This window comes from Diadema antillarum, unplaced genomic scaffold (genome assembly GCF_040938485.1).
Source record: "Diadema antillarum isolate AM-2024a unplaced genomic scaffold, OU_Dant_1.0 seq00000264_RagTag, whole genome shotgun sequence".
Lineage (NCBI taxonomy): Eukaryota > Metazoa > Echinodermata > Echinoidea > Diadematoida > Diadematidae > Diadema > Diadema antillarum.
Window position 1 is genome coordinate 1,058,941 of NW_027271302.1, and position 72,089 is coordinate 1,131,029.

The 72,089-nt window shown below is 36.5% G+C and overlaps 1 protein-coding gene across 1 annotated transcript; it reads left to right on the forward strand.

Moving 5' to 3' along the window:
- Nucleotides 1-22,770: 22,770 nt before the first annotated feature.
- On the forward strand, nucleotides 22,771-46,508 carry LOC139729800 (receptor-type tyrosine-protein phosphatase epsilon-like; the record flags this gene model as incomplete). Its single annotated transcript, XM_071640731.1, has 18 exons — nucleotides 22,771-23,157; nucleotides 23,653-23,804; nucleotides 26,151-26,458; nucleotides 27,497-27,726; nucleotides 28,712-28,799; nucleotides 29,317-29,393; nucleotides 32,640-32,676; nucleotides 33,463-33,560; nucleotides 35,197-35,310; nucleotides 36,553-36,704; nucleotides 40,761-40,896; nucleotides 41,259-41,408; nucleotides 42,307-42,406; nucleotides 43,425-43,498; nucleotides 44,181-44,312; nucleotides 44,755-44,883; nucleotides 45,505-45,659; nucleotides 46,466-46,508. Coding segments are annotated over 18 exons (2,562 nt in total), but the record flags the coding sequence as incomplete, so codon positions are not given.
- Nucleotides 46,509-72,089: the final 25,581 nt, after the last annotated feature.

Here is a 72,089-nt window from a genome sequence, read left to right on the forward strand (position 1 = left end):
TTAGTTGTTGTAGTTGTTGTTTTCTATTCTATCCGTTCCATCCAGATATCACTGTATCAGCAAATGCGTCGTCTTCTTCGGTGTCTGTTGCCTGGTCCATGGTCAGGCCTTGTAACCCCACAAGTCTCTACTGGTCCATACACTACAAACGTCAAATTTGCCTCCTTCAATATGAAAATAACTGGCAAGAGACAAGGTGGAGACAGTATTACAGGACTTCTTTCACAGAAATGGTGGACACTACCTTAATACCCAATCTTGATGGGGATACAACATACATCATTTCGGTCGTAATTGAAAGTTACAGTGGCTTGAATTGGATACTGGAGCAGAAATCAGATACCATTTCCGTAACGACGTTTCCCCTGGGTAAATATATCTGTTTTTGTGTTTGTGGTAGTTTTAAAGGGTATTGTGGCGGGCGGGGCGGGTCACCTTCAGTTTCTGTGAGTAGATCAATATAATTTACCTAATTCAATGGCTCACATGATTAAACACAAAACACATAAACACGTACTCAAAGTGTTGATCTATTTTTTTTTCTTTTAGTCACTCGATACGAGTCGTAACATGCAACACTGGTGTACTTTGTATGATTATACATATATATATATATATATATATATATATGTATATGAGTATATGAATATAAGAACAACCCAAGTCCATGGAAGACCATTTCGAGTAAACTTAAAAAAACTTTATATCTTTTCTATTTGTCCAATAATCTATTCAACTGTGATGGGAAGGCAACATTGTATATACAAATTAGAGCATATATTATTATGACAATTAACATTTACATTAATTGCGGAGAGGCCATTTTGTGTGATGGACTTGGGTCGTTCTTTGATTCATATACATGATATTCTGCTATAGAGATGAGAGAAGGACGAGAGAGGGCGCTATAATATGAATGTAAGAATGACCCAAGTCCTTCATTCTTACATTCATATAAGATTTAACTCATTTATTTCCAGCACTTCCGGGGGTAATTAGGATTTATCATTTATACACAAGATGAGTCCATGCATAAGCTACAATTTCCCATGTCAAACTGAATTTGGCCAAAAGTTGGACTTGGGTCGTTCTTATATTCAGGTCTTCATATATATATATATATTGTTACGGAGGTTAACTTGGTCTAACGAACCATCATAACCACCAAAAATACCCAGACTCTCAAACAAGGTGTTTGGTCGATCTCGGTCATCTTGTCGAACTCTTTATTTACATATTTCTCCGCGGAACAATAAAGTGCCCAGAAATGATAGTACAATGCACATGTATCTATAACACTTCCCCCCTAAAAGAGTGCATTTAACGTTTTCGACACAAATGGACTCTTACCTTGGCACAATATTTTGGAACAGTACTGTACATTCCTCTTCCAATTCACTCTTATAAATCCATGAGTTTACCATGGTTGCATTATTATAAGAACGCATAAACAAAGTATGCCATGGCTATATCATCATCACAACCTGTGATAAAACATGTACAACTTTAGTACCAATCAACGTGTACCAATCTAACACTCTCGTGAGTTACTGCTGCTTGTGAGTTACAGCATACTGGAATTGCATGTAGTTGTACAACACTGAATACTGCAATGTCATGTCATGCATACAAACAGTGCACATTATACCAAAATCAAATGGTTTCCTCATTAGAACATGTATGTAAGTCAGTTTTACACTGTCATATCAAATGATTAGCCTGTGTACGAAGATCATAAACACGTCATCTCTTCCACAAGCAACTGTATATAATCCAACTGTTGTAATCATATTACCTACAACCAAAATATCATATTCGATGATATGTGACGTACATATACCTGTAGACGTTGTGTCAGCATCTACTGAAATGTCGAAACATCAACAAATGTCATATACCCTACTTATGTTTCTGAAAACTTTCCTGTCAACATACAAGACACCAAAAATATGACCTGCCTGACAAGGCATCAAATGAACCTGAATGAGATTTCCTTGATGATAACCTGTGTGTACACCTAAGCGTAATAAGTGAGTGTATACCTGTATACATCACGGTATAACACAGTCAGCTTAAGTATATGCCTGTTGGTATGTTGGATCAATTGTGAAATACTGGACACCTTTGCCAAGGTAATGATTGAGCTACATGTAGAATAATGAGCAAAAGTTATGTACATGTATAACTATATAATTTCTGTACCTAATACAATATACATGATAATTACATTCAAAAGGCAACATCCAATAAACTTAGGGTATATGCCACAACAAATTTAACCAATACCTGTACATGTACAGGTATGAAACTTCAAATACCTGAACTGGACCTACATTACTCGATACACCACATTCTCTATACAAACAGCAACATTACCAGTTTGAAGTTATTTTACCAACAACTCACATTCTTGACAACTGTTGATGGCTAGCGTAACTCAAAACAGCCTCAATAATGTCTTGTTTTGGAAAGGGACTCAAAACACAAATATAGCTTGCTGTGTTTCCTTATTAACACAAACATGTCTGAAAATACTTCCATGTTGTTATTTACACACTCAAAGTGCCATTCATGATGTTAGCATAACAATTATAGTGTATGCAAGATACATATATATACATGATGTACACACACTGTTCTGTGTACTTGCAAAACAAAATTACACCTGTTTAACATAAAATACATTTGCACAATTGTTGCATCCGGCAACGAGACAAAATATTGAGATTTCTCAATTAAGCACGAGAAAGGGTGTCTGCGACAATGTATTCCTTTTCGCGAATGTGCTTAATGCCAAGGTTATACTCCTGTAGGATTAAACTCCATCGCATCAGTCTCTGATTCTTGTTTCTCATTCTGTTGACAAATGTCAGTGGGTTGTGGTCAGTCCACACAACAACCGGTTGAGTTGTGTTGCCCACGTAGACATCAAAATGGCTGAGCGAAAGAATTAACGCTAGGGTCTCCTTCTCAACGGTAGAATACTTCTGCTGGTGCGCGTTGAACTTCTTTGAGAAGTAGCAGACCGGTCTGTCCACTCCATCGTCATCAGCTTGCATCAACACGGCGCCTGCTCCGACATCGCTCGCATCGACAGCTAGGCTGAAGCCTTTCTTGAAGTCCGGCGCTGCCAATACAGGACTACTCGACAGGATTGCCTTCACTTGGTCAAACGCAGACTGGCATGCTGCTGACCACTGGAACTTCACATTCATCTGCAGGAGATCAGTCAAGGGTGCCACAACATCCGAGAAATTATGGCAGAAGCGACGGTAGCAGCCGGCCATGCCGATGAATCTCATCAGCTCCTTCCTCGTCTTGGGAACAGGGACATCTTGGACTGCTTCTACCACATACATGACTAGCTTCACACTCTCACCTGCACTTCTTTCAACATACTTCTTCAGCATGTTGATGTGACACAACCGTTTCTTCTTCCTGTCTGGAGTCTGCACGCTGTAATTCACATCACTCAATCTCTCCTCCACGACATACGGACCAGAGAAGCGAACACACAGAGGATTACCAGGAATGGGCAACGGTATCAATACCTTTTCACAGGGACTGAACATCCTTTCCTTGGACCTCTTATCAAACAACTGCTTCATGTTCTTTTGATTGTTTCTCAAATGTCCAGCTGAAAATTCGGGTGCACGAGTCAGCCTACCACGGAACGTGGTCACGTAAATATTCAACAAACCAGGTGAGTCATCCTCACACAACAGCTTCTCTCTACTCAATTCTCGCTTTTTCAAATTCAGTTTCTCACAGACGTACTTCTGCACTCCCTTGCACATCACCAGGGGGATTACCTGATATGCTACGCAATGCCTGGAGGGAAAACACTTCTTCATCTACAAGAAATTTGATAGTGTGCTGTGTAATCTCTGACTTTTTCATTATCCTCTTCACAGCAGGAACCTTGTAGTTTTCTGCAACACGCAACAAATCGACCTTGTACAAGGTTAGGAACTCCTCAACTGTGGGTGAAGCTACAAACTTCTCAATGCAAAATCTTCAACTTTCTCCATCATGCGCCAATAATGTACAATTAATAGTGCAACAAGAAGCCTGACTTATCACCAGCCAGCCACCTGAAAAAACCCCTCTTCAACTGATGAAACCCATTCCCACTACAAGGAATAACCCTTATGCTGAACCACACACGAACCGACTGGGAATAACTCAGTGGCGGATCCAGGGGGGGGGGGGGCGCAACCGGCGCACGCCCCCCTTTATTTTTCGTTAAAAACAAAAGAAATTAAAAAAAATGAAATGAAACCCGGAAGTGGCACCAGAAATATTAGTCACGCCCCCCTTTACAGAATTCCTGGATCCGCCCCTGTAACCCGTATGCTAAACCACATACGAACCGACTTGTGATAGCCCGTGTGCTAAACCACAAACGAACCACCGTGAAATCATCTGTATGGTAACACACGAACCACCGTGGAATAACCCGTGTGCTAAACCACACACGAACCACCGTGGATAACCCGTGTGCTAAACCACACACGAACAACCGTGGAATAACCTGTATGCTGAACCACATACAAACCGCCGTAAAATAACCCGCATGCTGAACCACACACGAACAACCGTGGAATCACCCGTGTGCTAAACCACACACGAACAACCGTGGCATAACCGTGTGCTAAACCACGCACGAACAACCGCGGAATAACCCGTGTGCTAAACCACACACGAACCACCACGCACCGGACCAACGTTTGACCAACGTTTCCACGCACAGACACTACACACATGCAGCGTATACTAGTATCCAGATTAAACCATCATCGACACTATAAGCACGTGCCAAATTAACCCTTTCAATCCCGAAAGAAATACGACCGTTAGCTCCTTCACGCAGACACAGAAAGACGACCGATTTACATCAAAATGTGTAACATATCACTCCGCGTCCATCTGCGTACACACACACTTCGCCATAAACGCACCATGCTTTCGTAAAATCGTATTTTGATTTGATGGTTCGTCCCATCACCTTCACCAACGTTGATTATTTGCTTACTATACAGATGGGTAGAGAGGGACAAACATAGGTTAGAAAATCTTATCCAAGGATGTAAGCAGTGGACTGGATTCAAACTCGGGTCCTCCGATTGGGAGTCAGTTGTAGTTGACACAGTTTTGTCGCAGTTCCCCTACTGTGTGTTAGTAGTAGTTCTCATTTCTAATATTGCTGTTTACAGTTCTTTTATTGGAACTTTTGGCAGTAGGAACAATCATGCAATGGTGGAGTATGATTAGATACGTATCGAATTGTGTATCAGAAAGTGAAATACGTAAAAAAGAATTGAAGCTGCTTACATTTAACGAAATGTATACGTTACAATCAAATGCTATAGTGAATTCTTCATCAACGAGAGGAGAAAGCGGGAGAGAGTATGACTTACCGTTGGTGCTGTGTGTGCAGGTGTCACTACATGTTCGCCATAGGACCTTAATGGGGTGGGTTACAGAGGTGTTTCGTGATTGGACATTGTGTGTTTGTGTGTTTGTGTGTGTGTGTGTGTATGTGCGTGCTTGTATGACGTTGATGTGTGAGTCCGAACAGTCGTGTAGATTGGAAACTTTTAGTACAATATAGATATTACTGCCTGAATATTTCACGGTCACGTCAGAAGGTCAAAGGTCACGTTACGACAGACGTAATGAAAGGCAATTATATTGTGTACAGCTCATTACAGCTGTTTCGTGCTCAAAATGTCTTGATTTTTGGCCTCATGCATGGACATCTCAAAATCCTGTATAATGCCACTCTATTAAAAATCCTGGCCTCTACTGCCACAGTTGCCTTGCAACTAACGCAGCACATTTGTGTGGCGCTGACAGTGTAACTAAGTTGAGAAAATCACGAGCGACTTAGCGAGTGTACGTGTACTTCTCACAGCGACGTATTCCGTTACTGCTATGTCTGAAGTTTACGCATCATGAATAGAATGGGTGCTCCAAGCAAGAGAGGAATATCGAAGGGCAGCGTTCTTCAAAGTTGAAATCTTTGATTTCTTGGGAAGCCTTGCGAAGCAAGGATCCAATAGCACATACACCCAGCAGGGTCACGATTTACGTAGCAAACAGACCACAACCGACGACGAGGAGAATGGGATACTTTCTTCTTTTTACTGAAACGCCAACGCCTATTATAAACATGGAAAGACGGCTATACAGAAAAGGAAAAATTAAGGAAACAACACTGGCATTCAAAAAAATGTAAATATGTGACCACTAAACTGTATGTTTTAACCTGAAAGTTTCAAGTATGCTTTCGGGTTAAGATTGCAGCATTAGAAAGAGAACAAGGCACCTTCATATGGTGAAACTTTTGAATCTTACATTAAAGATTTGCTTAAAAGTGGTCCATTATTTCAATGAACATTTGCAGTTGAGATAGAATATGCTTAAAAATCAAATTCATAAAATTGGCAGTTAGATATTGAAAACATAAGCACAATTTCCAAAATAGCCTAAAGTATTAAATCGTTAAAAAAGGAATTTTCAGATTTATATCAAATAATTGACAAAAACTGCAGTTTGTGAAGACTTTCATGTAGGGCCTAATCAAAAACCGAACCGAACTCGTTTTTCCAAGGACGGGACGTTTCTCGGATTTGATCATGCGCAGAAGTAGATGTCACAGTGTGAAAAGATGGACTATGTGGTTTATTTTCTACTAGCCACATAGTAATATACAATTACCACAGCTACCACATGATAGTCACAGTGTGCTACATATTTCAGTCTGTGGGAAAGATGTGTTCACGTAAAAGCAAAGTGTGTATTTTAAACTATGTGACTTACCACATGCAAATCTCATAGAAATCACAGTTACCACAGCTTACCATAATAATGACCAAAGTGTGTCACATACTGTAATGTGTGAAATTTGAGTGCCCACAGAGTTGCCACAGTATGGAATTCTAGTCTATGTGGTTCTTCACCGAAAGTCACATAGTAATAACAGTTGCTAGCTTCCCATCCGTTCAATTAACAGGAAAAATAGGTTGTATTATAAATTCAAAATGAAAAAAACTGAGGAGTCAAAAAACAAATATACATCATATAAGAATATCTTGATTAAGGTCATACGATCTGAAAAGCGGAAATATACCATTCAGATAGAACAATAATTATAAACATGACGTGAAGAATACATGGAAGATATTAAAGCAGGCCATGAATATATCAAAAAAGAAATTGGACATTACAAAATAAGATTTGATAATAGAATTGTTGAAGATCCTGGTGATATAGCAAATATTTTTAATTCCTTTTTTTCGATGGTTGGAGAGAATCTGGCAAAAGAAGTACCGCATTCCGATACGCATTTTGCAAAATTTTTAGGTCAATCCAATCCCAGTTCTATTTTCTTAGCTCCAACAACGAAATATGAAATAATAGACATTGTTACAGCAATGAATGATAAACGAAGTGCCGGTTATGATGATATAAGTAATTCTATTATAAAGGGAATTATATTTGCTATTGCTGATCCACTTTCTCATATTTTTAATAAATCCATATTACATGGTGCTTTTCCTGATTGTATGAAAATTGCTAAGGTGTGTCCTTTATTCAAAAAAGGAGACAGTTTTAATATAAGTAATTATAGACCTATTTCTCTACTTTCATCCCTATCTAAGGTTTTGGAAAAATTGATATTTACAAGAACGATTAAATTTCTTAATTATTATAATGTTTTTACGAATTCTCAATTTGGGTTTCGTCAGAAACACAGCACCATTCATGCTCTTTTCAAGTTTATTGACAACGCCGCACATACTATAGATGACCAGTCCCATCTTGTTGGTATCTTCCTGGACTTCTCAAAGGCCTTCGATACAATTAATCACGAAATTTTGCTTCATAAATTGTCCCATTATGGTATACGAGGGAAGGCCTTGGAGTGGTTCAGGAGTTACCTGCAAAACCGAAAACAATATGTATCCTTGAACGAGCACAGCTCTAGTCTTGAAGTTATTAAATGTGGCGTCCCTCAGGGTAGTATATTAGGACCTTTACTTTTCATCATTTACATAAATGATTTTTGTAGATCATCCGACATACTTTCTTTTATACTTTTTGCCGATGATTCAAATATTTTCTTCTCCCACCAAAATCCAATCACTCTTGTCCATACTGTTAATTCCGAATTTAAAAAAAGTGACTCAATGGATAAGAGCCAACAAATTATCACTGAATCTTCAGAAAACTAACTATATGTTATTCAGTAAGTCTATAGCAGTTTTACCCACAGATATCATCTTTGATGACGTTCACTTAGAGCGAGTATCTCATACAAAGTTTCTCGGTATTACAGTGGACGATAAACTTTCGTGGAAGCCTCATATTATTAATATTAGTAAAATAATTTCGTGTAATATTGGTATTATTAATAGACTTAAATCTCATATCCCGTTGTCTTCTTTGCTGACGTTGTATTTTTCATTAATATTACCTTATTTAAATTATGGAATCTTAGCATGGGGTAGTGCCCATCAAACTTTATTAGATAGATTATTGTTATTACAAAAAAAAGGCACTTCGTATTATTTGTGGCGTTTCTCCACGTTCCCATGCAGATCCATTATTTGTTAGATATAAGATTTAAAAAATCAAAGATTTGTTTTTCTTTCAGCTGGGTCAGTTTATGTTTAATTATAACACAAATGCACTTCCCAGCATTTTTGATTCAATGTTTCCACGAAATCAATCTTTTCATAATTATCCCACCAGGCGATCAAATGAGTTTCATTTACCCCTTCTGAGAACTTTATTGGCTCAAAATACATTTATATATACTGGACCTAGATTGGGAATTCTTTAAGTTGTGATATAAAAAATTCTTTATCTTTGAATTCGTTTAAGCGTAAGTTAAAATATTTTTTGTTGAACTCATATTAAGATATATACGATTCATTACTTAGCCAGTCTTTACAGCCTAAGGGTTCATCGTCAACCATTGATTTCATCATTCTGTATTTTTTTACATTATCTTATTTGTATAAACTTTGCTCGGCTGATTGAGCTGAAACACCTCAATTCCCTCTTACGATCCCGATGTTCAGCGTGTTGGCTTTTCCTTTCATTTCTTTTTTCTCTTTCTCCTTCCTTTCCATTATTCTTTTGTGTTTTATTACAGTCATGGTATACCCTACCGTAAAGTCATGTAATGTCGTTGTGTTTCTACTGTCTTGTTCTGTCCTGTCTTGTTCTCTCCTATCTTTGTAAAAAAAAAAAAAGTTTAATGTATTCACAAGAATCCTTTGAGTGGTTCACAATTTACAAGCATGCTTTTCAGTGAACCTCTCAGTTCTTCCTTTTTTTCCCCTCCAAACATAGCTTTGTATTCTGCCGGTATGCATGTATAATTTCCTATTTGTTAACCATTATCTACCATGTAAAGTCGAATACATGCCTATGTTATATCTTCTGATTCATTTCGTGTTATGTTTGACGAAAAAGAAAGAAGGAATGAAATAAATGAAATGAAAAGAAAATGAAATGAAATAGTCATGGTGTTGCCACATTGTAAAACACACTGTAATTCACAGTGTAAAATACAGCGTGTTATGTCACACTGTGGTAACTTGTGAAATTGGGACACGTGGTAATGATGTGTTATTATCACATTGTGAAAATCACAGGGTGGATACTGTGGTAGGTAATGCAGTATGTCAAACTGAGGCATGCCATACTGTGTTATCTACCACAGTCTCTCACACTGTGTTATCTACCATAGCCTCTCAAGTCTCACATTGTGTTATCTATCACAGTCTCACACTCTGTGTTATCAACCACAGTCGGGGAAAAAAATCTTGGACAATTGTGACCCTGCACCTCAAAACAAACAAAAAGTCGCCAGACATGAATTTTTAGTTAAGACCATATTCTGAAAGAGCAGACTTTAGGCTTTAAAATGATGTTTAACTCAAATCAAATGGACCCTCCTAACCTAACTAAATATTGGAAAGAAAGCACAAACTCAGGAAAAGTGCGAACTGAGAAAAGAGGCTCTGAAGTACAGTGTCTATTCTTACCAAACCGTGCTGGCTGTGCGATGAATGGGACAAAAAACAGGAAGTAAACCACCAGAGTAACAACAATGAAGGAATTATCAGATTAAACTGAAATTAAGCATGCCTCACTAACACATTCTGTCCATAATTAATGCCAACTTTCAAAGCAGCACCACTATCCTTGCAAAAGTTATTAGAGTTGAAAGTGAAGAGTGTGGACAAGGTTTTTCAGAAATGAAAATGGGATTCTAAAGACACACCTAATCACACTATTCTACCAAAAATGTTCCGAGATAAACTGCTAAAAAAACACACTTTCCTGTCCGTTTTCTGATACTTAGTACCAAAGTTTAGCATGATGTAAAAGAAGACCGGCTCTTTCAGAAAATATGAAAAAGTCAAGTTCGGCTAGGTTGACCCATTTCACTTATTTTCAGTCCTCACGCAAAATCAGTGTGTGCGACTTTATGTTCGTTTTGAGGTGCACGGTCACAATTAATTGCCACATATCACAGAATTTACGAGATAGGCGAGTTATGAATTTCTCCTACGACGGTATATTGTCCATCTATTTGGTAATGCGTTAAGGCATGGTTACTACAATAACTAGACAATACTTTATTATCAAGATGTAAAATCACATTTTCATATCAAAATTTGTGACATTAGGAATATCATAACATTATTAGACAATCTTTAATAAAGTTCAATGTAGGTCCCATCATAAAAACTCTAAATCTAGAAGTCTTTTATGTATTTCCTAAATTGTTGATTGTTTTTATGTATATTCATGAGCTATGTAAACATTTGTGCCACAGGGTTACCACAGGAGTACCTCAGGAATACCTCAGATATACCACAGTAATACCATCATGAAGTATCACATGTGATACCTCAGGACACCCACTTAATAGGTTATACTGGAGGAGCATAGTACAGGTTAAGTATGTATTAAATAAATTGTTATAATTCACAACATAACTAATCTTTCAATTAAATTCGGAAATATGTTTTTTTTCATACTTTTTTTTTGAGGGGGGGGGGGGGTATTCCAGTCGGTACTGCTTTGTGATTTTGCTGCGTGGCACTCCTGTGTGGTACTGCTGTGTGGTATTATTCTGTGATTGTCCTGTACTGTGGTATAGTATTTTTCTGGGGTGTATGTGATTCTGTGCGGTACTGCTGTTTGGTATTGTCCTGTTGTAGTCCTGTGGTATACATATGGATCCACAAAACACACACACACACACGCACACATGAATATCCCGGGTACTTTCGCGTGCATTATCACACGGATATCACAGCTTGCTGGCTGTTCTCATTACCACATGAGCCTGTTTTGCAATAACCATTGACTCATGTGGTACTGAATACTCTCGTGGTATTTTGTATGGTAATTATTGGGTATCACATAAAATTATTCGGCAATTTCTAATAAAGTTCAAAGTTAGTCCTACGTTAAATTAAAACGTCTTTTGTGTATTTTCTTAAACTTAGATATCTTTTTATGAATATTCATGAGATATGCACAAATTTGTACCACAGGGATACCTCAGAAATACCACATGAAGTATCACATACTGTAACTCAGCACTGCCACTTTATAGTTAATACTGTACGAGCATATTGACCTGGTTAAATACGGCTTAAATCTTTATTGTTGCAATTCACAGCATAACTCATCTATCAATTTAATTCTGGAATATATGTGTGTTTTGTTTGTTTGTATTTTGATTCCAGTTGGTACAGCTGTGTGATACTCCCGTGAGGTACTGCTGTATGGTATATTGTATTGCGTTGTAGTATATCAAGAAAAACAAGCAAACACAAGAATACCCTGTGGCATTTTTCTGTGGTACTTTCTTTCTTCTTTGTGCGGTTTGCCTTGTTATTGCTGTATGGTACTCCTGTAGGGTACTTAGTGCTGTTTGGTATTGTCCAGTGGTAGTCCTGTGGTATATGTGACAAAATACCACAGGAATATCCTGTTGTATTTTCCTGTTTTACTTTCTGTTGTATTTTCTCTGGTTTTGTTGTTTGTTACTTGACCGATGTGTTGGCTCAGTGAGTAGAGCGGCGGCCCTCACAATCGGGAGGTCGTGGGTTCAAACCCCGGCCGCGTCATACCAAAAGACGTTAAAAGATGGGAGTTGCTGCTACCTTGTTTGCCGTTCAACAGCTGAAAAGGTTAGAGCAACGTCGATCTGGCGCTGCTCAGTGGCTGCCGGGCCCACGATCAATTGGTCAAAATGAATTTCCAGTCTTGGACAATAAACTTTGGAGTTTATATCCAAAACAATTATTATTACTTCTGTTTGCTATTGCAGTGTGGTACTGCTGAGCTATACTATGTGGTTTTGCTGTGTGGTACTACTGTGTGTTATTGTCCTGTGATATGCATGTAGGTCCCAAAATACTACAGGAATATCCTGTGTGCCGTTCAAATTGTGAATGAGTGTTTTCGCCCGGTAATATTTTTATCATAACTCTAATGACGTACCCCTTCCCCATTCACTTGTAGGTCGGACTGGTTACGGTTCGTTATTCCAAAGGTTCGTTATTCCGAAGGTTTTTTAATCCGAATCGTTATTCCAAAGATTCGTTATTCCGAAGATTCGTTATTCCGAAGGTTTGTTAATCCGAAAATAAAATAAGGTTCGTTATTCCGAAGGATCGTTAATCCGAAAATGAACAAAGCTCGTTATTCCGAAGGTTCGTTACGGACCCTACGTCATTTCGGATCAAGGAACCTTTGGAATAGCGAACCCTATTTCATTTTCGGATTAACGAGCCTTCGGAATAGCGAACCCTGTTTCATTTTGGGATTAACAAACCTTCGGAATAACGCCACAAATGTTCGGATTAACGAACCTCTAGGTATAGGAAATTTGTGTGTTTCAGATTAACGAACTTTCGGAATAACGAACCTTCGGAGTAACGAACAGCACCCGGTCGGACTATCCTGTGACAAATCTGCAACACTATTCTACATTTCAACATGCTGCAACATGTGGCAAGTTCTGTTTTTATTTTTTGTGGTAATCTGTGGTACATGACGAGTCAGTGTGTGACCTTTCGGTGAGAAATCACATAATCTAGAATTTCACACTGTGACAATTCGGCGGGCACATTATTCCCACATACTGCAATATGTGAGACAATGCGGTTTTTGTGTGGCAACCTGCTGGAAAGAACAATGTCCCACAGTGTGAGAAACACAGTGTGAACACAATTTGAACACATTGTGAAGACAGTGTAAAATGTCTTCACACTTTTGAAATTCAAGCGTTTAAACAGTGTGAACACATTGTGAAATTTCACTTCACAGTGTGACACAGATCATTATCATTTGGACACTCAGTGAAAACCAAACCCAGTCCACTGTGAAGCATCTCGATACTGTTAAGTTCGAGCGTTTTGACGTAGTCGTCTTTGTGACCAGCACATGCACTGGACTGTGGGACACTGTGTTCTTTCTAGTCGGGCAATTTGCAATTTCATTGTTGTACATGTTTGTGCTCATGTGTGTGTGTGTGTGTGTGTGTGTGTGTGTGTGTGTTGGTATGTGTATATGTGTGTAAAAGTAAAAAAAAGAGAAAAAGATGAAAATTACGAAGACAGGGTCGAGAACTACATATTGGATGACAAGCGATGAGCAACAATAATTACTGTGCAAGGTACAAGAGTGGCTTGTCACCATGTTACGATTCCAATCAAAGATTTGCCTCAGTAGCGCAAGGTGTGTATGATCTCATTACTGACTCACCAACAACAAAAAAGAGGCAAACTTACAATTCCTTAAAGTACCAAACTTTCAAAAGCAAGAGTTATTGATTCCCCGATCCAAATCTTACGGATCACTAATTTGGTTTCCCGATAATATTGATTGGTAAATATGAAATATAAGATCAATTTCGAAGGTGGGTAAGCAGGATATGTGCAACGCTTTTATCATTTTATAGAACTTGCCAGCTAGCTCATTGATAATAGAATTGTACTTGTCGTGTAAGAAGCTTTAATGAGTAGAGTTTGAAACGAAACAATGAGATTTGTTAATGGACTACCACGTCTTTAACATTCATTGTGCCTACTTCTCTCCAGTTACCATCGAACCATCTGCGAATGAGACGAACAGTTTACTTGTCCAGTGGTCGCTGGCACCCACGTGCTTGGGTACCTATCAAGTGATTTATCAACCCCTCCAATACCTGGCTTGTCCCTATCATCCAGTCAACGAGGCACCACATATCATCACGGAGATCGCCACTGAGGGACTCCAAGACCAATTTTCCCGGCCCAATAGAAATATTCTGACTATTCAGAATCTCACTAACTTTGCCTCGTATAACATTACAGTGGAAAAGATATCTCGTGACGGCATTGTTATTGCGTCTATATCCGGGGAAAATACTACCAGAAGTGACAGTAAGTTTAAATTTCCTATTAAGATATAAACAAAATTAATCTTGCAGAGGGCATCGTAATAATTAGCCAACAACAATGTCAATTTTCGTACACAAGGATTCCGGAGTCCCAGAGGCGTCAATCTCATTGCTTCAAAATAAATGTATATTTTTGCGATTTTACGTTAATTTACTACACTGGAAAGTGGTAACTTGGTAATGTAGACGCAAAATGTTAAACTTTCTTGGCATATTTTGTGATCCCTGTGAACATGCCCTAAATGATGATCATCATACATGTCATATTTGTCAATAAAGTACCGAGAAAATGCTCTTGGGTGGATGCACGCACACACTCGCACATTTGGACATACAACCCACAACCCTGCGTAGTAACTTTCATATATATACATATATATATATATATATATATATATATATATATATTAAAATCACATTTACTGCATCAAATGTAATCAAACCCAATTTGCTTACATCCTAGACAATGTCCCAGCAAGTAGATCCAGCATACATCCCCACTTTCTGCCATTTTTATTATTGTAATCAGTTCGTTTGATATATTTTGTTGGTAATAGCCCCTCAACCGATCGAGGGCAATTTTGCTATTAGCGGAAGAAATGTGTCCTGGTCTCCGGTCACATGCGAAGAAGTACGTGGAAAATTTGAATACTACGAAGTTCAACTGCGACGTGAAAACCAGGAGCAGCATGAAGATATCATGGAGACTAAAGTCTACGAGCAAGAAAATACATCTGTCTCTTTTCATGAGGCATTACCATGTACAAACTACAGCCTTGCAGTTAGAGTACTGAATACGGTTGGAGCCAGTGACTGGACAGAAATGGACATTGGGTGGGACGCTGTATCAGGTAAGGGACATGATGAACCGAAAGACAATGTGCTATTTTGCTGTTGTCCGCACACACACACATACACGCACACGCACACACACACACACACACATACACACACACACAAACAAAATATACCAAAATTGCTATAGCTATACCACAACAGTATGGCCTTATTGATAGATTTACAGTGTGAACGCCTACCAGCTAAACGTCGTAGAAAAAGCGGGGTCTGCATCGTTTTGAATAAGAATTCAATAAAGAATCATGACTTATTTTCGACTTAACTGATAATTAGCAAGATATGTGTTCAAAGTACATTTAAGAATATTTGACAATTTCTGTGAAAATCAAAGAAAACTAGAAATATCACTGAAGGTGATTGATACCCCCGCCCCGTGACGACAGTCTTACCCAAGGAAATTACAGCACTTGGTGAAAACATGCATTGAAGACAGTATATGATATGGCATAACACACACTGAGATAACTTATTTCAAAAACAGAATACATGCAATAACAGAGGTTAATGTGTATTGGTACTCGTCAAAAAGTTGTAATCTTACCAGAGTTTTTGCTTCAACATTGAGGAGCAGTTTCTGGCTTTTGATGATCAATGTACTGATTCTGGTGATTTCTTTCTAGTTGATTCCTGATTCATTTATTGCCTGTCTAATGATTCCTGTTATCTCCTTTTGAGCTCATGTTTTCTTGAAAGCTTCTGGCTTCTTTCTATCCGCTTGGCTTTGAATCTCTGTAAATCTTGACACCATTTTGAGAGCTTGTGTCTCATATTTTTTCTAGGGCTCTTGCAAAAATAGTTTTGATTCTTGTTCTCAGAGCTTGCTGTATAGTTATGTTTTGCCTTGATGCTTAGTTTTTTCTTCTGGGCTCTTGCTCCCTTCCATTTTTTTTCTTTAATAATGTCAGAAGAATTTCAGGTTCTTCACAGGAGCATTCATTAGACAAATTTCTTGATCAGACATATTATCTGTGACTGTTGAATTCCAAATCCATTCAAACATAAAGTCCTGTCTTCATGATCAATGTTGAAATTCTCAAAAGAGTCTGATACCGCCATTAATATGCCGTTACCATGGCAACGCAGCTTCCGACACGTCCAAAAATATGTCTTGCACATCTTCCCACCAAGACCAATGTGTGTGCCACATTTCATGAGCTTCAGTCGAATACAGAGGAAGTAGTTCAATCCGCAAGATCTGTCCTTGATCTTCTGCCATTTATATGCCGTTACCATGGCAACGCAGCTTCCGACACGTCCGAAAAATATGTCTTCCACATCTTCCCACCAAGATCAAGGTGTGTGCCACATTTCATAAGCTTTGGTCAAAAAACTGAGGAAGTAGTTAAATCCGCAAGATCTTTCCTTGATCTTCTGCCATTTATATGCCGTTACCATGGCAACGTACTTTCGGGTACTGTCAAAAAATGCGTCTTGCACATCTACAACCAAAGGCACACATCTGTACCAAGTTTCATGGAAATTGGGCAAAAACTGAGGTAGTAGTTTGCAACACAAAATTTTCCATCATTTTGGCTCATAATATGTGAGCTGTTACCCTGGCAACATACTTTTTGTCACTGTCAAGAAATGTGTCATGCTGACCTATATCCTAAGACAAACATTCAATATGAATTCCATGAGAATTGGAAGAACACTGATGAAGCAGTTTTGCCATGAAGCATTTTGCCCTATATTTTACCAATAAATAAATAACATGCCGTTACCATGGCAATGCACTTTTTGCCACTGCGAAATTAATCAACACCATACTATCTTTATTACGTTCTTAGACAAAATATAAGACCACATGTATTTAAAAGAAATATTTCTTCGTAAAAAGAAAATGAATAGGACAAGATAAAAAACAAAGACAAAAACACAAACTGGTACTGCATTGCAAAGGGCGGAGGGAATCAAAGTGAGAAGTAGAAGATTGATGTGAATCTCCGGAAATAAAAGGAAATTCAAAAGATCTTCAAAAGAGCTAAACATAAAATTCATACTCATTCTGTCAAAATGTCTGACAAATGTTCACGTTCTTCAGTGCCTTAAACCTTTCATTCGAACAACATGCATGTATGTACACTCAAAATGACTTTCAAATATCATTTTGGCTATTATCAGAGTTCTAAGTGGTTCTGACTCTTGTTGCTTATTCTTTGTGATCCCCTAACATTTGTATATGTGAAAATTTGTTTTATTGTAAAATCACGCTTGAAATGAATGATATTCGCACGTATATTCTTGAAGTGAGTTTTCTGTGTTTCATATATCAAACAACTGATTTTCCATTTCTGCGTTCTTGTGTCTTGATTAGTATGTAAGCCTATATAGACTGACGACCCTATAACTTTGATCTTTTTTTCTTTATAATTCGCAGTTACATCTTTGAAGGCAAACAAGATATCTGCCGAATCCGTTAACGTTGTGTGGTCGGCAACGCCTGGGGCATCTGAGTGCTTTTCTTACAGATACAAACTCGATTACAGGGTTATTCGTAAAGAATCTTGTGTAGAGTTTTCGTTTTCATCAGAGATAGAACAACGTTTCTTTGACATTTCAGAGACCAGTGCGACAAATTTGACAAACCTCGAAACAAATTCAACGTACAATATAACTGTGACAATAATCAACGGTTGGAATCGAACTGTTTCCTCGAGGAGCGTTAACATCACTACTCTACCAGCGTGTTCAAAGAATGGTAAATTGACAAAATAATGATGTTCTCATGTCACACATGATTAAGGTAATTTCCAACGATTCTTAAGCAGTATAAAGACACAAAGCAAGTTTTTTCCGGAATATTAGTCTTTTGAAGATAAAGATATACATTCATGTAGTTCATTTCATTCAATTTCATTTAATTTATTTCGTTTCTAACGAGGTATGGATATCACACAACATTACATTTGCTAGTACACCAGTTCTACAAATTAAAGAGACTCGTTGTCATGATAAGGGGAAAACATAGTGTAATAAAATAGTACAATTATTTACTGTGGAATGTAAAGTACAAAAGAAAATTTCTGGAGTTATTGGAGTTATTATGATAGTAGCTATTGTCATGTCTTGAATGGAGTTCGCTGCCCCAGTTTAATCTTATCAACTCCTGATGCAAATGTGGAACTGTTTCAATAGGCGTTTTCACGTCAGTCCGAAAAAAATCCAAGCTCGAGATATTTTTGAACTTCCCAAGTCAGAAAATAGCGCGCTATTTCGAAACATCGGGCTGATGTGAAAACGCCTAGTGAGCTCTTGTTAAGGTTTACATAACAATAATGTTGCTTTCTTTGTCCAGTCGGACTTGTGCTTTTTTTTTTCTCTCACTGAGTTGGAAACTAAAGCTTCGTCCAGGAAATATGACATATCTTGCAATCTTGTCTAAACACTCTATTTCGTAGGCTCAGCTTTATCGATTCCTGGCGGGATTTTGGTTGGATGGTGCTTAGCGCCCTCCTGTCCTGGAATTTATCAACTGACTAGCAGACTCATCCATCGAAAATCCTGTCCACTTACGTCACTCGCCCATCACGGAGAACAAACTGACATCATAAGAAATTCCACGTCTATTCGACTGTCTCTTAAGGAACCATTTGCCAAGTATAAAATCACAATAAATAAAGTATTTAAGAGACGTACCTTCGCCACCGCTGAGATCTTTGGGGTGACCGCTTTTGCAGGTTTGTACACATTCAAATGACTTTAACATTTTATTTCCGTTGGTTTAATTTGATCTTTCTTTGGGCACAGTGCATTAATAATGAATTAGAACAATAGATTTTCACTATTCACGTGTATTTCATTTATTATCTTGTTATTCAAGGATAAGTATTCTGTTTAAACGCAACTCTGTTACCTCACTGCTAGTATTGTATGTATTTCACTTCAGTACTTCTTCAGTAACAATTAATATAACCTTTATATATTTATGCACTATCGTACAGAAATATTCCAATATGCATACATGCACTACACAAGAGGCAATTCATGACAATACCTATATGGAAAATGCATGTTTTTAATGTATTTGTCATACATCGTACATGAAGTTAGATCGTATGATCAGATCCATTTTCAAAGCTGTCAATATTTATTTGACATGTAAAGTTACTTAAATTCTAGTATTTTGTTGGGTATTCGCTCCTGCTGGTGGCACGCATTCTCCTTTGCAGAGTCGCAGAGCGACTTTGCAGTCTTTCTTTGATGATGCTGTCCTATGCCCTGAAGATAAAGTCTTCAACCTTCTCAGGGAGACGTTTTGTCATGGTTGCTTGTTAGGTAACTGTATTGCCATACAGAAGAAATCCACTCCATTCTGTTTTTTTAATATGAGAAGAAAGAACACATCCCTACATACAAAATAATACAAAAGTATCAAAATCTGATAAGAAATTAGCAAAAGATACTGAAATTTCACAATTTTGAGGAAAACTCTTCTTACCATGCTTAACAGTTGTTATAATAACTCAAATGGGCAAGTTGATGATGTCATGCCTTCACAATTTCTTTTAAACTTCATTAACGAAATTGACAAAAAATCTCATTTTTCAACTGTATAAATATAACACTTGCCTCATAAATACTCAAAATAAAAAGGAACAAATGTTTACTCTGATATGAAGAGCTCACTGGCAAAAGTTACTACATCCATTTTCTATCAAAATCCACTTTTTGGTCTTGATGTACTCATTTTTAGGACCTCTTTACACCTATACTAACGAAAAGCTTAATTTCCGACCAGAAAATGTTTAAACATTACATTTAAAAATCAGTTCGGTTTCAAAAGGTACTACATCCATTTTAATTTGGTTGCAAAAGGTACTACATCCACTCCAATGACATATATCATCGGGAAAGTGACCAATCAGAGAGCAGCATTGGCTTGACCCTCTACCATTGTCTACTGACTTTAATCTGTAAACAATAGAAGTTGGCTTTTAGCTTTTGGGCTTTCTGTTAAAATCACCACGCAAATCTGACCAATATCTTGAAAAACTCATCACATTTCGATCAAGCAATGTAGGAAAATGAAGGAGAACGCATTGATAAAACAAACCGTCCCAGGAGAAGGATCATGAATTAAAAACAGTCGACAAGAGTAAAGGAGAAACGGCGGAGAAACTGGAGAAATTACGCGACTCTCATGTAGTCCCACGTACTGCATTTAGTTACCGGCACCGTGCGTTACTGCTAGGGTGTTGATTTTGAGCCATAAATCGTCCCCATAATAAAGTACAGACACTTTGTAGGTATGGTCTATTTCTTACATAAATAACTTCACAGCTATTAAGTGTTTGACAACTAGTCTGAAAGCAAAGTTACTTTGTTAAATGTATACAATGGCATGAAATACTGACAGCCCTACCAACAGTGCTTTAGGCCTATCTGTGGGTATGCTGTGCTATTCTATACGTGTATGATGTCAAGTACCAGGGCTTGAAAGTACATATTGACATAGAGTTTTGAATACTAGACTTATATTCATTCTTGTAAATGACACCTATTACTTACAATGTCACAAAGGTAATACCAAATGTGCGTTTAGTATAGGTGGTCATATTACTCATCGACGGTCTTGATTTTTATCAGCTATTAGATTATCAGATTTCTCTTACCTGATAACCTACAAGAATGAAATTCATGTAATGAAATTGATTACAGTGTTGAGAAAATACAGCACATTCAGATGCTGCTTTTCCACCTTTTCCCTTAGAATTTACATTGAAACAAAAACCGAAGAAAAGATAATCAGTATTCTCGAGACACGTGAAGGGAGAATTCACAGAGAGAAAAATAGCCAAAATTTAATACATAGAGGAAAAAGATAAGAAATCATGAGATAAAGCTCGTGAGAGAAAAACAAAAGGAGAAAAGGGAAGAGAGAAATCACCTGGTGAGATATTGTGACCCCTCCCCATCTATAACTGTTCACGCATAATGGACCCCCCCCCCATGCTTATGACCAATGACAGTCATTCATTCAAAATGTTAGTCAGCAAGGTCCCGAGAAGTGGGACATTAGCGATGCACATTGGTTTGTTATTCTTGATGCTAAATAGGGCAGGGCATTGTCAATTACCTAGGCCCCCTTGACCTCGTATCCCATCCCCATCAACACCAATGCTGAAAAAAAAAAATACATCCGCGAAACATGTCATAACATCACACTTTATATGACCACTTACAGTACCGGAGAATAAAAGTGTTTTATATCAATGTAAAGCTTAGGCAATGGGCAATGTGATTCAATGAAAAAAAAAAAGAATTTTCAAAATTCCCGACTTTTGCCTGAAACCGTTGTCGCCGGTCACATATATCTATGGCATATGAAATTTCGGTTTCAAAACGTACTACATCCACTTTCGGTTGCAAAAGGTACTACATCCACAATATAAAAATGTTTAATTCATAAAAAGAGAATGAATGGACCTGGATTTTCTTAGAGAGTGGTTTTAGTGTTGTATCATCTAGCAGTATAGTAGGGGGAAGTATCATTCCAGTCTGATCTTCCTAAATATGATAATTAAAAAATCACGTTTTTCTCAGAACTTGAAATTATGGATGTAGTACCTTTTGCAACCGAACTCTCCTCTATTCTTGTATGGGAATATGCTTGAACCTGTGTAAAAATTTTGAGGGAATGACATCATCCACTTGCTCGCTTGAGAAAAATTATTCATAACGTTTGGTTAGAAAAAAATATTTTCCGACAAGATGCAAAATTTCAAATGTAATATCTTTGTGTAGGCACTGATTTTTTGTTACTCTTTCTTGTACAAGTTATTTATTTCTGGTATGGATTTCCCCTTTAACAATATTGCGTGCATGAGGAGCTGAATAGTCTTCAATGAAGAAGTTAACAGTGGGCTCCTTTCCAATATTTCAGAATGTCGGTCACTTTTCAATGATTTAGAACATAAACAGCGCTATGCACAACACAGATAAGAATAGAAGAGAAGAAATTCAAGTTTTACCTTGTTGCAATACTTTATGATACACACATACATGCATGAACACTTTTATCAAATGCTAAACCTGACTCTCTTTGTGTGTGTGTGTGTGTGTGTGTGTGTGTGTGTAATTTCGGTTATTACACACTTAATTCATACGTTTAAGACGTTTGAACAATCAGTCATTTTTTTCTGTAGATGTCATGAATGTATCATTTTGTTTTGTACGTTTTACTTGTCACTTTTAAGACCTTTTTGGTACGTATTTCAGTGTGTTATCATGCGTTAAATATAGGAATCATCTGGAATATGTGGAAAAACAACCCTGTTAAAATGATACTGAATAAATTGATAAATGAATGAATAAGTAATTAAATTTTATGTGAATGAATCTTTATAAAGTAATGAATGAATATGTTTGAATAACATTCCAGCTTACTATTTGGTACCCATGGTTCTGTTTTGTAACTGCATTCTCATCGCAAAGCACCGACTAGCGCACCTGTCAATGTACAAGTCACCGGGATCACTGAAAATGCTATCACTTTTGAGTGGGAAAAACCCCCGTGCAACCGGCGCAATGGTCCCATTTCGCATTACGAGTATAACCTGACAACTCCAAATAGAGGGGATGCCATAAACCGCAGTGGGGTACCGATGGTAGTGACAGACGAAAAAGTGATGATCAAAGATCTTCATCCTGACACTCAGTACATGTTCACAGTGCGAGCATGTAATGAAGAGCATGTTGGACAGATGTCAGAACCAGTCTCTACCAGAACAAATGTGACAAGTATGTATGCCTCATCTATCTGTCTATGTACATACACAACCTTTACTCATAACATGTACAAGGTAGAAGTGGTAAAATCGGTTTAAAGCTCGGTTTAAAGAGGTATTGCATGAGCAGAAACCTTAATTTTCTTTTGCTGAAATGAAGATACAAAATCCCTTCACAACGGAAAATATAAAAAAAGCCTTCAAGCATCATTGAGAGAGCAGAGAGGTCATTTTTTCCATCTTCATAGATTTTTGTTTGTTATTTGTTGTACTAAGCCTTCAGCAGTAGGCTCCGGCGAAAAGATTTTCACTTAGGCATATAGAAATAAAATGAGCCCTTGAGAGGTTGCATCATCGACTGCTCTCTTTGTTTTTCCCCCTTGTCGAACTTTTAGAACTAACAGCTATTATGTAAAGTCTTTTCATAATGGGTGAGTTTGACTTGCTATTGCAACGTTCTGTTTTGGTACCTATATCACGTAAATATCGTATGAACATAGGATTACAAGGGGCAGGATAGCTCTTTGGATTTCCTGGCGTCTACAGTCATTTCTAACCCCTTTGTATACAGGTATATAGGTGGCTGCAATGCTGTATAACCTGCTTATCTGCAACTCTTATGTCATCCTATTCTTAATAGGTATTAACCATGTGCAAGGTTCAAGCTATGCAACAGCCGTGTCCATCGTTGCAGCGCTGCTGATTTGTTGTCTTTGTGTATTTTTTTTCATGTAAGTACGTAAGAAAAAAAAACACACACACGAAGTTCTGGAATATGCAGTATGACCCACTTGCTTTTCCATCGCTATACAGAGCGTATAAAAAGGGGGTAATTCAACTTGGGGGGGGGGGGGGGGGCTAGTTCAAAATTGTCAGCTATGGACAGCGTAATCTAATTTCTATTAATACCTAATTATTTTGACAAATGTCATACATGATTGAACACATGAACTTTAATGACAACAATGCCAAAAATGCATTTTTTCCAACTAAGAGGGTTATCGCGAAGGAGCAACGAATGTCTCACTAATGGATAAGATCTGTCAAGGAAAGTGGTCAAATTAACAGCCCAGTCTGCATGACTGCAGGTTTGTGTCTAGGATGTTATGGTCCGTAATCGTCAACATGGCAAAGTTGTCGATAACTTGTTTGCTCCCACAAAGATTAACCCATTATCCATTTTCTCTCTTCATATTCAAGACGTGGTTTGTTGCTGCGAGCTATGTGTCGAATATGAACAGCGAAAGAATAGACTTTGTGAGTTGGCCTGTGTGGGAAGGATCAATGTTCTCGACAACATGACTATGTTAACCTTTCCATACTGAACTATGGAATCCCCGTAGACTTGATACACAGGTCGACAGGTTCCCGTAGGGAACGGGTTAAAAGTTATGGACCATAAAATGTTTGAAGAAACCCTGAACGCAAATGTGCATTCGTACAGGCTGGCCCACTTTCATTGACAGATTCTCATTCATTCAGTGAGACATTCATTGTTCCTTCATGTGACACTCAAACTCGAAAAAGTACACTTTGGCATTGTTGTCTTTAAAGATCACGCGCTCAGTCAGGCATGACATTTGTCAACATGGGTATCAATGGAAAGAGGAAAGTCCCCCTTTCCTCACAACCAAGATTGTGCTCTCCATGGCTGACAATTTTGAAAATGTGGCCTTCCAAAGTTAGATAACCTTTTTTGATACGCACTTTATTTACTTATCTGTCATCCTTTCAAAGTATTCATTGTTTCCCCAAATATTATTCACTCATATAATATAATTATATATATATATATATATATATATATATATATATACATATATATATACATATATATATATATATATGCATATACATTGTATCATAGTTTTTTTTCAAGTTCAATCATAGTTTATTTCCAATCAACGAAAATCAAAACGTTATACAAAGTATACATATCATAAAATGATATTGTCTAAACTTGTACAAAAGGTTCATGTAATATACGAAATAAATTAAATACATCAACATATGTACAATAATCAGAAGGAACAATGCGTATACATGTCTACTTCGCGAGCTTTCAGAAAATAACTTCAATTTTGGAAAATAGCGATCCACTAAAAAGCTAAGCTTGTAGGACGTGGATCGCTAGATAATTGATGAGTAAGCAATATATTATTCAAGTTTGTTTTATTATTTTCTTACAGCATTTGCATCGAATGTAGATTACTTAAATCATTTGTGAAATATAGCTATTTTGAGATACGCTGGAAATAAGAATAGAGTATCAATGCTAATGCCCAGACGGTGTTCATTGAACTGGTGTACCGGGAAAATATGAGAAGGACGACACACTCGTACAGACATTCAGTTACCCACACATATCTATACGACGCGAGACAGTACCGAGAAGAGAGAAGACGGTGACAATACAAGTTTGACCTTTGAAACCTCGTACGTTTGCTACAACGATATGATTTCTGAAAATGTTATTATGTAGGCCAATTACTTTCACGAAATGACAATAGAGAATAATTGTTATAAATCTCACAATAATGATTACAAGGAATATTCAGTTCTTGCAGTAAAAACATATAATACGCAAAATTGATGTTCGCAGGCAAATGCGAGACTTTTAGGAGCTAAGGCTCACCACCTATCTAAAGATACACATGTGTAAAAGTAGGTGGTTCGTTCTTCCAGGAAAGCGTAAAGAACTTTAGAATGCATCGGTCATTCTAATTTATATCTAATTTTTATCTACTTTGCCTATATCTTTTATCTGCTTTTACTCTCTTCATTGAAGCCTAGAAGATGTGTTCATGTTTGCAAGCACTAATAATGATAAAACGTTCCATGTTGCCTGGTGCACATCATCCCAAAGAAGTTTTTGGTCAATGAACAATTTTGTCAGATTAGTCATTTGCAGTTAGTTACGTAGGATTTTTTTTAATTGGAAGAAATGACTCATCATGCCATATTGAATACTATGCATCATTGCAACAGGAATGAGAAGTATTGTTCACACACTTATTTCAACTGAAGGATCCCCCCATATCCTTGTCAATATTTCTCTAACCTTTCTTATTCAACAGTATCTACTGGAGGAGGTGGAAGCAAAAGTCATCCACAAGTGCCACCACCACTGGTGTCGCCACACACACAGGTTGTGGGTCTGGAGGGGTGGGTCTAGACATGAATATACGCATATTTCCCTCCTCTATGACGTTGCCAAATAATTACTGTAAGTGGTTGTCGTGTTATCTTATTTTGATTTTTTATTTACATGATTTCCCCTGCATGTCTTTGTTTGACCTTTTTCTCCGCAATCGTTTCCTACTCCTTCGCAGGGGTAGGGCTCATTGTGAAGAAGTAGAAATGCGTCACGTTAAGTCCTGGAAGCGTAAGTAAAATTCTTGTACGTGTTGAAAAATAAAGTTATGTTAATACTCTTGCCTTACAAAATCCTTGAATTCATCGGTCGCAATTTCTGTTTCTATCGTTGCCACACAAATTTAATTATGCTGCGCTCTTTTTCACTCAGAGTTTCAGGATATTCATGCCCTTGCCGTTCTTACGCTCCTTTTCTCGCCTATCAAATCACAATTTCATGTTCTTATTGTTGCTCAAATGCGGTTCACTTATTTATCAGAATTTCGGGTTGTTCACAGAATCACCGCTCTCTAAAAATGAACTGTCAACACCGAAATATTTATAAGCACTATTCTGCCTGCAAGCTTATAGATTTTTACACTTGAAGATACTTCAGTTGCCAGAAATATGCCGCAAATTGATATTAGTAATTTTGCTTTCTGTAGACAAAATGTTACTGAACTGAAAAATGGAACTATACCCTGAACAATTCTCTCTTTAAAAACATTTCTCTTTCACAAATGTTCTTAATACATGTATTTCTTTCCAGTTCACCATTAGAAGAGCAGAACTTGACTTTACACTTCCTAACTGAGTGTCTATTCTACTTCTGCGTCTTAGGTGTTTTTGAATCACTGCTCATTGTTAGACATGCACAAAATATAATTACTTTTTAATTACTTTATTTTTTATCTGCTCTTTGATATTACTGATACGATGAGAAACAATGATTCATATATCTATAATACATGTAATCAGTGTAATCTGTCAGAGCTTAAAGCCGGGGCATATTAATGGTGTAATGAACTGAGAACAAAAAAGAAAAAAAAAAAGAAAAATGCACAACTGAAACAAAAACTAATCTTTTCATCTCATGTTCTTGGTCGTTCTGATCTCATTAACATAACCAAGTCCAGACAGCCATTACTCATGAACAAAGTGATAGCATTTGAAGAGTGTGTGATAGATCACGAATAGCTGTTTTTTTATAACTATGCTTAAACGATTAACGGAGGGCATGCTGACTCCGTCAAATGTCTATTTTGTTTGCAAATTTTTCTCTTCGAAGACAAAAACCTTCAACCTGCTCGTTTTGCTGCATCAACTTTCAATGGAAGCAATGATAAAGATGATGTTGACAATCGACACACTTTTGACGAAAACGACCAGGAGGTATTGATCTATGGCAACGTCCGGCAAGATGAAATACTACGGCCATCAATTCCTACAGACGGGTTGGCGGAGTACATGATTGGCATTAATTCAAGAGGGGCCACTGGCTTTCAGGACGAATTTGAGGTGAAAGGATCAACATTCACCCTTCAGACCACTTGCCTAACTACTTTCCTATATCCACATTTAGGGAAGGCTATTCAGAGTATGACACTTGACCTTACTATAAAGGAAGATTAAACAGACGATTGGCCAATGATAATAAGTTATTTTGAGAAAGAAACGGTATTTTTGTACACTTCTCCTTATTAGGATATAAACGACTCTAAGAGTCAGAATGAAAAGTTATAAGGATATTTTACCCCTACTATAGGTATTTCTTAAGAAAACTGCATTGAAGTAAAGAAAGTGTTTTGTCTGTTATCAAGTTGTGCGACAATACATATATGTGTATACATATATGTATATAGAGGTATTTATTTATCTATCTATATATTAATAAACATGTGTATCAGTTCCTCACCTTGCTAAATAATATTGCTGCAAAAATGAATAGATTACCATTTTCTCAATTACTATCATAGTAACAACACCTACCTCTAGTTTTTAGTTAAAAGGGGTACTTTCCCCTTGATGCTAAGACAGGTTTTGTTTAAGAAAATAGCAGCCCGTTGTACAACATTCTAAAATAGTGTTTATCTAATAGATAAAAAAGATACAATTTCATCAAAAATAGTATTTTAGTGGATAATTAATGCGTCTTTGGACAAGTTGACATGTAAGCATTTATTCTATGTGACGTTCAATAACTTTAAGCAGGAAAAACGTCTCAAAGACTTCGATTACCATATACTAGTAGCTCATTTTCACCTTGAATACATGAGCATCATTCTAAAGGAAGTCCGTTTTGGCAACGGAGCCTAGAATTAGGTGTTTTTGGTTTGTTTACTATACTTCTATTTTAAATGTATTTTACATTTTCATATCGCACAATATAGTAACTTAACACACAATCATCATCACTGAAGACTTAAACATGCAAACCCCCGCGTTACTTCACAATTTCTGTCTCTCTCTTTTTATGGTCTCTGCTTTGACATGCGCCAGGCAGATTGTTCAATTAGAAGTTACGTATCCAACCGATGTGGCCAACAAGAAGGAAAACCAGAAGAAGAACCGATTCCTGAATGTCTTGCCATGTAAGTTGGATACGTTTCTCTTCCCCTCATATAAAAAGGACAGATTCAACAAAAAATACAAATATTAACACAAGGATAAAACAAAAATAGTTGAATACGTTGATGCCAGCCTCCAGGTTTTTGTCGAATTGTTACCATATCTATACAACAGTTGATATAGGTACTGATACAAACAGCAGGCCAGGAACTATTCGAGGTATGGTCCATAAAAAGCTGAAATTGCACAGTGCAACATAACCAGCGCTATATGTACTTTACAGCCACGGAATTCTTTGATTTGCCTTTCGTACCACTATTTGTTCACAGTAAAATTTGACAAAGTTTTGTAAAATTGAAAAAATTGAAACACCGCACTTGACAAAAAAAAAAAGAAAAAAAATGCAAATACATTTACACACACACTCTCTCTCTATAGGGTCTATGTCATAACGATGTTAAGTGCATCCTTTAATGTCATGCTGATAATTGAGAATAGGCCTAATGTTTGACATCATCTATACCTTCATGCATTGTGCAGATGACCATTCTCGGGTTAAGTTGAACTTGCGTGGGGGAGATCCAAATTCTGATTACATCAATGCATCGTGGATACACGTAAGCATGTAGCGCTCTTTTTTAGTCCATATTTTTTATGTTTTATCAAAATGAATGCATCACAATGATGACTGGTAGTGATTTGATTCTCTATTCGGTGCAATACGTCATACATTCTACTGATCATTAACAGTACAGGTGGTGTGATCATATAATAATTTGTGCCGTGGTTGAGCGAGAACACTTTAAAGGTAGTTTTTACCATTGGGAGCAGTGTCTTTAAAGAAAAAATGTTCACGTTTTCACATTTGATAGATATGTGTGGATCCATTTTATCACAAAACATCCTACCATATAAAAAATTCGTAATAACTATAACATAATGTGATATCACTTTTTACTTTTCAATAAACAATAACTGTAGACGGATTATTCTAAAGACAGTTTCATTATAACTACTGTTCACACTTTATACATATATATTGAACAATTATTATAAACTTAACATTGATTATACTGATTACCATCTTACATTGGTTGTTTCTGTCCCTAACTCACAATTTAGAATTATTTTCAAGGAATAAAGCTTGCCTTTTGTTTCATCTGTGAATGGTGAATAATGCATATAAAGACGAAGTAGAAACTGCCAAAATGTACGATTATTAATGTGCCATAAGGGTATAGAACAATGGATGATGAAACAGCAACAGAACTCTCAAACATACTTAACATATACACATACTTTTTTGTTAATTAACCGGGTTTTTCAGATCCTCCTTTTATCTCTTTTTGGTTTCATAATAACATGTTATGTGTACTCACTCGTGCGTGACCGAACAGCTTTCATGTTTATGTATGTATGTACGTTAATAGAAGTATGTATAACTATGTATATCTATAACTTATGAAGTTATGTATGTGTAAGGCGTTGTTGCTATGGACATACATTAATTCATTTCAAAGAGTCAGTATGATCAAAGCTGTCATTTTCTTAATCAAGCAAGTTGAATGCGAACGGACCACATGAATACAATAAAAAGTAATGTTTTATGATAACATTTTTTTAAATCTTTTTATAGCCCACCTAAGCCAAAGCATTAAACGATCTGTTCCGATCAGTCATACACGGCGTCCGTGTTGCGTTGTCTGCCGTGTGTAAACTTTTTCGTATAATATGATACACTTCTTCTCCTTGAAAACTCATCGAAGAAACTCCATTTAAAATGGCAGGAAGCATCCCGAGGGAAGTACGATCTCGGTTGTTTGAATAGGCACCCTGCACCCCCTCACACAGATTACGATGTTTGTAAATGTCTTCTTCTCTAAAACCAGAAGAGATAGAGCGAATCCTGATGAATGCATAGCTTGAAGTCCGTTCATGGCGGAACCGAGATGCCCCTCGATGCCCGGGGTGGTAGTGGTCCAGTTTGGCGTTTAATTTTACATTTTCATTTCCTTCTTGAAAACGCATTGTCAATTTTCACCGAACTTGGTAGGTATTAAGGGTGCATGTCACGAGACTGACACCCACGAGTTTTGCAGTCCACGAGTCATAGAGCTCACGAGTCATACAGCCTATGCGTTATACAGCTATACAGCCCATGAGTTCGACATTAAGCTGACAAGGACCACGAGACCGACACATTAAGCCCCGTGTTGTATCTGTCGAATTCATGGGCTGTTTTTACCTAGTGTCCAGCTCTAGGGCTTTATTTGCCTAGTGTCGAACTCATGGGCCGTAGACTCGTGAACTGTACTATCCATGGACCTCTTTTCAATGCCGAATTCGGAGGCTGTATGACTCGTGGGTGTCGGTCTTGTGGGATGAACCCGGTATTATGGCTATTGGCTTTAGTATAGAGGGTGATATAGGGTGATAAAATGCATTAGGCCTATACTGGTACAAAATTAGTGGCATGCCATTTCGTATCTTTGGGAGCCCCCTGGAGTACATTGTTAAGGAGATGGGGAAAGGGGGGGGGGGGGGACAGACAGATAATATCCCAAAATCAAGGAATCTTCTTCTCTCAAACCTGAAAAGATAAGCAAAGTTTGTGCTGTAAGTGTGTTATTTATGTACAATAATTAGAAATGATTTAAGTTTGTATGCCAATGGTCGAAGTCAATAAAACATATAAATAAAAAAAAGTTTGTGCTATAAGTAAGTTAGATTAATGGCTCTATAGTTTCAGGTTTGTCTATGGGATAGGCGGGGAAAGGGGGAGGGGATCAAGTTAGAACCCAGTTTTCACTTTTGGTCTCCTTGAAACGCATGGTCAGATTTGTAACGAACTTGAAAGATGTTATCGCTAGAGTATCGTAGAATATTTGCAAATGTGCACCGTAAGAACCTGAAGTAAAAAACTAAGTTAGTACTTAAAAAAAGAGTATGTAGATTGGTGACTACAATAGCAAGGAATTGTGTTTGTGTGTGTGTGTGGGGGGGGGGGGTTAGGATTTTATTTTCACATTTATTTGTATTCTTGAAAACGTATGAACATTTTTTTTTTCACCAAACTTGGCAGGCATTATCACTAGTGTAAGAATAGGTAGGACCTACATATATTTCATACAAGTACTCTTAGAATCCCCTTATTAGAAAAAAATAATCTTGCCTATAACCAGAAATCTTCTGAGTTAATACATATCTGGGGTAGATTACAGGCGTCTGGCGGAGGACCGAATTGGAGGCCAGTTATTGTATAGTTTTATTTGCTTTGTTTTTATTTCTGTTGTTATTATTCTTACTTTATTCTGTATATCCCATTACTATTATTATTACTTTTTTTTTACATAACCGAATTATTTGAATACAGTGTACTTGGCAGGTACTTTAACCAGTGTGATAGAATGATAATCATACATAATGTACAGCATGCCCCCTGGAGCCCTTCAAAGCAGTTTGCTGTATTCTCAGGTATAGCATGCAAAAATTTGTGGAAGCTGAACTTACGATACTATGGTAGGCGGGGAACCAACCCTAACTCCCCCTTTTTCCCCCGTTCGTGAAATCATACATGGAGTATTGCTCTCACAGTGACATCGTTTTCTTTTTCAGAGCGCCTACGGACGTCGGAATGTGTCGAGTCGTTTTGCACCCATTTCCTGACATTTTACATACACTTCTTTAATCCTCGCCATCATTCGACATTGCACGAAACCTTTCGGCTTCTTAACTTCATTTGAGTTATTATTTTTTTGTGTGTAAATATTTCCTTCTCTTTTCCACACCATTGATGCCATCTTGACTCTGCATCTCTGAACACTCGTATAACTATCAATTAAAAATGTATTTTCCAACTTTAGGGTTATGATACACCGAAGAAGTACATAGCTGCTCAAGGTGCGTTGTCCTTTATTTCTGTATAATTGTGTTTTCATTATTTGCTTGTGTGTGTATATATATGTGTGTGTGTGTGTGTGTGTGTCATTAGAAACGAGCCTATTGACATGATTGATCTCGTTCTGTTCAAAATTGTTTATAAATATGGTGTATGATGTGGTCTGTCAATCCGTATCAGTGCGGCTAAAGACAAAAGCCAGTTCAATGAATGCACGATAGATAGGATTTACTACAATTACTACGGATACAGGGTGAAACGGATGCACTTTGACGGTATCCAGCAAGTTTTCGTTTATTTTTTATTTGCTTCTTTATTTCAGGATACGCTTTGTTTCACGTGCGCTTTCAGTGAATAATACAAAAATGGATATTATTTGGGATACTAAATTCATTTATTGCAGAAAGAGATATGCAGAGCTATAACTTAAAACAAGAATATAGAAAAAGACATTGAAATTGATCTTGCCTTATCAGGACAGAGATATAGGTAACGACGTCTAAAGAAAATGCATATGGCCAAAAAGCTTCAAGGAATAGCTGGCCTTATTTGATATGTTCAATACGTATCCCGCTATGCCGTTTTTGGTTGAAACACTACACGCGGAAGTCACAGACTGAAATGGACACTGTAGACACAATTATGGTTTTCCCACACTTTGTTTGCTTTTTTTTTCAGACTGCTTCCTCCAAAGTTGAAGTGGTTTCATCTTCCCAAAACAATTTTTTTGCCATGGATGACCGATGAAATAACATCTCTTGTAACCGCTTGTTACTTTGATTTCTCAGGGCCGGCATCTGCCACCGTAAATGATTTCTGGCGCATGATCTGGCAGTATGGCTGCAAAAGGGTCATCATGCTTACTAATCTCGTGGAGAGCAAAAAGGTCTGGAAACTAGCCATTACATATAAAAGTTATAGAATTATGTCTATTGTGAATAATGTATACGCCCTTTGCTCTGAGCTCTGTTTGATGGAAAAAAATGAAAATAGAATGAGTTGAATCGAATTGAATATACAGAAAAAATACGCATACATAAAAGCAATGATGAATAATGAGAACGTATAATTAGTGAATACATGGATTGTATGAGAATGTTTGATATCCAATGTACCAGTCATCACTAAGGCATCGGCGTAGCCAGCTTATGGGATTTGATCGGGGGGGGGGGGGGCGGTTAGAATGCGAGGATCGAGGCGACCGAGAGGGAGGGAGCGAGGGAAGAGGAGGAGGGGGTGGGGAGGAGGGGGTAGAGGGGAGATGGGGAGGGGGATGGGGGAGGGGGGATGGAAGGGGTGGGAGGGGGTGTCCCCTCTCCTGCCATGAGATGTTGTAAATAGTGCAATCTTCGATGCATGTGTTTGCGTGTTTTATCGACTTGAAATAATCTCAATGGTTTAAAGGGTGGGATAGTTTTGGTTGAGATGATGATTCAGGTTGCAACTCTTTGCCAGATGAATATAAACCGCTTGTATGAAATATTAAAGAGAATACTAGTCTGCGAGGAATTGAAAGTTTATTCGATGAAAATCAGTTTTGAAATGGCTGAGATACTCACAAACAAAATAAAACAAAGTGTTACTAATAAAAGGTGGGTGTTTCAAGAATACTTTAAAACAAAACAAAACAAAACAAAACCCGGAGCTTTTTCATTTTAGAACTGAAAATCAAGGATCTGGCACACAACTTTTGTTGGAATATCTTGAAATTTGTCAATCAGAGAAGGGTAGCAAGTCTGTGGAAGGGCACAAAGCAGGAGGATATGGAAGGGATAAGCCCTGCTCCCCTTCTACAAGAGGGAGATTTTGTACTTTTATGATTGCAGTTAAACGATATGGTGCACATTTTTTTTTAAAGATTTGGGGGACCAGGGAAAAGGCCTGGGAGAGTGCTATCCCTACCCTGTTCATATGAGGGAGCTCTTGCCTGAGTTGAAATTGAGATATCTCGCATACGCATATTTAATGGAATATTTGGCAAGTTGTCAAAAATTGTACTAAAATCTGATGGGTTGGGAGGGGGCGGAGCGAGGAAAGGGCTGGTTAAAAAGGATATTTCCCTTGTACACCAGGGAACTTTTGAGCTTTCGAAATTTAAGTGTTAAATCAGACTCAGAATTATTCCAAATTTTTTGTCTATCTGAATAGTGTACTAAGGCTAGGGAAAGGGGCACAGAGGGGAAGGGGTGTGTTGTGGGTGGGTGTTGGAGGGGTATCCCCTTCTCCTCCCAAGCAGCAGAGATTTTGCAATGTCAGAAATAAAATTCAACAAAGGAGGCAATTTATACATCGGAAACCAATAATACGGGCTTCCGCTGCAACATCGTCAACATATGACTCTAGGACCATCGAGCCCCTCCTAGTCTATGACGGGTGCATCATTAAGAAATTAATTCTTCTTGTAAACTCACACACTGCGTATCGTAACCATGATATTTCAGTTTTGTCTCTTCAGATTTTATGAACTACATTTTAAGTTACTCTTTATGGACTGTTAGACTGTTTCATCTTGTTTACTTTAGCGAAAATGTGAACAGTACTGGCCTGACGAGAGTTGTTTCTATGGAGAAATTTATGTTGCTGCTAAAGACAAGCACGTGACCAAGCATTACACAATCAGACGATTTGGCATTGGTGTAAGTGAATAAGTCGTTCTGACTAAATGAAAGAATGTAGATAACAAATACCATCAATGTTGTTTTGATATGAATATAATAATTATAATGATCATTATAATAATCGTGACTATTTGTATAGCGCAGAGGTGCACCTTTCAGTGCACATGGCGCTTCAAAAATGAAAAAAAAAAAATCATGTATACATGTTCAAACATAACAACTGAGAAGAAGATGGCAAACAACAAACAAACACATACCAGATAAAGAATAAATTGCTCCAAACATTATGGACAGCGATTACAGTCCTCAGTGTAAGAGGAACAGATACTTTTAAAATTTGGATTTGAATGTTTCTGTAGATGGCAGTTGCCTTTGCTGAATAGGTAATTGACTCCGCAATTTTGGTCCCATAACGGAGAAAGCACGATCAGCCCATCCATGTTCTTTTCTGGAGTAACAATGCATCTGATGATGAACATAGGTGTCGCGTGAGATAGTATTTTTGAACAGAGTCATGTAGGTTGTTCGCAACATGATTGATCAAGAAAACTCCGTGAAAGACGTTGTTTAACGATATATCTCCTTTATACATAATTATTGGAAGAAATCACGTTTAAGACGAACGTTGCTCTTTATTTTTTCCTTTAATCTAGTTTTCTACCTGTCATGACCTTCAAATCCTGTGTCATTCTTCCGCGGTATAGTGATCTTAATCAGTCATGATATATAAAGAATGAAATATATACGATTACATGTTGCCGATTTAATGCTATATATGCCAGCATATTATACCTGTTGTATAGATTCGGGTGCCGACGATAAGTCATACCAATTAAGACATATACGGTGTGTACGTCTGGATTATGTCTAATTTTAGATCAGGTATGTTAGTAGTATAGATGATGGCGTGTGAAATTTTCCTGGGCATGATATTAAGTGGTTGGATTGCGGACGCCTTGCATCACGGAAGTATGCAGTTATGTACCACGTTGAAAGTTATGATCTGTCGACAATAGTGTTAAATCAATGCGGGATTATCAATGCTGTTGTTCTTCATGCAATTCGGACATACTCATAAAAAAAAGGATGCAGATCAAATTGCATCATTTAGTTTTGAATTACCAATGAAGTAATGCTGGTAGTTAATCATAAAGGTCTAAAAATAAAGACGATCATGTTAACAGGTATAAATCATGATTCATACCTGCTGCTAATTTTACATTATTTACATAAAATCAACCATCTGCTAATTTTATGCAGATGACTGGTGAAAATCGAGAAGTGGTGCAATTTCACTTCACAGCATGGCCGGACATTGGGGAACCAGAACAACCTTCCCAACTTATGAACTTCATCGAAGTCACCAGAGAAACGGAGGGACCAAGCAAGTCACCAATTGTCGTACATTGCAGGTATTCATTACAATGTTGACGTCCTGAAAAGCTGGTCATTAGAACTGGTAATAGAAACTCTCCCTCATCTCCCCTTCCTCCTTTCTTTCTGTCTGTAGCTCTCTCTCTCTCTCTCTCTCCCTGTCCCCTCTTTTCAGTTCTTGTAAATTTCTGCGTATTGGTTACCATTTGACATGGGGGATACTCACATTGACGTTATAACTGTTATGTATGCACAACTTTCACTCTGTATGCATGATCTAAAGTTGTGAAATGTGATACATTAAAGTTTGATGTAGTTCCGTCTGAGTACAAAATTAGGCTCATGATAGTATGATATTCAGTATTGGCAATCCTCTCTCAGAGCACATTATCATAAATACTCTAACAGTCCCGCTAGCCCATTCCCCAATCCTGAATAAGAGAAACATATAGCAAGTAAAAAAAAAAAAAGTTTATTAACGCGCGGGTATGCATCGAGCAGGATCCGAACCCCGAAACTCGGGTGTCCAGAGCCTGAGGGTTAAGATCCGTGCTATAATAGGCTTTTGCACTTTTGTCAGTCCAATTCCTGATTGCTGCATTCAATTTAGACAAATTTAGCATAGATGACACGTTCGTTATTTCAATTTTATGATCTCTTCATTCAAATTCATTATTGATCATTCGAATTTCCTTTAACCTCATTCTAGTTAACACTTTTTTCAACTGAAATTCGCAAGACAAGCACCATTTCATTATTCGTTCATTCAATTTAGAATGATAAGGTCCCGACCCTTTTATGACTACCCGACCTCAAGGATTGTTAGAAATCAATTATGGATAACAGTATTACCACCATGGATCTCATTGATAATGTTATCCATCAATCTGTTTGTTTCTCTATGACAAGCCCATAGGAATAGTGAGGCTCCCACAGAGTATGTTCTCTAGTCGAGAAGTGTTTGTGTGTGCACGTGCGCGTGTCGCCACGCTCACATTCTTATCTTTTTTATTCAAAATTTATGATATGAAAAGGGACATACAGAATCGGCCATATATATCAATCCATTCAATACATTGTTATATATATATATATATACACATACATGTGAATAGTACTGCTTCGTTAGAATAATTGACATTTATGACATTTACTCAATGATTTCAAGAATGAGAGGATGATTATTAAATTTTACCAAGGAAATGTGGTGACGTTTGATGTAGAATTAAAGATTTCAGGGCACAAAAGACAAGTAAAAAACGTAAATTCACGGAAAATGTACTCTCTAAAAAAAATCGAGTGAAAATATTCACTCTTAAAAGAGTGAATACAAAAAAGAGTGAATTTAGAGTGAAATTGGAGTGAATTTTGAGTGAAAATGTTCATTTTCACTCGTTTTGGAGTGACCTCATGGATCACTCCAAAATCTTCGAGTGATCCCTGAGGTCACTCCCAGATGAGTGAAAATGAACATTTTCACTCAAAATTCACTCCAATTTCACTCTAAATTCACTCTTTTTTTGTATTCACTCTTTTAAGAGTGAATATTTTCACTCGATTTTTTTTAGAGAGTACGTAATTGATGATTTGTAAATATTGCATGATTTAAAGCTAAAGGAAGGTCATATTACTTGTAAGAATGCTGAAGAAAAATATTAAAGAAATACTTGTTAAACCAAGATCCACAAGCTTCTCAGTAAACACAGAGAATTTCAATATTACATGATGTTATTTACACTAAAAAGAAACTTTTAAAATTTTGTTTTGTAGCAGATAGTTTGTGTTCTTTTTGTAATCAAGAAATAGAAACTTATGAACATTAATATTATTCTACAATGTCGGGTAGAAAAAGATACACAGAGAGTAATTCTATCACATTATGATCTTGTTGAAATACGTGATATGCATTGGACAGACATTTTTGTTGGACTGTCAGGTAGGTCAGTGAGAATAAAGTTTGTTAATTGTGTGGTTATTTTGCTGACACCAAATTATTGTCTTTAAATCAAGATGTACGAGCATTTAAGCATCTGTCAACATAATTCAGAAGAGAAGAAGGGAAATTATTGAAGAGGGAAAGAAATTGCCAATTGTTACAGGAAAATTAGTTTTACATGCGATGAAGTTGGAGTATGTCAATTAATTGATAAATTTTAATAAATTAGTTGGGCCTAAGTGTTTTTAATTCATTTAAGTTCGACTGGGGTCCGTAAGGAGATACATTAGTTTTATAGGGTTTAAACTTCTGCGCTTTCTTTCCTCTATGGCTTACTGTTAACGCCTCCAATTCTTTTTGGTTTTTTTTCTTTCTGTTTCTTTCTCTTGCGGCTAATGTCTGTGCATTGAGATGATAAATATTTGATCAGGATATTGTGGAATTTAATTGATTAAAAGTATTTCACTGAAGTGCAGAGATTGAGATGTGAGCGGTGGCCCTAGCATTGCATGAGGAGGGGGCGGTCAAAAGGCAGTTAGGGAGGGTGTTATTATTTTGTTTTTCCTTTTTCTTTTTCTTTTTTGGGGGCAGCTACTTGTAAGTCTATGTGTTTGTAATGTATAGATGTATGTATTTCGGATAACCGATTGATTTTTTTTTATATTCAACAGTGGTGATTGTATGCTGTTTTTATACATTCAGGATGAATGTCCTTGCCATGTGAAATTCTAGAAATCAAATAAAGATTATTGATAAACAGAATGTTAGGAAGGGCGGCTATTTCCAGATACAATATACATCCACTTTTTCTTGTAACTCTACAGTACTATTTCCCTTTCATTTCTTACAAAGGAAAATTTGATTTGATTTGATTTGATTTGATTTGATTTGATTTATTGGTTTCTGTATCATCATTGTACATATTATACACATTCATGTACAAACATAAATATGATAATATGTATATAAGTATTTTCTTGTTCATTGCCTGTGTACAATGTACAGCAAAAGTACAACAAAACATACTACAATGAATAATACAGAGGGGCTACAGCATAAGCGTAGCTTGATTTGCGTGCAGCCCCCGTAGCATAACATCCTATATTATAATAATATTATAATGTACATCGGAAGGAGAATAGGAGGGAGGGATGACTTGCATAGAGATAGGATAGTTGAAAGGAGAAAGGGAAAGGAGAGGTTTGTCTGCTTTCACTAAAGGTTTATACAAAGTAAAGTCACCTGTATCACTGATTAGCAAGACATGACAAAATATTTCCTCAACGAGGTACAGGTGGACAGTTGATACAGGTCTTGGTCGGTTACATAATCATTATTACATAATAGATTAATCGTATCGATATTTGTACGAAAGAATTTCGTGTATATAACAATGACAATGGAATTACTGATATTCAGATAACAACATTGTTTTTACAGCCTTCCTAAAAGAATACATGGACTTTAAAGTTCGAATTTCAGAAGGAAGAGAATTCCAAACATCGGGTCCGGTGTGTCTGACAGATTTCAGAGCCATCACTGTTTTGGGATTACTCAATTGAAACTTATCAGATTGTCTTGTTGGATAAGAATGTATTTCCTTATTTAATTGAAATAGTGAGTAAAAAGAAGATGGCAACTGACCATTATGTAAGCGAAACATAAAGAGTGAGTTTTGCAAAAAAATAATGTCATTTACCTTAAGTGTTCTTAATTCTGCGAATAAAGGATCTGAATGGTCTCGATAACCTGAGTTGGTGCATATACGTATTGCTTTCTTTTGCAAAAGCAATATACTATTAATGTGGCTTTTTGAAGTTGCCCATACCATGTTGCAATAAGAAATGTGCGATAATATCAACGAATTATATAACATGAATAAAATATTCTGAGGGACATAATACTTTAACTTTTGAAGTATACCAACAAAAATAAAATTGTGTTACTCGTATTACCTTTACTTAGTTTTATTTTCCGACATACAAAAAAGCACTATACACTAGACACTGACTAACAGTGAGTTTTGTTAACGTTGTACAATATTATTGTACTAAACTGGATTCCTGTCTTATCAATTGAGTGGAAGGGAAGAATATTATTGAATTACCATCAAACATCAGGCAGTAAAGTTACGACATCGTTCTTCACGATTATCTAGCGCCGGCGTCGGGAGGACTGGCACGTTCATCACGCTGGACGCCATGCTAGACCAGATTAACGCTGAGGGAGATGTGGGCGTTTTCAACTTCGTGGCCGGTATGGGGCAACACAGGGGAAAGATGGTCCAAGTTGTGGTATGGATAACACCAAAACAAAACATTTCTGAATACTAAGACTTATCTGAAGATTATCGAAACTCAAGTCAAACTCTTTCATTGGAATTCATGTTATCAATGTTTCTAATGTGATAATAGAATCTAAGAGAAATTAAGTAGAAATTAGTTTTATTTAAAGTATACAGCATGCATCTACCGAAAAATTAATTTACCATCTTGATATCTACAAAGTATTTGTACAGGAAGAGCTAATACATCACGAAGGCTAGCGAAGAAGACCGAGCTATACATCTCACCCCAAGTCACAGAAAATGCCAAGTGGTAGTGTTGACGACGTGTTACCATTTCTTTCATGATCTGTTCGTCTCCACTCCACATAGGAACAATACCAGTTTATCTATGCAACTCTCCTTGAAGCTCTCACCTGTGGGGACACGACTATTCCGAAGGTTGACTTTATAAGGCACTACCGAGCTCTGAAGACACCAAGCACTTATACAGGGATCACATCTCTTCAAGAAGAGTTTGAAGTAAGAAAAAGCCGGTGGAGAGACAGATAAAGCAAATCAGAGATTTTTCATATGGATATACGATGAGGATAGATAGTTTGAAAGGTGGACAGAATGATTGACAGATAAGATTACAGACCGATACATATCCTACATTGATAAAGAAATAGGTGGATGGATTTATGGATGGATAGGCAGATGTGTACATAAATAGAGAGAAAAACAGAGGAGAAGAAATTACACCACTTACAGAATATACAATGAGATAAGCATACGTCTTATATTACGCTTCTCTTCCTTGAGTTATCGATAAAAGTAGTCCAAAATCATTAAGCGGTTAACAACAATAAATAATGCACTTTGTCTTGCAGAGGCAATTAGTTTATTCACAAGCCAAAGAACCGCTTCATGCATATGGCTTAAAATGGAATATTGTCAACGAGGACTGACAATCAAGTCTCTTACCGAAAACTGATAAGAGAGCTATTGGTTAATTGGTAATGACATCAACAGCAGTGTGGTGTAACGATTACTTGGTGAAAGCTCCTCAATTGAAATCTAGTTCTAATCTAAACGTCCGATGGACAAGATGTTTTACAAGAAAAGTTCCTAATGATCCATACAATGTTTAAAAAAACGATATACAAACCTGGATACTCGCATAATGGTAATGATAATGTCCTTAGGACCTTAAGAAGAGCACTGATAAGGAAATGTTGTCTACATACAAGTATGATCATTTATCATTATTGTTATCATTAGAAGGAAAAGTATTCCCATCATTCTTTCCGCAATGTTAACAAGGTTGACAATAGTGATATGCATTTTTAATTATGTAAATTTATATGTAACATCTCGAGAAAAAAAAAACCCAACAACAACAACACACGATGCTTTCCTCCTACGGCCACTGCAATAGTTGCTGAGATCGTACACCGTAATACCAGGGGAACATGAGGTCACCGCTGCTACACGCGAGGAGAACTTGAGCAAGAACCGCTACCGAAATAAAGTTCCCCGTGAGTTCTTTGCTATGCCTTCCTTTTCTTTCATAATCATTATTATTCTGTGTATAAGTTCTCTTCATACGCTTTCAGAATCAATCCATTAAATATTATACTAAGTAGACAAATGTGTATTAGCATAATATAGTGTACAAACTATACGGTATATGTATAAAGCACCGCCACTAACTCATAAACATACATACACACACACACACACACACACACACGCACGCACACGTGCATAATTTTGATACACAGTACAGGAGAAACTAGTGGAAACTTACAATGACTATAGCTGAAGAGTTTCATAATCGATTTGCTCAGTTGAGCTCACTTCTTACTAGGGAGGTGGCCAAACCTTTCATAATATTGCAGACAGGTAGTGATACTCTTATTCTCGACCAAACTCACGTAGTCATGAAACTGATAAATGATTTGATTATGTCATTTGAACTTTCATTTTTCGTATCGAGGGAAAGGAAAGGGGGAAAATAAATTTCGATTGGTGAAATGTTGACGTATACTTTAACTAGCACTGGTTTGTATATTCCATGCGTAATGTGATGCTGCGTACAAGAAGGCCTGATATTCATCTTTCTAAAATTTCTGTCTAAATGATCACATTTTATACATTATATGTGTATATAAATACATGAATGTATATCATATATAATATACATGTATATATATATATATATATATATCTTATTTATAAATTATATTATATATTATCATATATTACATAATATGTATCATATATTATATATTATATACTACCGATTATGTATTACCTACATGGTTTTTTTTTAACGAAAAATTTAATGAAGAAGGAATAATATAATGTTTAAAAAGTACTGTTGATTTATAATTTTTTTATCACGTTGTCATTACCGACCCCGCAGCATCACACTTTGTGTTTGGTATATATATGGATATATGTGTATACATCAACGGATAACATGCTTGTAGCATTTTGTCACCATTACTTCATCCACTCATTCTGTCGCAATTCTATCTCTCTTTCAATCAGCCGACAGAGTGCGCCCTTGCCTCATGACTGTAGTTGAAGGTGTCACTGATTATATCAACGCAACGTTCTTTCCGGTTTGTTTGTTGTTGTTTTTTTCAGTGATACAAATTAACATTGGCCGATTTAGATCAATATTCCGAGTACCATGAGAAATCGTTTATTTTATTGAATGTCATGTCCTCAAAATTAGCTCCATCGTGTCATCGGGACTGATCCCAAATCCCAAATTTTGCTCCCTCACATTAAAGCGGAAACTATACTTGAAAACGAAAGAATGTAACAGACAGTCGAAATAAGAATTTCGTTTAAATCGATGTAATACAAATACACTATATGAACTGTAGCCTTTTCCTATCTGTGTGTTTCAACATGCCTGCGTGGTAATCTCCATAATTATATCTATGAAATACTCGGTAGTCTGATGTACTGTAGAGAAGGAAAATTTGAAAAGTTGGATATGTTGAATAAGATTTCACGCTAGAGATCTCGATGAAATCATTGTACGTGTGTGACGGAATGATGTGCACAAAATAATACAGAAATATTTATTTTCAGTTTAATTGCTTCTGATGTTTTTAGTCTACCAAAGGTTCATCCAAATATTGATTATAAATTTTGAATAAGAATGAACAAGTGTTGTATTCTTATCTCCGGGCAATGGGAATGTCATCAATGGGTTTATTGACTTTCTGTAAAATAATTAGAAGTAGATAAATATCAACATCATTGATGGTATATTTTGAAATTGTGACTCAGGGCTGGAAGAGCAAGAATCAGTACATCACCACACAAAGCCCTCTCCCAAACACAGTGGTGGATTTCTGGCGCCTCGTTGTAGACTACAGGGTCACCAGGATTGTGATGCTACAAGGGGACACGTCTGATGAGGTCCGTGCCTGTGGTAGTGCATTGATGTGTACAGATTTGGGTCCATTATGATTGTGCCCAACAAATCAGTGACTCGTCATCGGGTAACATTACATCATACCCTGCGTATTTAAAAGGACTTTTAATGGTTTTTAGTTCATAACATGCAGTAATAAAAAGTGCGATACTTAAGTATGTCATTGTTCGTTTTGTACATTTAGATTCTCATGGCATATCATAATGTGTGCGTAATAAGAAGGAACAAAACAAATCTTGTACATAGAATACATCATGCATGCGAATAGCAGACTTTCTCCACCTAAATCGATGTATGACCCACATGCATTATGCGGTGGGATTTGTTGGGAGCGTGCTCACATTGTTGCGCCCTCAGTAATCGTCAATGTTAAGTATTATAAATTCACTCAGACTCGTGTGTTATTGCAATTTCTATCATCACCAGACCTTCGCAAAGTACTGGCTAGAGGATGGTGAGCTTTTCTGTGGTCCTTTCGTTGTGACCAGCACCAAAGAAGTAATCGCGCCGGGAATGGTGGAGAGAACATTGACTGTACGCAAGCAGGCATCGAAGGTATGTCAGGACGCATTACTCTCACAATGTGGATTTAAGGAAGATAGAGATTAGAGGGCAGTTTGCGAGGACATCATAAGCTCAATCATAGCCTCAGGCATATTACCTGGACTGTTTTCTGTTTTCTGTTCCCGGCTCTTCTGTTTGTAACTGCTCAGGGTTGTATGAAAATAGATGTTCATCGTGACTATTTGACTCTAACGTAAGGGTACTTCTATTTTTCTCGTGAAACATCTTTTAGTTTAGTCGCCTTTATCAGAAGGACTTATTGAAGATGGTATAGCTGGTCTGAATTCGTGTTCGGTTTTATTAACAGTATTAAATTCAGAAAGGGGTATAATCTGCAAATAATTCCGAATTAACAAATTTAAACAAATGAATTTTGCGTCGTGTCGTTTTTATTGCAAGTGATTGGAAATTCCGATGTTCCTACATCGACGTTTAACGTCGATGTTGGGCAATTTGCACAAACGCGCAAAAGAGGTTTTGTAAAATGTGTATTTGTATATATTTGTGTGTATGTGTGTGTTTGTTCATACTTCTAATGCATAATACAGATAAGTGTAGAACAAAGATTTTGTGTTTTCGTGTTTGCCCTTATATCTTCACATTACCGTGAAGAAACAGTTGCAAACTGTCTACCAGCTACAGCTGGAGTGTAGCCCCCTGGAGGAAGAGGAATCGCCCTCTGCGTCGGACATGATCTTCATGCGGACTCGTTTGAAGAGCTGGCCAACACAGGGCCATGACAGCAGTCCCATCCTCGTTCACTGCAGGTTAACACATAGAAGATAATAAGATGGGAGAGGGAATAGTCAGAATGTTTCATGTTTAAAGGAAGGTTTGAAATGAATTGCGGTTAATTCACATGACAAAATGTAGGGACACAATGGTTAGTTTAATATCAAAGGCAAGATTTACAACACCCTGTACACATTTTAGGCAAAATCTATCATATTGGTGGTTCTTTTTTTTTTCTTTTTTTTTTTTTTGTAAACAAGTATTTTCAGAAGAATCCTTTGCGCGGTTCACAGTATACAAATATAGTTTTTTAGTGGAGCTCTCGGGGTTTTTTTTTCTCGAAACATATCTTTTTATTTTGCCGGTATGCATGTATATCTTCATTTGTTTACTATCATTTATCCTTTGCACAGTTGAGTGTATGCCTATGACATGATTCCTGATTTTCACTGTGTTATGTTTTGTTGGGAAAAAAGAATGAAAATAAATGAATCGTATTGAATCAAACTGACATTTTTTTTTTCTGCTGATGTATAGTTTCACATGTCCACCTAGAAAGTTTGATACTAATATCGCGATTATTATTGCTCTCTCCTTATTGCTTTGGTTCCGTCAACGTCTTCCACGCCACCTCATAAGCACATATCTTTTTATCTTTTTTTTATTATGTTCATAGGGATGGCGTCGGAACATCTGCCACTTTCTGTGCGTTGTTATCCATCCTGGATCGCGCAGATTGTTCAGAAGACTTGGAAGTTTTCCAGCTGTGCAAGAAAATGAGAGCCGTCCGTCACGAGGCCATTTCACATCTGGTATGTTGTGTTGTTCCTCCTGCTTCCAGAATATACAAACAAGCAGAAAACCCCATGAACAACCTCGATTGAAGAAAGGGCTACAAAGCGAAACATTGCCACTGCTTTTCGTGTTGTCGGGTTGGATCGATGAAAGTTAACACACAATGAGTGTTATGCTTTCTCTGCTTATCAATGACAAATTATCATCAACAGAAATTGCATTGCAGAAAAGCGTCAACAACAAGAATTCTACCAATGTGGAGCCCTTGTCGTGCTGGTCGCTCCTTCTTTTAGGGTTTCATTGAATTTTGTTTAAATAACCAAAATAAAAATGCTGAGGTAACACATGCCAAGTATAAAAAATATGCAGTAACGAGGTTACATATCTAACCTCCGTTAACTTTGCAATCACCAGTATGTTTGGCAATCATAATAGACCTACTGCAAAAAGTAATTCAAAAATCTGAAATATGAAAGAAAAAATGAACTCAATTTCTGTAGTTTGAAATCAAAGGAAATAATTGATGCAATCAATCAATATATACCCATACATTAACCGAGAAGTATGGGCCACGAAAAAAATTAGTCTGAAAGGAAAAAGGTAACATTTATAAGTACAACAGTTTAAAAAAAAAAGATGACAAGTTAGGGGAGTATACGATTGTAAAACTATCATCTTCGCAAGACAGTTCTTGAACAATCGATATGAAATATGCAAATGAGCGAGTTAATAATGTAATTACCTTTCAAATTGCTTTTTAGTTGTTTGACCAAACCTTGAGATTTCCTGATTTATTTTCTTCTTTTTTTCAAATGCAATTATGCCTCAGTCTCAAAACCAGATATATCTGATAGATCATCACTTTGAAGTTATTTATGCTGCTATGGCAGAAAGGTTGAATGTTATGTTTTGTGTACACGAGCAAAGGAAAATGACAGTATCAGCTCACTCATTTGTTTATTTTTATAAACGGTTTGAGAACTGCATTATATAAAATGGCAAGTTGTAATGTTCCAATAACGTCCTTAATGTGCACATGATTTACATCACAGTTTCACTTACATGACTGACTTTAATATGTGTTTATAAACATTTGCTTTTGTTTTCAGAGTGACTTTTAACTGAACTGGAATCGTCCTTTAAATAGTTTGCCTCTACATTTCCTATAAAGTATATATATATATATATATATATATACATGTATATATGTATGTAAATATATACATGTATATATGTATGTATATATATATATATATATATATACATGTATATATGTATATATATATATATATATATATATATATATATACATATATAGTCGAGACAATGTAATGATGACAAAAGATGTTGCAGGAAGCCGACTGGTGGGAAGCTTTCGACCTTCGATCTTCTTCAGCTTTATTGTACATTGTATGTTTATGAAATGAAATAGGTGTTTTGAGCATGACAGATCATATTATGGAGTAATGAACATGATACATTCATTACAATTTCAGCTTGAGTTAACAGCGTCATAGCATACTTGGCACCATATTTGGCCATTGCAAAAAAAATTCAACGATGTATAACTGTAAGTAGATATAAAATGGGCATATAACATACAGACAAATCATACAATAAAAAATATTAAACAAATATCATAACTAAACTTAGTAATATAGTTACCTGCTAAGCAGACATGTGTGTGCTTCTTGGGTTGTCTTGTGGCTGTCCTGTGGCAGGATGAGAGTGATCATGTGATATATTGGGAGGGGAGGTGTGTGTGCGGTGGTGCATGTCAGGCCTGCTGGTCTCCACCAAAGTGCACGACGAGGCGGACACACATGAAAACAAACCAAGGGGATCAAGGAACTGCAATGCCAAAAAAAAAATGTTGTATCTGTCCACTGATGGAGAACACAAATAAATTCTCCAGCAGCGTCACTGGAGAGGAGTTTCACATACTGCAATCTATCAACTGTAAATCGAGTTACGTAATTTACTTGATCACATGCGCCCGATGCCGAAAACAATATGTCGGCAAAACCACTACGACGTTATACACACGCATGAACAACACCCGCTCTGACATCATCAAATCTAACACAGAAAAGCGTAAACAAATTCCGGTAGCACAGCATTTCAGCACACATGAACAAACAATCAACGATGTACGCGTCACGGGCATTGAACTTATCCACACACACACACACACACACACACACACACACATACACACACACACACACACACACAAACAAAAAGCAAATCAAGTCACTCTGAAGCGGGAATCATACTGGATTTTGAAACTTTAAACACTCACACCGTATGGTATTAATGTAGATGAGTAATATAGAATGTTATTTTGGAAATGTTGATAATACTGTTACATGTATATAATTATTAAGTTATCATAATTTATGTGACCGTGCATCACAAAACAAACAAAAAGTCGCACCCCTTGATTTTTCGAGAGGATTCAACACAGGTGAAATGGGTCAACTAAATCAATCTGGAGTTCTTCATATTTTCTGAAAGAGCTATCTTTCTTCTACATTATTCTGTAGTTTGGCATCATAACATAAATGGGGAAGTGTGTTTTCCGCAGTTTTTCAACAACCCCTTTAAAGGGCCGTTCACATTGGAGCGGTTTTGCGGCAGCGGCAGCGGCGGCGGTTTGCCGCTAAACTCTGCCGCAGCGGCACGCTGTGCACACTGGAGCGGTTTGCCGCGCGTAATATGCAAATTAGATTGTTGCCCTTGGGCACCTGCAGTTTACTAGTAATCAATTATGCATGCACATGTATACCGTGAATTAATTCCCCATGGATCTGAGAATTTACAAAATCACTTTTCCAAAACGAAACAAACAATAAAGGAAATCAAGGATGCGTAACATGCAAGAAGACTATTGGACAATCAGTACTGGAATCTCAGCTTTTCAACTTTTTGCTTAAAAAAAAAAAGAACACTTTTAACACAGACTGTTCAATGAAACTGCAAAATATTCCTTGTGTTTCTGATATTGGTATGCACGCAGAAATTATTGCATCGGACCACTGCCATATATACTGAGAAGGCGGTACATAAAATATGTACATCCAACACCTCAATATCTCAAATATGATCTGTGAATGTCACATTTTCCTTGTTCTTGTTTTATTGTTTGTTTGTTTTTTCTTTGTTTTTTCTTTTTACAAAATTAGTCAGCATCCAAAGTAATGATATCTTATCTTGTTTCATGTTAACGAGAAAATGACTAGTATTTCTTTTTTCTGGTGTCGGTAAAGTAGTCAACTGTATGAAAGATGAGCTCTTAAAAAAAAAAAAGCAGCAACATACTTCTTTACTTGTCATTCCAATCTTTTACCACAGAATAGTATACCAGTATTATGATATATATATATGTATATATATATATATATATATATATATATTTTTTTTTTTTTTTAGATCATCATGATTGTGTCATTCATTTTCATGTGCATGTTTGTGTAATGATTTTTGTACTTCATAACTCACTTTTCCTAGTGCGCCTTGAGCATGTTAGTCATGTGGAATTGGCACATTAAATGTATACTGTATTATTATTATTATTACCGATGAACTCTATATGGATGAAATGTTAATGTTTGATTTGATTTATGTCAGTTCATGCTCTTTTTGGAAGTGTAGTTACAAAGGTGAGGGGATGTTTTAGAGAATATGCCTACCATTCACTCTCCTACTGAAACCTATTAGATCTACGTATGTAGAGTATAATGTAATCCATAAACGGCCCATAATAAACTCACCCACATACTGTACTCCCAGCTATGGAAAAACAAGAGTAGCATTTTCACTCTCCACAACATGTGTTTTATATTATGCATGGGAAGAAATTAATGGCAGTTTTGCATCCTCTTAGAAAAAACAAACAAACAAACAAAAACAAAAACTACACACACACACACACACACACGATGTCAGTTTGGATGTCAAATTCATACATCTGCATTACACCATCAAATCTACGCTTTCAGAAAAATGGATAGCATTTTAACAGACAGTCGATTTCCAAGTGAACCACACAACTGTTGGGTAAAGTGATTACCAAAAGCCAACTGAGGTCGGTTTTATCTTAAGCAAGTTTTGAGGAATTACACTAAATCTTTTCTTCTACATTTAACCACCGAATGAAAACATTAGTTAACAGGAATTTTAACCAACTTATGTCGGTAAATGACAAACATCACTCAAAATACACATCAAACAATGTACATACACAAATACAAGCCACACTTGTCAAATTTAGCACTTGAGACACTAATTCAGGACAATTGTTCCAACATATAACCTCATTTGATGTGATCTAATATGGCAGTCTGTTGCAGAAATAAAGTACAGTGTATACATATACTGTTAACATTTGCGAAGGGAAGTAATATAACACATTCACATGTAAAATGAAAATTCACAAGATCTGACACTGTATGAGCAACTTTGTAAATCTGAATGGACAGACATGAGTTGTCAAAACAATAGAGTAATGGTAGTATGGTACTGGATTTTATGAATGATTGAAGTACATGTATGATAATTAACACCAATGTAATTTGTATCTTGGACCAATTTTCTATAAGCATATTATTCTCATCTCCTACATCTGAAAAAAGAAGAAGAATTAATTCAGTGCAAATTCCTAGCAGAAATGCATACTTAACAACATAAAACAAATCAGTTGTTTACATTTCACTTTCAAACCTCATAAGGACCAATCTTTCTAAGTATACATGTAATAAGAAACAAAAAGTACTTGTATTACATGTACATGGGTCTAGGGCAATTACCAACTGGGCAATTACCCCGGACCCTTCCCGTGGTTCTAATCCTAATCCTGAACCTAATCCTAACCCTAACCCAAACTCCTAACCCTTGACCTAATCCTAACCCTAATCTTTACTCTAACCTTACCACTAACCAGTATTTAGCCAGGGGGTAATTGCCCTCTGGGGCAATTGCTCGGATACGCATGTACATACATGTAGGACAAGAAAAATATAGGAGAGAATAGGATTGAGAGAAAAGAGCAGTACAGAGTTCATCAAATGAAGTGAGCAAGAAAGAGCGGATACATAGGGGTGGATGAGGCTTGAGATTTACAATGATATGGACATGTATTGAAGTTACAAACACAAACACAAGAAAATCAGGATAAGCAAAGGAATACAACAAAAATGGGCACCTAGGTGCTTACATGGTTCAATTTAGATAGTCAGATAACAAAATCAAGTAGCAAACACAATAGCAACATATTATGTATATCCAATGCAATGACCTGTTATGAGTTATCTGACATCAAATACTAATTTAATGCAAGGAAAATACAAACTGAGTATTCAAGATTATACATGTAATGAAAATAATATTCAATGCCATGTCAACATTTATAGATTTGGGTTTCAAGATAAACTTGAAGCTTTCAAAAATCTGTAGTAACATGCTTCAGGTACACTATAAAGTGCTTGGTCTACTGCTAATTATTTTACTCATTGCCATGCAGCATAATACAATATTGCATCCATACTCCAAAGTCAAATACACACATGTGACAGGTACTATGTAGGTACATAGTGAAAAGGTGGAATTTCATCACATTTTTGAATACTAGTAGTATGTTGGCTACTGGCCTACCTGGGAGCAATGCAAAGAATTCTTGTGTTGTGGACCTGTACATGTATTATGCTATCACATTTCTCCTGAGTCAAGTTCTAACTGCGAAGTGATACACAATAGCCTGCCTTGTATGATAATCATGAAGAACTTGATCACTTCTTACGAACATAGATGAAATTGCTTGGGGTACATCTTCACTACTCACGAGATACATGAAGGATGCCACTTGAAGACAATTATATCTTGTGTTTTCAAATTACCATTCACATTATAAAGACTGAAAGTAGTTTGATCCACAATATATTGTTTAAATTTTCTATAGATTTTTTTTTCATTACCATGGCAACACATTAATAACATACCACATTTACCTGTAATAGTGGCCACATATGCCAAGTTCTAGGTCAACTCCTAAAAAAAGCAAGAGAGTTATTGTAACTTGGGTTGGACCCAGGTGCAAGCATGGTTAGCAACAATATACTGTTGACAGATATTTAGGCCAGGTGAGGTCATTTAGAACTAGTCTCAATGGCAATGTCACAGTTTGGTGCTCTATACATCCCTTGTCAACTTGTACACACTATGTGTGGGCATGGTGTGTAATAATGGAATTAGCAGCTTTTCACATATTCGATACTTGTCTACATTATCATAAGTAAAACTAACTCCTTGAAAAGTGAATACATGTTTCAAAGAAGCATTGACCACTAATAGTATCAATATAAAGGTACCTTATCATTCATACATGGTACAGGTGTATAGTCAAAATACAACAATATCCAAATGGCAAATGGCTTGTGAAATAACATTCTCACTGTTATGAGGAGATCACAATTAATGGGTCCGTGCCTATTTCCCTATAACATTGTATGTACTTCTCAAGCAAATGCTGTTTTATTATGCAGACTTGATACGGGAAGGGTGGAGATGATAAATAAATGGTTGCATTATGGTTGACTCGGCAAATTTAGAAAATAAGGGATGGATGCCAAAGTTTCAAATCCTCCTTGTTTGTACTGGAGTCCCTTTTAAAATGGTCTCATCGCCATGCAATGTGGCCAGTAGTTGCGATTTAGAACAAAGATCAACTTGAAGACAAGATCAGCTGCACCCACAATGCCTTGAGGACTGTGCCCTGTGCTCCACACCTGCAGATACATGTACCTGAAGAGGGTATAATTTGCTTTCTCCAATAAGAAGAATGAAGGGCTGTGACTGCGGATGTTCTGTGTTGACAACATATGAGCAGTTAAAACAGTCCTTCCTGGAAGAACGAAAAAGGCAGGCATATATGGAAACAGTGTAAACATTTTGAAGACATGATGTGCACTATTTTCTTATGCCTTTATACACATGATATTTCCAGTAAGTTTGTATCATATATTTACTAGCAACTCCAGAAAACTAGGAGCAAGAGTGACCAAGATCAGAAGGTCATTCTTCAGGTCAGCTGAAGATCTACTACGCACATGCAGGAGTGAGTCAAACATGATCTGGAAACAGGGGGCAAAATTGTTTTCAGAAGTGAATGGGGAGGTAGTAAAGGCCTGTAAGAAAGCTACAGATCACAACAGAACAATTCACACAATTCTGGCCTTCATGGTGCTATTTGTTTGTTTGTTTGTTTGTTTGTTTTTTCCCATGTCTAGCTTAATTACTAACCAGAACTACCTTTGCAAAGAAGTGTAACTTTGTCTTAAGTCAATTTTTTGGGGGGACCACCCCCCCCCCAAAAAAAAAAAAAATAAATAAATAAAAGTGACAGACAATTTTACATTCAAAGTTATATTTGACTTGCATTTTCATGTCCTCCGAAACTGATCAAATTGGTATGGGCCAATTACTAGACTTAGGCACCTATGGTACACTATAATATACACTATTAAAATGATTGATTGGTCCACGCTGCATATTGTCATACCTGTTAAATGTATGGGATGTTGCCATATACATTATAAAGAAAGAGAAGAATCTACATACATGTACATTTCCTTGAATGAAGGGGCAGGGTAAAGATTAAAAGATGTGCCTTCACAGAAATTTCACTCTTAAGTTAGTTCTTTAGTTCTAGGTGACATACAAAATAATGTACCTGTGTTGTCATTAGAATTATCCGGTACGGTACAATACATGTACCATCAAGATCACTTCCAAAATAAAGTTGTTGTTTTTTTCTCCCACAGGAGTAAGGTCAAGTTTTGAACAATTGTTTACCATGGTAAAAATGTACCTAGAATGTCAATCTGTTGAATAATGCACTTTCAGTAAATCCTGAAAGCTGAAACTCACAGCTTTCCAGTCGGTGAGTGAGCTTGCATCAAAGCCTGGTCAGGGATGCAGCCTCCTTTGCATGGTCTTTCCGCATTCGCTGAATAGGAGGGAAGCAGATTCAATCACTGTTTACCTGAGGGTAAATAATATTCATACAAGTGAGGTGTTATACAAATGATGTGTTATACATGTACAATGCATTATAACGTTATTTCCTTACATGAATAGGGGGAACTTTTTACTCAGCACAAAGAAAATTTAATATAAACAGGTCTCTTTTAAAAAGCACCTTAGCCCTTCACTCCCATAAATAACCAACACCACATGCAGGAATTGATTGCCTGAACTTTTGATATATCTGATTTTGCTCTTAAATGGCTCATTTTGCAGTACAGTGTAAGTGCTACTAAAAGTTTGTATATCAATGAAACTATTCATGAAAATGTACATTTGGTATTGCTACCAACATGAATTAACGCACTGAATTACCTGCAGAACACAATACAGAGGGTCATCTTTCCTACCGAGGAACACAAAGGACTGGCACAGCCTCCCAGAAGAAGTAGTGGCTGCTTCAACCCTTGATACAATATGTCAATGGTCAGCAATTAACCAACCACTGCATCACTAGCATTTAAATTGTATGAATGAGGGTACCACCTATCGGCACCCTATGAATTTGCAGCTCTTTTATTCCAAAAGTATAAAACAAATTCACCTAAGTTCTTCCTCAAATAAGCTGTAAATACTGCAGTTTCAAATCTTGTGACCGTTCTGTTGATTCCGAATCTCTGTTGTAAAATTATGCAATTTTAGTGCGTGCGATGCATTTTCTTTGCGTGGCTGAAAAAGGGTGCCTCACGATATGCACCCCTTCCCTCCATAGGTAATACGTGTGAATTTCATAGTCATGCGTCGTTACTGTGTGGAGCGTTAAATCGAAACGTGTTTAGTTTGTTTTGTTGGCTTGATTTTCGATTCTTTGTTACTGTTTTCATAGCTATAAAATGGCACTAATTCCCACGCGTACCTGTTTGTTCTATACGCAAACAGCCATGATACGCAGGGTGTCGATGTACCCTGCCAATAGCTGGTACCCTTACCATACATTGAAGAAACCGTCCAAGTCTATTGATTGTGGGAAATGTGGGCATCTTTGGAAAGGCTAGACAAGATAATGCACACGTATGCTTACCAGCTACAACTTGTACAGTACAGTTACAGTTAAAGTGATTTTAAAACATTACCCTTAACTTGGTCAGACTCAGCCTGAGAGGATTTGATTCACTTTCTAACAAGACAAATCAGTCCTACTTCACTGCCTGTCTGATGATGCGAGACTGAACACAAGTAAATTAAGGTAGAAATAGAATCTAGATTGTCTTTGTCATGCCAATGCCAACGGACAAAGTTGTGGTTATGTGTATGCATTTATACCAGTGCGGTGACAGTACGGCAGTACAAAAACACCTGTACGTAGTACAGGGGTACGTGACCTAGATCTAGGCCTGTATAGAGGCAGAGTCAATACCCAGAACATACCTTTTTTTAGGGCCTAATGCACGTTAGGTCTAGAAACTTTAACGTTACACATAGTTCTAGACTCTAGTCTAAAGTCTTTAGACTAGAGAGTCTAGAACTATGTCTAATGTTAACAAAAACAGTACTATCAGAGTATCAGGCCTAGAGGCTAGGTGTTTCTGTTGTTGTTTTTATTTGAATTTATTTGCCATTTATTGACCATTTCTTCCCCGTATTAGCTCTAATTAACGCCAAATTTTTACTTATGAATTACTTTCTAATTAAAAAAAAAAAATTCCCTAGGCAGGACCTACATTATTTTAATTTTATTAGAAACAATTTAAAAATACTCTTTCTGATATCAAATATATCTCACGTTAGAGCGTCTAGTCTACTAAGAAGCATATTGTAACGTTTAATATGTTGTATACGCTTGCGGCCTACGTAACCTTTTTTTTTTTCTTCTTCTTCTTCTTCTTTTTAATGAGAATGTTTTACGGCCAGGCCCGTACCGCCTGCCTACCGGTATACACCATTTGTGGTCCATTTATCATATGAGAAACCCTTCCCATCTATGCATGGACCCATACGTTACTGGTCATTAGTAGGTGTGGGACTAGTTGGATAGTAGGAGTGCTCCTACTGGACGGCTAGTAGTTCTAGATCTACTCTAGACTTCAAGGCTTCAGTACCACGTTGGCAGAATACTATATCAGACATAGATAGGCGTGTATGGGACTGTGATATTGATAGACTGCTTTCTTTCGCTGGCGAGTCTGCGTCTATGGCAAAATACGTGGAAAGTTACAATCTGCAATGTAGCCTCTGCACGAGAGTGACCGCTGTCAAGGGTCGAAACAAATGGCAAAACCTTGAGAAAATCAAATAAGCAACTTACCATTTAGCCCGATTTCATCACCAATGGTCTCCAATTCGATATTTTCCTCAGGAATGTTTTTGTGAACATAATTGAGTTTATTGTACAAAAGTTGTCTTTTCTGGACGTCTTCGTTCCGCTCTTCGACCGACGTGTTGCACCTTCGCGAGACTAATTTTTCAAGCTAAAGTTTATGACCCCACCCACACAATAACGTCACGAACTGTACTCAATTATGATTGGTCAATAGCAACCTCGCCGCAGCGGCAGACTAGAAAAATCGCTCAGCGGAGCGATTCGAGAAAACCGCTTGCGGTTGCCGCTCTGAAAAGTCACCGCTACCGCTCCAGTGTGAACGGTTGTACATGAACAACACGCGAGGGATTTTTGCGGCACGCCGCTGCCGCTGCCGCTGCCGCAAAACCGCTCCAGTGTGAACGGCCCTTAATGGAGGACAGTAGTAGGAGGGCCCTTTTCATTTTTTTTTGAAATCCTGTGTACACTCTTCACTTTCAAGTCAAATAACTTTTGAAAGGATAATGCTAATGCTTTGAAAGTTTACATTAATCATGGACAGAATGTGTTGATAAAATGTGCTTAATTTCAGCGTAATCTAATAATCCCTTCACTGTTTTTTTTTTCTCCGGTGGTTGACATCATGTGTTTCGTCCCTTTACAAGCAAAGGCAAGCGCGGCTTGGTGCAAAATTTAAGCGCTACTTTAGGGCCTCTTTTCTCAGTTCACACTTTTCCAGAGTGTGTGCTTTCATTCCAGTATTTAGGTAGGTTAGGGGAGTCCATTTAAATTGAATTATACATCATTTTAAAGCTTAGAGTCTGCTCTTTTAGAATCTGCCCTTAACTAAAATCTATGCCTGGCGTTTTTGTTCGTTTTGCGATGCAGGGTCACATATAATGTGTATAGAAGGAATGTATATATATATATATATATATATATATATATATATACACACACTTTGTGATTCTATCCTTCTATGAAGAGTGCTCGATATCCTCAAAAGAACAACTTTAGACAGAAGTATTGGAATAAGTTCACTTGGTTGACGGCAGGTTCATCCGTACTCAAATATTTATTTGCTTAAATACGGATGAACCTGCCGTCAACCGAGTGAACTTGTTCCAATACTTCTATATATATGTATATATATATATATATATATGCGTAAATACATTTATGTATAATATGTATATGTATAATTATGATCATAATATGGGTGCATGAATATGAATATATGTATAGGAAGTGATGATTATAGATAGATAGACAGAGGTATGCACAGGAAAAACAACATATTACACTGTGCGACACAGTTTTGTTATATCACGCAGCAAGAGTATGAAGATGTTGTCAGTAATAGTTAATGTTGGTATATATTACATATTTGTATACTGTATATTTTGTGTTATGTGCCTATGGACAAGTGGCAATACATCATTTACTCTTTTTCTGTACCCGGGTTCCATGCCTGCTATTGTGATTGTTTGTAAACCAGCTGTAGGAGTTAAAGACCGGCAATGACCACGAGAATGCTCATTGTATCGTATTTTCAAACAACCCCCACTGACACATTTGTATGAACACTGAACCTAATTCTTTCTACCATCGGACCCTACCCTACTCCTGACTGACAAGCACCACCGCACGCACACCTCCCCTCCCAATACATCACATAATCACTCTCATCCTGCCACAAGACAGCCACAAGACAACCCAAGAAACACACACACGTCTGCTCAGCAGGTAACTACATTACTAATTTTACTTGTGATATGTTGTGTTTAATATCTTTTATTGTATGATATGTCTGTTTGTTATATACCCATTTGTACATGTATCTGCTTACAGTTATACATTGTTTAATGTTTTGCAGTTGCCAAATATGTTGCCAAGTATGCTATGAAACTGTTAACTCATGCTGAAATTGTATTCCCTGTATTATGTTCATTACTCCATAATATGATCTGTCATGCTCAAAACATCTATTTCATTTCATAAACATACAATGTACAATAAAGCTGAAGAAGATCGAAGGTCGAAAGCTTCCCACCAGTCGGCTTCCTGCAACATCTTTTGTCATCATTACATTTTCTCGACTATAATTCTTCCTATAAGATGACAGGGGAATAAGGTAGGAGTATCAGCATCATCGCAATATATATACATATATATATATATATATATATATATATATATTATATGTATACTGTATGTATATGTGTACATATAATATAATATATGCATATAATATCAATTTCATGTTATTACTATTATTATCAGTAGTAGTATTGTGTTTGTATGTGTACTCATTTTTTTTCTGACCAATCAGTGGCAGTATCAATTGCTGTACGACGTTCTCCAGGAGTATCTCAGTTCCGTCGAGATCTACGCGAATTGCAGGAGCTGAAATGATGCAACAACGACAACAACCAGTCATCGAACTGTCTTGGACGTCGTCCTTAGATGGACTTACAGAGTTGAAGTAAAATTTGTAATGATATGACTCAATTCTTGTCACAATGCATGATGAAAGCTTCATGAAGGTACATCTAAACAAGTGTTGCTTTATAAAGCTTAAATTAAGTGTGAACGTTGCAAACTCTAAAAGTTCCTCTATTGGAATTTGATGATTTGCAATGTAACGCTGCGGGATTTTTACTTGTTCTATTTATAATTGTGTTTCATGTGTTCTGTATTGATGGTGCATTGCCATTTAATGGCATTCATGTTTGAACTGTGTTAAGAGCCTGCATCATACTTACTGCTTATTGGCTTTCGTAGTGTTTACTGCCATTTAATTTCACCAAGATGGCAATAATGAGATGCTTTCATTAAAAGTTCACCGGATATTTTGTATTTTCATTCATTCATTTTATTTCCACAAGGTAAGTGAAAAGACATACAAACATTACAATGAGCGCAACTTACATCATGCAAGATGAAATGAATATATTACACGAGGGGGGATCAACAAGAGGCCGTAATGGCCTTTCAAAGGCTGATCCCTGACAATTAAAAATGGTAAAATTGTTAATAATGATCACACAATAAAAGATTACAGAATACATTGGACTATACAGATGACAAAAACATTACAGAATACATTGGAATATACAGATGACAAAAACATTACAGAATACATTGGACTATACAGATGACAAAAACATTACAATAAACAAGTGATTAGGCAAGCAATGTATCTAACTCATTCATGGGTGTGCCAAACGAGATTGCTGAATCAAAAGAAATTGTTTATACTTTCTCTTAAAGGACGAAAGACTAATAGTACTTTTTAATGTTGTCTGGTAAGTTTTTCCACAAAAGAGGGTCAGCATGCCTTATAGTACGTCTAGAAGCATTGTATTTATAAAATGGGATATGTAACAACATTACTTTGATGAGTACTGTATACAGCTCGAGTGTTGTATTCAATGAAGCAGATGTCTAAATATTATGGCAAAATATTGTTGATACAAGAATATGTGAATGTACAGGTAACAAATTTGTTATAATTTCATACACAGATAACAATTGTAACTTTTTAAACAAGGGCTCTGTGTAGGTTTGGGGCTGTAAATGGGTAATAATCCTTATTGCACGTTTTTGTAAAATGTAAACACAGTTCAAAAGAGATTAAGCACAGTTCCCCCAGATGATATTGCAATACATAAAATAAGGCAAGATAATGGTATGACATAAACTTAAGAGTATGTCAGAAGGAACGATTGCACTTATTCTATTCATTGCTCCAATTGCCCAGGGCCCGTTTCATAAAACTTGTCATCAGTGACAACTGCCACATTTCTGTGACAAATTTGCTCTCAGCCAATCAGACGCAAGGATTTCGGTCGCTTGTCACATATATGACAACTTGTCACTGATGACAAATTTTATGAAACGGGCCCTATTATGATACTTTAAAATATACAACCTCGAAGTGATTTTTCCATATCAGATGACTGTCAAGCGTAACTCCTCAAATTTTTTCTGTATCTCAATTGGAAGGCTAATACCTGCAATACAGATATTAATATCATTAGCATGTATTACTTTATTTCTTGTTTTAGATATCATACATGATATCTTGTCAATATGCAGCTTCAATTTGTTTGCTAAGAACCGATCTTGAACTGTGGCTAATTCATTATTCAATATTGCACAGGTACCGGTGATATCATTGCAAGAGATAAAATAGCTATCATCTGCACATAACATTGAGTGTAATATGTTACTTGAATACTGCAGATCATTTATGTACAATATAAAAAGTAAAGGACCTTAAACAGAGCCTTTTGGCACACCAACATTAATGTTCTGAATTGGAGAAGAATGACCATTTACATATACATACTGCTTACAATTTTGGAGATAACTTCTGAACCATTCGAAAGTGATACATCTAACACCATAAAAACTTAATTTGGGTAAAAGAATATCATGGCTTATGCAGTCGAATGCTTTAGAAAGCTCTAAACAGACACCAATAACAGACTTCTTTTTCTCAAATGCCTGGGCAATTTTATCACAAAAGTCCAGGAGAGCCATATACGTTGAGTACCCAGGTCTAAATCCAAATTGTTTGGGATATAAAATCCTACTATGACACAAATAAGAAAGAAGACGTCTATGAACAAGTTTTTCAAATAGCTTGAAAAAAAAACCAGATAAAGTAGAAATTAGCTTGTGATTTGATAAACTAGAAGCATCATCTTTCTTATAAATTGGTATAACTCTAGCAACTTTTAATGACGTGGGAAATACATCTTGTTCAAGAGATGAATTTAAGATACTGCACAGTGGTTTGGCAAGATTTTGAATAGTTTGCTTTATCACGTAAAAATAAATTTCATCACAGCCTGGACTCTTCTTGTTTTGAAATTTTAAAACCACATCAAATAATTCTTTCGGCTGTATAGGTTAAAAAAAAGAAGAAGCAGAAGACTGTCTAAAACACAAGTAATCATTAAATTTTCCGGATGTATTTGGTATCTTATCTATACTATGTCTACTATGACCGTTTGAAGAGAAGAACAGCACTTTAAGTTATGTGAACATGAAGAAACACAAAATAATCCATCAGGCTGATCCATGTATTTTGTAAATGTGAATTCATTTAAAGAATACTAGTATTATCTCAGGCTGTAAGATGGATGGCAAACAAAATTGTTGAGCATGTTGTTCTTACTGATCGACATCAATTATTGTTTGTTGTCAAAGGTGTCAAAAGTACAATGTATTTTAAATGGAAGTTTGCCCATATACACAAGTTGATTGAGTGATTCAGCTTCATGAGTAAAGCTAAGGAATATTTTAACTGATAGAGCTACTTATAAAAGATGCCAATAAGAAAAATCATATTCTTAGCATCAACAGTTTTAAGTTGATATTCCTTACAATGGTATTTTAAACAATATTTTGCACTAAGCATGGATGCTGGACGTTTCTTAGCTTAGTGGTTATCTTCGATGAATCTGGTCCGTACTACGAGAATTCGAGATATTTGAACACAGACACACGTTTAACATTCCTTGTTTGTTCCCAATAAATGTACGTAATTTGAGCCCTAAAATGATTCATGTTGATGTTGTGGGCTTCATCGGTAAATGACGCCCTGAGGTGATATATTTCCCATGACGTTCAACGTACATTTGTACATTTACGCATACGAATTTATATAAACATTGAAGTATAAGCCTAATGATATATACTTTGTATTTTCTAAACGCAGGACTGTTTAAGATACTATGATGTTTTGTTGTCTGATATGCATTTTAAATAATGTATTTCAAGAATATGTATTTATGTTATCCCTGTTTAAAATATAATGTGTAAATTATATTACATGACAACACATATTCAGACTTTCCGTCTTCATGGAAAATTAATAGTTAATGTTTGCACTCATAGGGTACAACAGTTTAATCAGGATTCTGTTATAACACTTGACTTTCTATAATATATACGGTATATTATTCACCAGCTGTAAGGAAAGAAAGATCACTGTAAAATGTAAAGACGCATTTACAACAAATTTAGGTAAAACAGAAGAAGCTATATGGAATATGCAAATTAAGCACACAGGAAGCAGAATTTTAAAAAGAGTAAAGCAAGATAATTATGCTCACGGGTATAATCCACCTCCCCAAATAAAACTTAACAAATTAGCACAAAAACAACACAAAAAAAATCTACCAGGCATGGAGACAGCATAGATGATTATGGAATACACAGCAGTTACTTTCAGTTGCAGTCATCTCGGTTACGCTGTGACGTTTTTATTGTTGCCTTGCATTTATATCTGCAATACAAACGAGACAAAATTCATTGCTAAAATGACTGTAATCTGTTTCAGTTCCTAGAACACCCATAGCTCTAGATATAGAGTTTTTTTCCCGTAGTTCAATATCAGCCTACTCTAACGAGCATATTTTTTTTGTTTTTGCTTTTGTTTTCATAACATGTTTTGTGATCAAGACATCAGAAATAATTTTGGTCACTTAGCCTTACTGTTGTACAATATGGCACACTCCCAAAAGAAAACATTGAATTGTTGTGGGTAAAACTGCGTGTCAAATAGTCACCTTGTGTTTGTAGACTTTCTTGGCACTGATTTTGTTGAATCATCTATCATCTTTCTTTGAAAGAAAAAAAAATGCTGTCTCAGAGACCAAGAGAGCAAACAAACAAAAACATAGGTAACAAATAGCTGTACCTTACCAACTTTTAATATGGTGGCTGCAATTTTGTCCGTAATGTCGCAATCGTCCTTTGTTGCACTTGGATGAACAGATGGAGACATACATTTTTTTTTAAAGTCAACCGTCAGCGCACAAGCCTCAATTGATAACAGTGTTCCTTCTCTTTATCCGACCCTTTCAAGAAAAGTACTACACATTTTTCCTACTGTCCATGTAGATCCTAATCTCGAGCACGTCACTCACAATCATGACGGTCGGATACATAAAATCAATGTGTATGTAAGCCTCGATCAGCGCTTTACCTGCATGAATGTATTACCGGTATATCGCTTCTTTCAATGTCTTTGTGCTACAAATGAAGTGTGTAATGTAAGTGATGATGTATAGAAATCAATAAATCAAGTAAAGTAACATAGTGAGAGACAAGTAAAAGTTCGCATTTATTTCAGTGTGGCCAAAGATTTCGTGGAAGACAACGTGAGAACAAGGTGAGAGATTGGGGCGAGAAAGCCAACAGACGATGGCAGAGTTAGGAAACAAAAACAACTACAGTAATCGAAGCAACTTCACACGAGACGTTGGTAAGAATGTTGTCAAAATGTTGCAAATTAATTTGGACTCCAGGTAGGGTGACACAATGTCTGCATTTGATTAAATTGCTATTTTGAATATTACACGAACATGGAAAAGTAAACAACTTCACGCAGCTTCTTTTTTTTTTTCATCCGGATGAGTAAATCGTGTCATCCTTTCAACAAATTATGCAGTGTACATCCGTTATAACGAAGACGGATAGGCCTACAACGAAATTATCGTTACAACGAAGTCAATTTTTTTGTCCCAAAATCATCGTCTGTGATACATGTGTATACAATTATCTGAATATAGTTTTGTATTCAGCTATTGCGAAATTTCGATTTAAAGAAAACTGCCTGTGAATGACGTGACCACTTAACATCAATAATTCAATTTTTTTCTCTTCATCTTTCTCATGACAGAATGAATAACAAAAACTGACACAGAAAACATTAGTTATTCACGTTGCATTTGTGACTCTGCATCACAAAACCACCACATATTCGCAGGGATTTTTAGTTACGGATAAATTCCGAAAGAGCAGACTCCAAGCTTTGAAATAATGTGTAACTCATGAACTTTCGTAACCTAAACTAAATAATGAACAGAAAGTACACACTCTGGAAAGTTTTTTTTTTTTTTTTTTTTTTTTTTTTTACAGAAAAAAAGGCTTTGACGGTGAGGATCTATTCAATACAAGTGCTTAATATCACCAAACTGCGCTCTGTGCAATAAAAAAAAAACAGGATATAAAACGTTTGGGCAACCACAATGAAGAGATTATCAGATTAAGCTGAAATTTTGCACTCTTTGTTAACACATTCTATTCATAACCAATCTTTCAAAGCATTATTGTTTCAAAAGTTTTTAGAGATGAAAGTGAAAAGCTTGTAAGGTGTTTTTAAGAAATGAAACGAAGTCTCTGAGACATATCTAATCACACCTCTGCAAAAATATATACATCGTGATCTAGAAAATCTGACCCCAAGAAAAAAAAAACACAAACAAACCAAAACTTTCCATCTGTTTCATGATCCCAAACTTATGAATTCTGCAGAAGCATAGCTTCTTCAGAAAATACTACAAACTAAAACTTGACTAGGGTGACCATTTTTATCTGTATGGAGTCATCACGTGAAATCCTGGCACGCGACTTTTTGTGATGCACAGTCCCATTTCGAGCATTGTTGTTCAATAATCACCTTTTACATATTTGTCTGTTTCTGTTCCAAACTTCTCAGTTATTTTCCCCCTAGACTTAGGGAATGAATATATCTTGTCATTCGGCATGAAATAAAGCAGCAATCTCGAGCGTTACATACATTTGTAGAGCTAGGTATGTATAGGCCTACATGACAACCCGTTTTCAATGTTCAATTCAATTCAATTCAATTCATTTATTTTCATTCTTCTTCTTTCTTTTCTTTTTCAACAAAAACATAACACAAGATAGATCAAGTTTTACATCATAAACAAAGAACATTTGTCTTAATTAATAAATGGTATCAATAAACATAGGAGCGCATACTGGCAAAAAAAAAGATAATACAAAGGCATGCTTCGGTTGAAAAAAAAAGAAGGAAGAAAGAATAGAGAGGTCCACTAAAAAGCAAAGCTTGTAGATTGTGAACCACTCATAAAACCTATGAATTACTTATTTACAAACACTTGTGACGAATATAATATACGACAGGACGGGACAAAACAAAAGAAACACAACAACATGACACAACTTGCCAGAATAGATGAAAAGTATGGAAGGAAAGAAAGAAAAAAGAGAGAATGAGAGAATACCTACACGCTGAACAAGGGAAATGGAACAGAGGATGGTAGAGAATGTGCTTCATAGAGTTGGTGCTGCATGCAGCTGAGCAAGGATTGTAATGGCTACTTCTTTACGTAATAATGAATTCAGTGTTTGAATGATTGGTGGGTGGATGATGAACCCTGAGGTTAACAAAAACTATAGCTGTTTATGGAAAAAACATGTCAGGGAGGATTTAATAAAAAAAGTTTCAACTTGCGCTTAAAAGAATACAAAGATGGGGAATTTTTTTATTTCACAGCTCAGTGAGTTCCAAAATCTAGGACCAGTGTATATAAATGTATTCTGAGCCAATAAAGTTCTCAGGAGGGGTAAATGAAACTCATTAGATTGTCTAGTGGGATAATCATGGAAAGACTGGTTCCGTGGGAACATTGAATTAAAAATACTGGGAAGTGCATTTACATTGTAATTAAACATAAACTGAAAGTTGAAAAAAATACAAATCTTTAATTTTCAAAATCTCATGTTTAATAAATAATGACTCTGTATGGGAACGTGGCGGGACGCCACAAATAATACGAATAACCTTTTTTTGTAACAAAAGTAATTTATCTAGTAAGTTTTGATGGGCACTACCCCATGCTAGGAGTCCTTAATTAAGATAAGGTAAAATTAGAGAAAAATACAACATCAACAAAGAGGACAACGGAATATGAAACTTGAGTCTATTAATAATACCAATATTGCGTGAAATTATTGTACTAATGTTAGTAATGTTTAGGCCTATGATTTGGCTGTACAGTGCGGACTCTTTTTTTAAACTCTTATTTCATTCATGGTTGTTCCAGTCCTTGATTTGTACTTCGTGGCTACTATCAAGAAACGTGTTTATGGCAACTTAAAGTTGTTTTGCGAGTTGTGTGAATAAAGCCTTACGAAAAAGGGAAAGGTTCGTAATGCCTTCAACCTACCACTAATCAACCTTTAATGGAACTAAAGCAAGTTGACCACATTGCACGTAAAATGAAATCTCTATTTCATTGGGATTGGCTACTGACATTAAATCTCAAAATTGTTCCTTTTTGCCAGAGGGAAATAATTTCATGTGTGTATTTACCCCTTTAAAAAAAACATCCTCATTAGACTATCCAATATCTGTAGTAATGGCAGAAAGATGCAAGATTTAATCTCTAAGCACTCAATTATCATTTATGACCTTCTGCCTCTTCTGTCGGACGTTCCATTAAGTGACGAGTCAATAATATTCTTAGCCACATTTCATATTTTCATCTGACCTGCAGCTGATTGGAATCGCGCCATCTATTGACAGACAGCGAAAAAAAAAACATACGGCTATGAAGAATATGCAACGTTTTTTTGACTCATCAGTGACTTCAGTTATGACCGAATTATCCACCCACCTGCCTTATGGAAAAGTGACAAAATCAAACCCCTAAATAGACAATACGATATTATCACGAAACACATGAAGTATGTAAGATCACATGCACTGTGTAGCTAGCCTGCTTCATAAAGTTTAAAGGCAAATCACTCTGAGACTCTCATCCGAAACGCGGAAGCATTTGCTCACTCACGGCAAACGTATTTTGTCATTACTCTTGTCATACTATATGCTACAGAACGGGCGGTCTACACGAATATGCTGTCAAAAGACCGTATCAGTCGTCTCTCTGTAAATACCCTGTCTTTTATCTATAGATCATTATTTGACTGTGAAGAGTCACTTTTGATGCCACTTATAAGAGAAGCGAAACTAATATTCACTGTCATTTCTCTTTTGATTACGATTTTGTTTAATGATAGATGCCATTTGTCGAAGGGATTAAGTGGCCATGTAAATCTGCGCAACTGACATCTCATCACGTGCTCCCACTTTACAAACCACAATGTAACGGGAAGTGCAATTGTAAGCTAGTCATGTTTGGCATATTCTTCTTGCTCGTTTGTTTGTGGAAATATTACATGATCCATATCGCTAAATTTCCATATCAGGGACTAAACAAATCATCCTTAATTTGAAAAAAAAAAAACTAACACAAAAATTTTGCGCATTTTCCAAAAACAAGATATTCTGTGCTTCAATATATATATATATATATATATATATATATATATATATATATCCGTTTTTGCCTCAGAATACTTGATTGAGAAGATCGTTAACCCTACCTAGGCCGGGCTATTTAGGTAGATCATAGAGCCGGGGGGGGGGGGGGGGGGGGGGGCTGGGAGCCCAGAGGAGGTCCCCCCCCCCCCCCCCCCCCCCCCGGCCTAGTTAGGGTTAACATACTGATTGTCCAAATGTGGTGAATGACTCAACATGCCTCATGGTAACAAAAAAAAAGAAGAAAGAAAGGGAGTTTATAAAGAGGGAGAGAGAGAGAGAGAGGGAGAAAAAAGAGAAAGATGTAATCAGGTTTCTGCATAGACTCCACGATCTACTAAAAACTACTATCGCACTGACTCTGATCATCGAAGAAAAAATCATGGAACTATATTTTATTGCACCACTCATCAAATAATATCAACACATATTAACACATGAATGATGAATGTTCAGCACCAACCATTACTTCATGAAATCCTGTTCACCATTCCCCTTTTTTTTTCTTTACGGAAATAAATATTTTCAATTACGTCTTTTGCTTCAGAGTCGAGGGGTTAAGTATGCTTTATCGCATCTACACACTCAAGATATGAACACAATTTGGGCAATACCTGACTTTTACTTATAAAGCAAAAACAAAAATAAAATAGTAAGACTAGGTTTGCTGCACCTCAAATTCAAAACAGTTTTGGCCGCATTGTCATTTAGAGCCCTGACCTGCTGTAAATATCGAAATCATCTTTCAATGTTCAACGGTATGTTTTAACCATCTTCAGTTGAAACTTCACATGCTAGGTATGTATCCATGGAGCTGTCCATTAAAATCTCACTTCACAAAGCATTGACATTACGTCGGTCCCGTAGATCCATTATCATGCCTAATGATGATCATGTCAATAATTTACAATATCATGCCATCTATTTACTAATGATGTCGAAACTGAGAATTTAATACAAATAGTTTTTACTAAACTGTTCCAACCTCCTGCTCGGGTGTGTATCGCTCCTTATTTTTCCTTATTTCTTCCTCTTTCGATTTCTAAACAAGTTGGATGCTTTTTGACCCAAAACAATAATACTCTTTATGCTTTTCTTCCTATCAAATCTTAACTTTCATTCAATTCATTTCATTTATTGTCAGTAAAACGGAAAATATTCATAAATTAAGTGACACACATGGTTACATTCATTCATTAAAGCGTGTACCTTACCCCCAAAATAGGCATGCTACAGCCTTTATTCTCTCTTGCACTGTCACCTGCACACACGACGCACTGTCACTCGCACACACCTACACTTTTATTGTCTACTATACCATACAGCAGTCAATGGTGCTGCGTGCTGTTTTTTTTTCTTGTTCTAAAGCGCCAAGTCACTATTTTTCTTTTCTGTTTTTTTTTCTGTAGCAAAATGTGTTTTGTGTATTAAGATTAAGAGTTTTATGAGTACATATATAATTGGTGTTGTATTACATTGGTATCACATATTCAGATAGGGCCTCATCCACGTCAAGCTCTGCTTATGATGACGGTCCCCTGTATTGATTTCTCCTTTGTTATTAGATACAGTAAGCCTTAATATGTTATTTTGATTCATAATTATGCCACTTCAGACTGAATGTTGTTACGCAAATGATTTTTCTTTGTATTGATTTGTATGTATCTGTATCATTTTGTTTTCATTTGCAATTGTATTCGGAGAAAGAAAATGCAGAAATAAACCAAACAAACAAACAAACAAACAAACAAACAAACATTTACATAAAATGTACATTTGAAATTGAAATACAAGAGTAATAGTAAAAACAACACACATGAGATTATTACATTTTATTATCGTTATTATTACATTTTATAGATAGCACAGAAATAATTTCCAGCAGATTGATCTTATTCTGATAGCCATCCTCACAATGCAAAACAACAATGTCGACAAGAACAAGCAGCATGTCTATTAGATAATGATAATGATAATAATAATGATGACAATGATAATGATGATGATGGTATTATTAATAATCATGATAATGATAATGATAATAATAACAATAATAATAATAATAATAATAATAATAATAATAATAATAACAATAATAATAAAGTCTGGAATATCACGTTCATGGGGTCATTGACGTGATATCAATAAGGATCCCCTTAAGCCTACATTCCAGTGCACTGGTGTATGGTTCAATGGTGTTCCTCACTCGTCTCATATTAGCTTTAAAGCGAAGAAGATGAAGAAGAAAGAGGAGAACAATTAGTGGTAGTAATAGTACTATTAGTAGTAATAGTAGCAATGGTAGCAATAGCACAATGTTACAACTGCAAAATGTTTTGAACGCTCGATTCAGATACTGGAGTATTTATACAAAAATAGAAGAGGTTTTGATTTGCTATCTTGCGTGCGCATAAGACCAGGAAGTAACTGTCGCCAGATATCCTGCCTACATAGTTCCGGGAGTTATTATCATAATTGCAATTACGGGACCTGTGAAAGAGGATATCATTACTTTGTAAAGCTTCAGTGCGAATAAATGATATCAGGATATCACAGCCATTGGGATTTGGATTAACACAGGAACTTTTCTTCTCACTGTGTTCACCCTTCCTTGCCCACAGAGATGGACCTCTCGGTAGGAAGGTGGGGACTGAGGACTGCAGCCTTTCTTTTCACGTTCTTCTGCTGCGCTATAGACGGTAAGTCTGTCTTTTCATCTGTAATGCCCTGTGTCCTTCTGTGCAACTGAAATCTATAATTGATTACATGATATATTGGTTGTCCATAACGTCCCCCCCTCTATCTCTCTCTCTCTCTCTCTCTATCAGTATCGGTATTTTACACATTTTTTCATTACCCATTGGATCTTGATACAGGTTAAATTTGTATAGTTAGTTTGTTGTCATCAATATGATTTCGCAATAGTTGTATGTAGGCCCTACATTCAGAAATGCATGCTGCAAATAAAATTCGATATTCAATTGCTTGTGAAATATCCCATCCTTATCTTTCACATACATATATAACAAAATGCTGATAACTAACTTGTACGGAAAAATCTGCATATTAAAGAAAATTCAATTTTTATTGTGCATTACTATACCACCACATTGGACAGACTACTAATCAAATCATGCCCAGATTTTAAGACGATAAAAGACCTATAATGAGGTCTTCTACCAAGTGCAATGTCATTGAGCTGTCAATTGGGTTTTTGGACAACAAACAAAGTTAAAGGCAGCAACATATGATTTATCTTTTATTTCATTTTTTTGAACGAAAACCTTAATTCAAAACTTGTTAATATCTGTTTAGCACCATGAAAGTATCCAATGTACATTGCTGATGACATCTTTTATAAGTCACCTTGAGCGAGCCAAAATGATACCTTTTCACGTAAAGATTACTTTGATTTAGTGAAATCAAGGAAACAATCTATTGATAGAATTATATCAAATACCGAAAAAAAAAAATCATTCGGACAAAGAATATCATGGAAGCTCGATGTTTGCATATTTTTGTGAAAGACAAATAAAAAAAAAAAAAACTATTGTCAAGCTAAGCAAGTTTGGTACGATGATTATCTGCATGCGTTCTATGAGGGGGGGGGGGGGACTAACGTTGTTTTAGTTGTCAATGTATGGTAACCATGCGTATGGCAAGGATGGAAAAAAAAAAACCCAACTTCTAGTGTTGTGTACAAAACTAATTAGAGCATCTGTAGGTTGGAACGAAAAATCGTTCGTATATGGCTTACAGAGAATTCAGTGGATTAACTCAAACTACGACATCGTGGGACTAATCCTATTGTATTTATTATTGCCATTATTTTGGATACATTTCACAATATGGAACCGTGAAAAAGTACTAAAAAAAAAAAAAACGGGCGGCAAAACCTGGACCGTCAATCAGTCCAATCTAGTTTCATTCCCGTCTTATCCGAAGTGATGCGTTATTTCTTCAGTACAAGAACAGTGGTGAATCCAGGTTTATACTGTTATAGCCGCACAATCGAGTTACTATGTAGACATATACGCTTTTTTTATGGAATATTGACACTGCATGTAATTTCCACAACTCATACAGCTGTATTTCCGAAGGGCAGCTTTCAGTTACAAGACGTCTATGGAAGATATTATGCAAACTGCAGACATATTGGGGAAATCCTTTCAGGACTAGTCA